General features: G+C 50.0%; 1 protein-coding gene across 1 annotated transcript; it reads left to right on the plus strand.

Moving 5' to 3' along the window:
* The first annotated feature begins 1,950 nt into the window (after nucleotides 1–1,950).
* Nucleotides 1,951–39,847, plus strand: SAMD10 (sterile alpha motif domain containing 10). The gene is made up of 5 exons (XM_050917226.1): nucleotides 1,951–2,462; nucleotides 18,655–18,839; nucleotides 31,763–31,931; nucleotides 37,398–37,538; nucleotides 38,625–39,847. Exons 1-5 carry the CDS (start codon nucleotides 2,372–2,374, stop codon nucleotides 38,645–38,647), a joined length of 609 nt encoding a protein of 202 aa, XP_050773183.1. The 5' UTR covers nucleotides 1,951–2,371; the 3' UTR covers nucleotides 38,648–39,847.
* The last annotated feature ends 27,230 nt before the right edge of the window (nucleotides 39,848–67,077 follow it).

Raw genomic sequence — 67,077 nt, forward strand, 5'->3', positions numbered from 1 at the left:
AAGGGTGAAAGCCAGGGTCGGTATGAGTCCTTGAGATGGGGACTGTAGGGTTAGGGATGAGTCTAGTAGGGATCTCTGGGTTAGGGACAGTGGTTGGCTGGTACTAGTGGTACTCAGACTAGGTTGGGGCTGATATGGCATCCTTGAGTATGATTAGGGTTGGGGCCTGTTGTGGTCCCTGGCTATGTAAGGGTAGGGCCACTGGGGCTATTTGGCCAAGGAGTAGTGGTGGAGGGGCTGTTGATAATGGTGGTGTTTCCCATGCTGGAGCTGGGGCTGGGGCCAAAGCAGGGCTCCCCAGTCTAGAGTTATGTTTGAGGTCAATCAGTGGCTCCAAGCTAGGGTTATGTGATGGCTGAATAGGTGGCTCCAGGCTAGGGTCTGAGATGGCTAGTGGTTCCAGGCTACTGATGAGGTTGAGGTCTGATTATTGCTCTGCTCATGTGGCATCAGTCGCTGGCTTCAGTCTAGGGTTAAACCTTTGTCAGGATTTTGGTTGGGTCCCCTTGGAAGCCACAGCCTAATATCAGGGTTGGGACTGGCAGGTTTCCTCACTCTACGTTTAGCATAGGGGCTGGTTGGTGGCCCCTTAGGGTGCGGTTTGGGGCTGGTGGGTAATCCTGGTCTAGCATTACTGTTGGGAGGGGTGGGGTTACGGGTTTGGGGGGTGGAGTTGGGCAGGTTTGAGATCTCTGGCTAAGGTTAATATGGTGTCACATTTATTAATCACCATGTAAAACTTTGGGAAGTGCCTAGGGGTCTAACCCCCTTTTTAAAAGTGCCTGAGACACTTACGGGCCTAAGTCCTGTTGATTTGAATGGATCTTATGCCATAATGAGATTGGTTTATAACCAGTATTAATAAAAGCCATGTGCTGCAGTGTAGAGCCCTATCAAGGTGCTTTATCAGTATCACTGCTTCGCAGCTGAATGCAGACTGCTCAGGAAAACACATAAAAGATAGGAACCTACATGACAGAAATGCTCAGTCCTTGCTTCTGTTACCGAGGCCTTTGTGAAATATCTCCCCCTCCCCCAGACGCTGGCAGGATTCCTTTGTTGCATTGATCAGAAGAAACTCTTCACTCCTCCTTTCACTTCATAGCACCTTGTCAAGGAGCTGCGCAAACTTCCAGGTATGTACATCCTGTACGTCTTCTTGGATCTCGAGGGAGATAACAGAGGCTTTGTGCCGTGAAGAGAACGGGAAGGGGGGTTAGTTTCCAGCACCTCTGAGGATTAAGTGCCAGTGTTTTGCCCGGCTATGCTATGCTTTGCCATGCAGCGCAGCAGGATGATTGGTTTTCACACACCCCCCCCCCCATGCTTGATGGGGTAGAAATATTTTGTTTGTATCTCCCTGCCTGCCTCTCCCGCAGTCCTTTGGGCACGCCCCCCTTGCCAAGCGCTCATTGACGGGTAACTGACTGGGCTTCCCTAATGCTATGCAAATTAGCAGGTGGCCTGGCAGGCCAGCCCCTCGCAGGACGCTGCCGCCAAGGTCCTGTCCAGCCCAGGTGAAATCGTGTGCGGAGGGGAAGCGGGTGTGTCTCTTCCCTGCTCCCTGGGAGGATACCTGGGGCTCGGTGTTGCCGCTGGTGCCCGGAGGGGGTCGGTCGGAGAAGGCGGCGCACGAGAGGGGGCTAATCGGCTGGAAACGGAGCCGCTTTCCCTTGTCCGCCTGCATCAAGCGCAGAGCCAGGATGAAACCAGCCGCGGCGGCGGCGGCGGCACATGTGGCGGAGTGAAACCCACCAGCGCCCTGCAGGGCGAGCGAGGGAAGGGAGCGCACAGCCGCAGAGGAGATCCGCCAGACCACTGCACCGCACCCCGGGGGGATGGGCGGGCCCCGGCGCTCCAGCGGGAGGGAGACCCGGCCGGGCGGCCCCCTGACCTCTCCGGAACGGAGCCCGCGGACTCTGCAACCAGCTGTTGACGGACCGGCAAGCTCAGAGGGAGGGCGGCTGCCTGGAGACTGACTGGCTCCCGCCGCCAGGCTGCTCCCCGAGCCGGATCGGCCAAGCAGACGGGGCCGGGGGCGGCTGGGACATCGTCCTGGTGACCTTGCTGGCATGCGGGCGCCTGTGCATCCTCCCTCCAGCCAGCCGCGTCGGGGGGCTCTCAGCCCGGGGACACACAGGCCAGGCAGCCGGGCAGCGACCGGGGCCGGGCAGGCGGATTCATAGCCCCCGAAGTGGGATCCCCCGGGGGCAGGGGCGAGCAGGGGAGAAGCCAGCGCCTGGCTGGATGCACACACGCCCCGAGGGAGGCGGCCGTGGTGGACCCGGGGCAGCCGAGCCGGAGGAGCCGGGCTAGGTCCTCCTCCTCCCCCAGCACGGTTCTCCTTCTCCCGCGAGGAGCCGGGCGCCTGATGTTCGCCGACCTCCGAGCCAAGCTCAGCCCCCCGAGAGGCCGAGATGGGGCTCTGAAAATGAACTGCGGCGACCCGAAAGAGATGGAAGGTAAAGGGCGGGGGGGGGGGGGCGCTGGGGATGCTCTTGCTCTCTTCCCAAGCCACACGCGCCGCTTGCTAGGGGCGAGGGGGGCAGACCCCGGGCTGGCTCTGGCTCTCCCTCTCCGTGGGAGGTACCAGGTGGAGGGAGGTTCTCGAGCTTTCAGCCTGGGGTCCCCCCCACTCCTTTATCTGAGCCGCCAGAACTTGCAGGCAGCGATCCCTGCGCTGCAGAGCCCCAGCGGAGCGAGCTGGGGGGCGGGGTGTCTTGAGCCCCTTCCCCTCCTGCGTCTGCAAGGCGCCCTGGGGAGGCAGGATGAGACGGGGCGGGAGGTGGAGGCAGGTGGGCGCCTGGCCCGTGTGCTGAGCAGGGAAGTGAGTGCCAGGGAGGGGCTGCGGCTTTGCTTAGGGTGCCGGACCCGCTTTGTTTGGGGCTGGACCCCTCGGGGCGAGGCGGGTCAGATGGAGACGCTCGTGTTCGCTAGAGCGATACGACCCGGGAGGAGACTTCAGTCACCTGGGGGTAGAAGGCCAAGGAGCGAAGCAATTGTCTCGCCTCGGTGCAGTGGGCTGGAAGGGCTCGCAGAGGAGAGCCCCAGGGGCCGGTTTCTATGCACTGTGGGCTGTGGATGCCCCCCGGCTCCGCTCTCACATCCAGGCGGGGCAGTTTCCAGGAGCCGCCCTATGCCCCTGTGCTAAAAGTTTGCTTCCCGTGAACAGCCCCGAGGGGAATGTGGCAGCTTTAGCTAACATCTGCTCTCCTTTGTCTGGGCACGTCTGGCTGTTCGAGTCAGGCTTGTCCAGGGCATCTTCCACCTTCTGTCCCCATCTCTGCTACTCCCCCTGGCTGGCTGGGCATCCTTAAGACAATTCACCCCTCTGTGATGATACTTCCCTCACTCCCAGGGTGTTGTGAAGCTAGAGGAATGTTTGTAAAGTGCTTTGAAATCCCCAGATGAAAGGTCCCTGTAAGTGCCAGGTATTATTTAGGACTCCATGCAAACCCAGCGGACAAAGGCTGTTCTTTCAAAAGACTTTGATCCAGAGTCTAGATCAGCCCTCCCTAATGCAGCAGCCTAATCATTGACTTCAGGCAAGGAAGGAACAAGACCTCCAGGTTAAATCCTGACACATACTGAGCACTAGCAACTCCCATGGTCCTGAGCGCCTGGCCGCATGTGACCCTCAGTGACTAGATTTTCTGTAGCTTTGTTCTGGGTGGAATGAAACACCAATGTTCCTATCTAATTGTCAGGGCCTTTGAAATAGTATCTGTCCCAGACATATACAGATACATTGTCACTCAAAACCAGCACATCCTGGTAGTGCTTATCTCCGCTTGGTATGCCCTCAGCCTCGCTGGGTGCCTTCTAGTTCTGGCCTGGTGGGAAATCTGAAATTTGCAGCTAAATCAAACGGTTCTATTTTAGCAATAACTTTCGGCTGGATTGCACTCCGGTCACTTACAGGAACAGGCCCATTCTCTTTTGTCCCTGTCACTCCTTGCACTTCACCTGGCTCCTAGCTTTAATTTTCTAACCAAAGCTGGGAATTCAGTGCAGGAAACAGGTGCAGTTTGGTTTTTTTGCTCTCTTCTTTCTTCACCCTCAAATGAAATAGCAGGAAGAGGCATCGACCTGATCTCTCAATGTAAATTAATTTTAACATAACAAAATAATATTGACAATGTAACTATTCAATGAGAGAGCTTTAGAGGAAAACAGTTTGGAATATTGGGATTAGCATAATCCAAGGTCCTGATACACCCTTAATGGGCCAAATGTGGCCATAGTGTAATGTCATTGACAATAGAAATGCATTGGTTCATTGGTGTCAAGCCGCCCCTTTAAAAGCATGTAATTTCCCTGAAGCCAATGGGGATCTCTGGATACAACGGAGGGTAGGATATGAGCCATATGTTGCACTGAAGCTTGGGCTGGGGGAAGGCCATGTCATAATTTGGCGGGTCAATGATCCGATGTGCTATGAACCACTCTTCTCAGCGGAGCCATGTCGCTCACACCCCAGTGCCCAGGAATCTCTTCCAGAGGCTCGAGTGGAACTCTCCATCCTTTACAGCATTCTAAGATCAGCTGAAGGGGAAAAGTAAAATAACACAAAGGCCAATTTATTTTGTGGTTCACATGGTCAAAGTCCAGGCAGGACCTCTGGTGACCCATTCCATGAGTGAACGATGTGATTTATTCACCAGTCCTAGGAAGCCCCAGAAGAACCTTAATTTGTTTTTTTTTCTTTTCCTGCTACAAGAAATGAAGGAAATGCAATGAGCCTCTAGTTAATCTGAACCACAAATCCATCTTCTGGATTGCAGGCTAGTTTCTTGCACCATTAGGTGCTAAATGTCTCTTTACCATGGGGAAGTTGGAAATGCAGCAAAATGACAAACGGATTTTGTTTGTCATAAAGCACACTTCTCTAAGGCACCGTCTGAAGCTTAGCATTTCTGCTACTGGGTATAATCTATTGTAGGTACTTAAGTGAGCCCCATCTCCATAGCATCTGTGCACATCACAGTCTTTACTCCTCACAGCCCCCAACGAGATGAAAGTGCTATTATCCCCAGATGGGGAACTGAGGCATCAAAAGACTAAGTGATTTGCCCAAAGTCATAGAGGATGGTGTGACCTAGCAGGAACTGATCCCAAGTCTCCCATAGCCTGCCTAGCATGCTGACTACTGGACCCATCCTTCTTCTCTGAGGAAGTTCAAGATTTTGGGGCCCACATTTCCCGAAATTGTGTGTGAAAGGGACATTTGTGCACTCGTAACTTGCACATGCACGTATCACTGCACACAGCCGCAGTAGCTGCACACAAAGCAGATGCAAAGGCTGTGCCTTTGTGTTTTGTATGCGTTTGAATTAATTGCTTTGGGCTTTTTTTTAATTTAAAAAAATAAGAGACTCTGAAATAAGTTTTATGGCCCCATATTTAGGCCCCTTATTGATGTTTGTCCCAGTCTGTAAACCCCCGAGAAGTCTGGCACAGTTCATAAGGATTGGCAACTGAGAGAGGAAACAGGTGCATCAAAGGGGTTATCTCTGGAGGTAAAGGGAAGATTGAAATAGCAGGAGTGTCGCAGGACAAGACTGAGGTGCACTGGATATGGACTAGCAGGGCTGCAGTGCATGTAGGAATTAGCTGCCTTTCTCCGGGTATTACCTCTTCCTTTTCATGAACAGCAAAATCACTCACACATTTTAAATGGAGCTTATTTTCCTGAGGCAAAATTCACCTCTCTAACTTGTGTGCTGACTTCTACTTTTCTAGATCTGCATAGGGAGAGCTGGATCCCTACCGAGATCTGCCATTTTTATTTTGCACTTAAAAGGCCCCTATTGAATTCCCATAGTATCTGAGTGTCTCTAATCTTTCAAGTATTTATCCTCACAACAGCCCTGGGAGGTCAGGCAGACAGGGCCACTTTATATCTGGGGATCTGAGGCTAAATGATTTATCCCACGTCACATAGGAAATCTGTGGCAGAGCAGGGAACTGAACCTGGGACTTTCCAGATATGTCTACATTGAATAAGACACCTGTGGCTGGCCTGTGTCAGCTGACTGGGCTTTAGCTGTGGGACTATAAAACTTCTGTACAGACATCTAGGCTCAGGCTGAAGTCTGGGCTCTGGGACCACTCCCTTTGCAGGGTTCCAGGGGCCCGGCGCTAGCCCAAGCCTGGATGTCTACATGCAATTTTATAGCTGAGCCCTGCAAGCCTGAGTCAGCTGATGTGGGCCAGCTGCAGGTGTTTTATTGCACTGTGGACATATCCTTAGGTCCTAGGCTAGTGGTCTAACCACTGGGAAATCCTTCCTCTTTGCCAGGTGATGGGAATCTTGCTCTTAATTTGTATGCTTTTGATATGAATTTGGCTGCTTGAAATTTCTCTCTCAAGGGGTGGTTGGTAACATCTGCAAGTGGGTTGGCAAAACTGACATATCAAGTCTGTTCCAAGCAAATTGATAGCAGCAGGTAGCAATCAAACTGTATCCGATTCAGAACACAAGGCGCTTCCTACCCTGAGACATTGCCACTGACTGTCTGTCTCATTCAGTGTTTTCAGGTCCTGGACTGAACAGTGGGATCTGTTGTGGAGGATTCAGAAATCATACATTATCCTCTCCTCCCCTGCCCACTAGTAACTGTTGTTGCATTGAACTTGTGTAACATCTATTTTTCATCAAGACATAGCTAGTGTTAAAAGTGACTGGGGGGGAGGGGGATGTTGTCTAGTGATTAGACTGGAGAGGCCAGATCAGGACTTGAATTCAGGACTCCTGTGTAGAGCTGGGTGAATTTTTTTTCTTGGAGAATAGTTAATTTACTGAAAAAGGCATTTTTTAGGTCACCAAAACTATTCATGAATTTGGATCAAGTTTGACAAATAGTTTTATGCAGGAAAAAATGGGAAGGTTTTTTTATTATTATTATTTGTCGAAAGTTCACTTTGAAATGAAACCTTTTGATTTTTCTTTTCAAAGTGTTTCATGTTGACTTTTTTGTTTCAAAACAGCATCTTGTTTCAATACTTAGCTAAATTAAGAAAGAAAGAATGAGACACCCAGAAATGATCTGAAACCAAAACTTCGCTTTGAGTTAAACAAAACATTTTGTTCAACCTGAAATGAATTTTTTCAGATTTTTTTGGTTTGGCCCCAAATTGAAAAATCAGTTATTTGCTCACCTCTAGCTGTGTAAGAGGAGTGAGCTCTATCCCACAGAGCACAGGACTGGAAGTCAGGAGGCGTGCTGGGTTCTATTCCCACCTCTGCTGCTGAACTGCTGTGAGACCCTAGGAAAATTACTTAATCTTGCTGCTTCAGCTTCCCTCTTTGTATTTAGCTCCCAAAGGTGTTGCAATATTTAATTAATATTAGTCAAGTGTTTTTTAATCTTTGGCTGGAAGCTGCTCTAGGAATGCTAAGTATTATTATGATTACAAAAAGACAATAAATCAAAGAGAATAATTTACAAGTTTTTTTTTTATTGCCGAGTTTCATTGTAGGCAAATGATTGGTTGGCTGACCCCAGGAGAGATGTTTTGAAATGGCAAGAACCCCATAAAGCGAGGAGGTGAGCTGCGGCGAAGGAACAGATCATGAGTATTATTTTTTTAGGAAAGGAAGTGTGGTGGGAAACAGGTAGGCTTGGAAGAAGCATCAACTTTCCATAGCTGAAGCCAAATGGCATTTATAGATGGGTAAGGCAGGAGAGTGAGATTGTATAGGAAGAATAGACCAGGTGAGATAAGTGTAAAGTACACGTGGGTAAGTGGAGATGCATAGGAGACAGGAACTCCTGAGCTGTCACTCCATCTCTGACATGAACTCCCTGTGTCTATGGCCTTGGACTCCTCATTTTACCTGTGAAGTGGAGCTAATAATATTTGCTTGCCTTACAAGGGTGAGGGGGCTGGGGGAGGATCCTGGGTATGTAGGTGGCCCCCAAAGCAGGGTATGTGGCCAGGTTGCAAAAGGCCCTTACAGGGCAGGAGGACTCCCCCTCCCTCTCCCCGGTGCCATATGTGAATGAAGAACTTGGCCTCTGACTGCTGCGGGCAGAGGGATTTGGGGTGAGAACGGGAGCAGCACAGGGGCAGAAGTGATCTGGTGACTGGCCTGGATGCGAGGGAGCACAGGGGACGTGGGTGTCCCATGGCACTGGGTTGGTGGAGGAGAAAGGTTATATCCCTTTGAACCCAGCTGAAGTCCCCAGGCTGAGGCTCCCTGACAGGCTGTGTCTACACTACCAACTTCTGCTGGCATAGCTGTGTCACTCAGAGGTGTGACGCCCCCATCCATCCCCCTGCCGCAGACCAGCAGAAACCCCTTTTGTAGACACAGTTATACTGGCAAAGCTCTGCTTCCAAGCTTGTTTCACTTGGGGATAGATGGATGGAATTAGCAATACCAGTAGAAGCATGGCTTGGCCAGTATAGCTGGACCTACACTAGGAGCACTTTGCTGGTGCTGTATGCCTGTGTTCCCATCCCAGCAAAGTGCTCCGAGTGTAGACACAGCCTCAGGCTCTGCCCACGGGTCCAAGACTTGACCCGGTGCTTTGGGGATAGGAAATGCGCCATAAAGAGATGCGCTAGGTCATCGGGGAGATGGGATGAGCTCCATTAATACAGGAGAGGGAGGCAGAAAGCTGAGAAGATTAAAGTCTCCTACCTTTTTCTCTCTGTGCGTTTCATACATGCCTGCTAAGTAAAGGAGCCAAAGTCTTGCAAGCAGTGAGTAAAAATGACAATTAATACTCTGTGTTTCTGTAGCGCCTTCCATCCCAGCCTCTCTCACTGCCCAGTTTGGACGAGCCCCTGCTCGGGACTAGGAGGAGGAAATGCACCTTTGCTCTTTGCGCACCTGGTCACTCCAGGTATGCCCCTGAGTGCAAGGACTGCTCCACTTTAGTGACTGCCACAGAGCTCAGCTCCTGGTGTCGTGCTGCAATGAGAAGGTCTCCCTCTGGGACAGAACGGTGCAGCTCTATGCCAATCCCCACCACAGGTGCTGGAACTAGGGGTGCTGCCGCACCCCTTGGCTTGAAGTGGTTTCCATCATATACAGAGTTTACAGTTTGGTTCAATGGCTCCAAGCACCCCCACTATACAAATTGTTCCAGCCCCCTTTCTCCCCGCCCACCCCGGGCTCCATGGTGCCAGCACGCGGTGGCCTGAACCAGTGAGGCCGCATCATGAGAGATGGGCGGAGGACTGAGATTCCGTCTCCAGGAGGATTTTGCGATTTCAGAATTCGATTTCATTCTGAGTTGGAACAAACCCTACACATGTTGAAATTCTCCATGGAAGCAAAATTGCCAAAAGAGCTGTTTGTGTGCAGATCTCTTTAAAAACTGGAAACAAAGTGGCATTTGGAAAGGAAAAATTGAAATAATCAAACTCATCTCCTCCCCTTTTGTTTTTCCTCTGAATTAAATTTTGGTGAAATCCACATGATTTTAGGAAAGCCCTTCGATGGGGGAACTGTGTTTTTTCTAATGGAAAACTGTTCCAGCCCAGCGTTACTGATTCAGCTCTACGCACAACATCCCAGAGGAGTAAAATGAAGAGTGTAACATGGGGAAACGGAGGCACGGAGATGATAAGTGACTTACACAGGCGCATTCAGCAAGCAGAACTTGGATCTCCTGTAGTTTAGCCCCGCGGCTAGCGTCGCTTTGCTAATTCTCGAATGAGTTCCGCTTTCCAAACAGCGCGGGCAGCTGGTGACCACTGAACTGTGACATACAGAATTTCCACAGGACCTTACCCTCAATTTTATTTGTCCATTTGGGTTTCCACTGCCAGCTTTGCCTCCACTGGGGAGCTGCTGAGTAGATGCACCGAACAAGGCTCCTTCCCCTCTTGGAGAACTCTTTCACCTCGGTGTATTCAAGCCCGTTAAAATCTCCACTTGACACAGGATTAGAAGGGGCGACAGGCAGATATTTAGGTCTAGTGGTAGCAGGTTAAGCCCTTTTCAGAGTAGTTTACATTCTGCGCTTCTGTGTCACTCCCTGGCCATGTAAATGAAGGAGCTTAGCGAGGGGCTGGGGGTGGGGGATAGAAGGGGGGATTATCTAAGAACAATGACATGGGGGGAGCTTTGGCTGTGCTGTCAGCAGGAGAGTGCTCTGTATAGAGAATGCCAGGGTCTTAATCCTCCTCTCTGCATTGCTGATTGGCTGGGTCGCTGCCCAGCTTGCAGAACAAGCAGAGGGCAGTGAGTGCTGCATATTGGCAGGAGGGCTGAAGCACCAATCAGCAGGAGTCAGTCAGGTATGGCAGAGGTCTTAGGGCAGAAGGGACTCCCCCGTTGCTGGCTCGCTCTCATTCATTCATCATCTTCTGAGGCTGCAGCCAGGGCTACCACCCCTTTCCCACGGCTCCGAAATACCGCGCCGTCGCGGTGCAACCCGGGAAGGCTGGGTCTGGCGAACCTGCAGTGCAAGGGCCCAGTTCCCTGTTGGTGTAAAAGGCTGGTGCTCCATTGAAGTCAGTGGAGCTCTGGTGACTTGAACCAGCAGGGAGATGTGTCTGAGACAGGAAGGGACGGGGTCATGCCTCTTTGTGTTTCTATGGGGGTGGGCAGAGGCGTCTTTGCAAACACTGGCTCTGGAGAAGTGGGCCCAGGGGCAGCCTAAGCAAAGAGAGTTATAGCCAGTTCAGAAGGAGACAAAGGTCTGGCTGATTTTTGAATTCGTTCCTTTAGGGTCATTGTAGGAGGAAATCGGTTGATGCTTTCGGTTTTGTGGCTCATCTGTGCGGATTTATTACTGTATTTACTGTAGAGTATGAGAGTCATGGATCAGGGCCCCACTGGGCTTGGCCTCGGTACTTGACTGTGCAAAGACAGGAAATCTTTTCCATTGCCACCAGTGTGACCTGGTGCCGTGGGGTCCTGAAAGGACAAGCCAGGGCTGGCTCAGGTGCTGGTCCCTTCTAGGGCTTGCTGATCTGCTTGTACCTGGAGCCCTCATGCTCTAGAAAGAATGGGCTCCAGCCCCTGCTGAGCGGCCCCTTGACTTCTGCTCCTGGGCTGCAGAACTAAGTGCTGTTGAGTAACCAGAGAGTTGAAACCCGAGGGCTGGTTGGGAGAAGGGAGCAGAAGGTTTCTAAAGAACTGCCTCCGAGCTCTGGGACAATACAACGGCTGCCTGTCTCCATTGGAGCATAAACCCGTCGGGGCACTCCGTACACTGCCTTTATTCAGAGCGCTTTCATTTTTTGCCTTTCTCCCATCTGCTGCCTGCTCTCTGACACTGTTGGCTCATCTCAGACCAGGTTTGAATACAGCAACCTGAGCTCCTGTGCGAGCCTCAGATACCATGGGGATGGATGAAGGATAATGACCTTTGGAAACAGGTCCCTGTCTTTCAGCTTCAGGCCAGGACCCCTAAAGGGGTTCTTTAACATAGCAGGACCCCTGCTCACCTGCGTACCCCTTCTGTACTACATGCCACACTAGATGCAAGTATTATGGGGGGGAGGGATAGCTCAGTGGTGCTAAACCCAGGGTTGTCAGTTCAATCCTTGAGGGGGCCATTTAGGGAACTGGGGTAAAAATCTGTCTGGGGATTGGTCCTGCTTTGAGCAGGGGGTTGGACTAGATGACTTCCTGAGGTTCCTTTCAACCCTGATATTCTATGATTATGAGAAGGGATACTAGTCCTGCTGTGGTGAAAGCTGAAGCCAGCTTCTCCTTACACTCCCAATTTTATGTATGTAAATAACACACACATTGTGGGTACGTATGTGAATATCATTACACAGTACATGAACTAAACTGGAGGGGTCCTGCAGTGGAACTGTCTGTCTTCAACAGCCTCAGGGTAACAGCAGGACCAGCTGCTAGCTAATAATGGGCTCTTTAATCTAACAGCAAAAGGTCTAACACAATCCAATGCCTGGAAGTTTAAGCTAGACAAATTCAGACTGGAAATGAGGCATACATTTTTAATGGTGAGAGTAATTAACCATGGGAGCAATATACAGAGGGTCCTGGTGGATTCTCAATCACTGACAATTTTTAAATCGAGATTGGATGTTTTTCCAAAGGGTCTGTTCTAGGAATTATTTGGGGGAACTTCTCTGGCCTGTGTTATATAGGAGGTCAGACCAGATGGTCAGCATGCTCCCTTCTGCCCTTGGAATCTATGAATTATGGTCCCATCAGCAAAGGAAGAAAGCAGCCAAACATGACATGGCTTTAGAATCTAATATCCTCCTAATGAGGGACCATAAAGACAAATGATTCTAGACCAAGCAATCCATCCGTGGGTGCATCATGTCTATTATATAATACTTTTGTTTTTAAAAGGGGAAAAACCCCCAAACTCTTGTCAATTGGCTCTTGGGTTTCTGAGGGCGGCTGGTAATCTCTATCACCCTGGCTTGGAACGTTCAGCCACCGATGGGGCTTTTACTTCTGTGACGGCCATCTTATAATGCTTAATAACCTGTGGATGAAGTCAGCATTTACATCTCTGCTTTTCTTTGAGAAAAGGTCCCCTCCCATCTGTGATGTCAAAGTCACATTACACAGCACTGGCATCAGAATGATGAAGGAGCCCTTTCCGTCTGAACCTCTGCACTTCTTCAGAACAGTCCTGTTGGCTTCTCATTGTTCCCAGTTACTGATGCCTTTGGTATTTACCTGTGACTGGCTTCTCCAGCAGGCCCCTCTTTGCAGTGGGGTGGCCTCTGTTGCTAGGCCCTTGCACTGATTTGACTTTGTTCTCTAAGTATCTACACGGCCTCTGAGCACCAGGTTTCGCTATGCAGTTGCATTTGCACGAAAGACTCCACTCCATTTGTTCTATTAAAAGAAGAAGTAATCACAAGAGAATTGTTGCAGTGGTTTACAGAGCAATAATCCCATATCCTCTCATGATCCAGGGCGTCATTGGAACCTTCATGAGGATCAGATACATTTAGCAAGCCCATTCTTAGATCAGGCCAGTTTCCCATTCCATTTTCCCTTATTCTCTTAGCTGGCTTATGTTGTAATTAATTGACGAGGGCTCTTCTCTATTTCTGAAAATTAATGAAAGGAAGATATTCCCTTTCAGATATCCATAGTCCTTTCGAGCTGTTTGGTCATTTAGTTCCTCCCTTGGGGACCAGTGTAAGATTGCTTTCCACAGTGTGTTCCCTAAAGGTTCCTTAAGTCAGATTAAAATGTCTCAGATAATGGCATTTCCACCTCATCCCTTAGGAGACCATTTCACAGCCTAATCACTCTCACTCTTAGGAAATGTTTGATATTTCTCTCTGCTGAATGTGATCCCATTACTCCTCATTCTACTCCTTGGATAGGTTTAGTTCTGTACAGCATATCATTTGAGTGAGTGGCATTTTCTTAGACTTCAGTTTCCTGTTGCACAAGGATCAATTTTTCTTTTTAAGTTAGGGATCCTATAGATATTAGCGCCCAATGGAGTGATGGTTTTCTGGAACCCTTTCATTCCTACAGTGCAGCACGTATCCTTGGAAAGGAGTTTGTCTTTGTGTGGCTTCAGATTGTTCATTGTAGTCTAAACAGTGAGATCTTAGTCCAGGGGTGGGCAAATGACTGCCCACGGGCCACATCCAGCCCACGGGACCGTCCTGCCCGGCCTCCAACCTTCTGGTTTGGGAGGCCAGCCCCCGGCCCCTCCCCTGCAGCCTCAGCTCGCTCGCTCTGCTGCGGGCACAATGCTCTGGGCGGCGGGGCTGTGAGCTTCTGGGGCAGCGCAGCTGCAGAGCCCAGCCTGACCCGGTCTCTGTGCTGCGTTGTGGTGGCAGTGGCGTGGCTGGCTCCAGTCGGGCGGCTCGGCTCTAGCGCTGCCAGGCACCGGTGCTCCAGGCAACACAGTAAGGGGGTGAGGGGGTTGGATAGAGGGCAGGGGAGTTCAGGGTGATGGTCAGGGGGTGTGGATGGTGGTCAGGGGGAAGAAAAGGGGGGTTGAATGGGGACAGGGGTACTAGGGGGCAGTCAGGAAGGAGGGGGGGTTGGATGGCGCAGCAGGCGGCAGTCAGGGGACAGGGAGAAGGGGTGGTTGGATGGGACAGAGGTCCCGGGGGGGCATCAGGAATGAGAGGAGGGGATGGATGGGGCAGCGGGGGTCCAGGGGACAGGGAGCGGGGGTGTGTGGATGGGGCAGGGGTCCCAGAGGGGCTGTCAGGGAACAAGGGGTGGGAGGGATGGGTCAGCAGTCCTGGGGGGAGGGCAGATAGGAGGTGGGGACCAGCCCTCAACCCCCTCCCCTAACCAGCCCTCCATACAATTTACAAAACCCGATGCAGCCTTCAGGCCAAAAAGTTTGCCCTCCCCTGCTTTAGTCCCTGCTTTGTGGGATCCACATGGCTTATGCCAAGCCTCCAGCCTTTTATCTAGAATAGACGAGTGTGTGACTCTTGTACTGACGCTTTATTCTTACAGAAGGATTCATTTTCTTTCCCCACAAAGAAAAAGTTTACATTTTAATTGGAACAAATGGAATAGCCCAAGCCTCTGAGCAACCGAATGGTCAATATTGAATGAGCACAGTTACTTTCCTTTCTCACCATGGCCGTGCATGTGCAAATGCTGGCATGCTCGCACATACATGTGGTTATTCACCCACACATGCAAATACACCCTTGTGTGCATGTACTCACATTACCCGTGCATGCGCACACACATGCACACGTGCCGGATGTGAATTCACACCTGCGTGTGCCCATATATATGTTCAAAGTTCACATGTGTGCATGTACTCAGAGCTGTGTAAGTGATCACACATTCACAGACACACAGGCATTTCTGTAAATGCTCTGATTGGTGTCTCATAAGGATTCGGAAGAGGAAATGGGCAGGGTCTGCTGGGCTCCATTATAATCTCAAGAAATCTCCTTTACCCTTGAATTGTTTGGGGATAGGAGGGAGTGGATGAAATTTTACCAAAGAACTCCATGGGATGGATTGACCACTTTGTTACACCAGTCCGACTCTATGGAGGCAATGGGCCAGATACTCAGCTCACATAAACTGCCAAAATGTAGCTCCTTTGAAGTCAGCGGAGGACCAACCCAGTGAATACACACTTGCATAAAACTGGTGTAGCAAATTGGTGACTCAGCCCCTTTCTGACTTGCTGGCTGGAAAATTGGTGCCAAAGCAAGCTTTGCTGGTGGTTGCACTGTGTGGGCAAATGTCTCAGGCTGCTCTGTTCATTTCATCAGAGCAAGCTGACGTAAGCAATTGTGGTTGCGGGCTGTTCGCTTCTCTTTAAAGAGAAAATAAGGGAATGGTGGGGGCAGGAAGACATTTAAACAGCATTCAGGGTATGACCCAGCCTGGCAATGGAAAGTCCCAGCTGATGCTGCATTTTTCATTCCCGTCCCGAGTCTCCTGGCGTTGTGAACAAGAGCACGAGTTAGGGGCTGAGCCAAAAAAAGAGGAATGTTTTCACTTGTATAGCACCATCAGCCAAGAATTTCAAAGCGCCTCAGCTGAGGAATCACCTCACTGGCTGCTGAAATGCAGCCAGCCTCCTCGGAGGTAGCGCGTACACTGAAATGTTGCACAACAGCTTAGGGCAGAGGGTACAGAAGAATCCGGTCGTCACTGGAAATTGCAGGTGAGGGGAGGGTGTATGTTTCAAGGAAGTAGAATATAAAAATCCATGTTGGCATTTGGCCAAAGGATCATGCTTTATGTCCCTGCTCCTAACTACCAGTGCCATGGGATCACGAGAGACCATGCGGAGTCACTCAGGCCCATCCCGAAGGCTGTGCCTTTGCAGTTTGTATTGTGACCTTCTGCTATTGTAATATCTAGATGTGACAAACTGGGAATGTTCTTAATATTGCTCTGAATACTCTGTTAGTGCCTCGGTGTCCCCTATGCAGTTCTTAATTTCTAGGTGGTGGGATAAGGGTGTGTGATTGCTGCAGAGGAAGGGGCCAGTGCACCTAAATGCCTGACACTCTTTTCTCCTAGCAACTGATGGCCTGGGCCCCTCCTCTGCAAAGATGCCCGCTGAAGGTGTTGGAGACAAAGAGATCAGGTGACCTCCTGGCCCAGGAAAGGAGCTGAGCAGAGAGGAGGGGCTGGAGGGGGTTGTGAGTCTGGAGCTGGCTGGGGACGAGGAGTGAAGTGCAGACCTGGGGGTCTGGCTCACTGACCCCCAGAATGGACCCGGCCGAGGGGTCCGGTTCGCTGTAGCTACAAGCTCTGTTTTAGACCATGATCCTGTCATCGAATAAATCTCTGTTTGATGGGCTGGTTGAGAGTCACATCTGACTGCAAAGTGGGGGTGCAGGACCCGGTGGCTTCCCCAAGACCCCGCTGGGGCGGACTCGCTGTGGGAAGCGCACGGAGGGGCAGAGGATGCTGAATGCTCCAAGGAGAGACCCAGGAGGTGAAGACGTGTGAGCTTCTTACCCTGAACAAGTCTGCTCCAAGGGAGAGGAGGCTCCCCAGAGTCCTGACTGGCTTGGTGGGGAGCAGTTCCAGAGCATCGCCCGGTGACTCCGTGACACTATGTAACAGGCAAATTCACTATGCACCCAGAGTTGGGGTACGTACAGCCCCATGCACGAGCACCCACAGACAATACACCCCTAAAGGCCATACACAGGTACCCAGAGCCAGCGCACTCTCAGACCACGCCTGCCATTCCTTCAGCCCGCAGGGCTTCAGCCTGCTGCTCACAGCCTTTCACTGGCTCAGCAGCGATGAGACACTTGAGGCTTCCCATCATGACACGGTTACCGAAATCTCTGCACGCGTTCCTCTGTCAAGTGTTTTCCTTTGAAGGAAAACTGGGCTGGGCTGTGGGAAGCGAGGGGCTGGGGGGACTGGCATCAAGTGGTTGGGGGGGGGGTTAGTAGCAGGACTGGGGTAGGGCTGGGAATGCCCACAGCGCAGACCCACTGCTTCTCAGGTCGCAGAATCTGTTGCCATGGTAACAGCAGCCATCTGAACAGACAGGATGGTTTCACAGGCGCGAGGTGGCAAGAGGCAGCACCCCCGGCCCTCGCGATCCTCCAGCAGCCAGCCAGACAACACAGGCCCGTCCTGCTCTACCCACCGGCCCCCCAGCCCTCCTCAAGTCCGGCTCTGGGAGTGGTGGGTAACAAGGGCCTGGTCATAGCACTGAGCACGGGACCCCGGGTTATACAGATCCTGTCTGGGAGTTTCAGGAGCAGAGGTGTACGGCTCTTACACACACACTCCTCTTCCTGTTCTATTTTTACTTCTTGCCCCTCTGAACTGGAACATGGTTTCCACGGATCATGCGGCCCCTGGGATGTTGCCTCCTCAGCATTTTTGGTGCTGAAGTACCCTTGGAAAAGGCACCAGGATTGCCCAGCGACGGTCCGAGACTCTGCTCCTGCCCCCTTGCGAGCCCTGGCGTGTGGGCTCCTCGCTGCAGAGCTCTCTGGCATTTCGTCAGGGTAAGGTACGTCTTTGCTGGCAGTGCCTGGACTGGAGAAGTTTTAGGGGATCCATACGGCAAAAAGGCACTCTGTCCCCTCCCCCCACACAGGAGAGCGGCATGTGTGGGGCAGGGCAGGCCAGGCCAGCCTAAAGCCAAGCCATAGCTGGAGAGTCCCGTGCACACTCAGAGCTCTACACTGCACCTGCCCCTAGGACTGGCAAGGGAAGCAGCTCTTTGCTCAACCTCCTCTTTGCTTCCCCCAGCACAGCATGGGGCCCCGCAGACCAGAAGGCCAGCGCCAACGAGTTTAAGGCACTGTAGCCTCTAAAGGGTTAACAGGTCCTAGCTGGTCACATGGCTGCTTGGGGCAAACTCCCCTCCAATAAGCCTTAATTTGCTGGAACACTAAATGTAATGGTCTTGCCTGTGTGTGGCGGTGTCAGGCCCAGGCGACCCAGTTAGCCAGCTCTGGGCTTAGGGGAGCGCTACATTAAAGCCTCCAAAATCGGCCCGTTGCAGCACCTGTGTCCAAAACGAGCGCAGCTGAGCGAGGGGCTTAGCAGCCCACGTGCCAGGGGGAAAGGGGTCTGGGGATGCACCTGGTACGCAGCTCCATAGCCAGCCCATTTCCTAACGGAGCTGGGATTTGCGGTCGGAGCTCCTGCAGCCCGTGTTTCGAGGTTCCTTATGAGCAGCTGTGGCCCCATTGGGTGTCATTGTGCATTTAAGTGCCTGTGGCCTTGTCTGCTGGCAGCCAAAGCTGGTCACTAGGAACTGGGGCTGATTTCCTGTTCCTTCACAAGAGCTGGGCTTGCTAACATGCTGCAGCTGCTCTCTATGCAGCCCACAGACAAGCTTCCTTCCTTTAGAACAGCCTCACCTGCTAAATATTGGAAAATAACCCCTGTCCTCCCAGCAAGCCCTTCTCCTGGCCACAAGCGCTGTCATAGCAACAGCCTTCTCCTGCATGGTTACTCAATGGAGTTTTGCATCTGGGACAGACTTCTGCCACTACAGCGAAGAGTAGGTAGCAGTAGTAGGTTATTCTCCACCGGAGGTGAAAGCAACACAGGCTTTGCCAATGTGGTGCACTTCCATATCCTTCCCAGCTCCTTCGGCCTCAGGGGCAGAGAAGAAGACTGGAGGATGTGGATTCGGTCCTGTCTCTTGAGCAGCAGCGCATAGTGCAATCTGGGCAGCTGTGGGAGGACACTGGTGCATGGGGTATGTTTGTTGTCTTTCTGATCTAAATCGTTCTCCTCCCCAGCCGCTGCCACTCACTTCAGCTTCTGCCGGAATCTCCTGGAGCACACAGTGTCAGCTGAAAACCTCAACTACCGTCTGCAGCGGAACACGGGCAGCAGCCTCACCTGGCATGACGGGCGGAGTCAGAGGTCAGCAGGTGGCAGGACCGTCAAGCTCCTACAGCAGCCGGGAACCGAAGGCTCACAGGTACCAGTCTGTCACAAGTGCACATCCCTCGCCTCTTATGGGACGTTAGCCATATATGTGCACTGTTGAATGGCCCTTTGGGATAGAGAGGGCCATTCCTGTACATTTCCAGCATGCTCTCCCCAATCCCCACCTCCAGCCAGTGCATGAGATGTCATAGTCCTAGGCTCTGGCTTGCTCTGATCTCCAAGCTTGTGCTCCCTTTGCCTGCCTAGCAGGGAAAGAGAAGGTCTGTTCTCCCAGACTGGTCCTGTAATGTGCTGAGCACCCTGCCAACCCATTGGGGGAGTATCTCTCCTGTGGAGCTCAGCACCTCGCAAGAGCAGGCCCTTGATTTTGCTTTACGTTCTCATGATGAGTTCATAACCTGCAGAATTTAAGAGCTGATTATTTAACGGGGACTTTAAAAAAACCCACCGTTTGGAAGGAGTAGCGGTGGGGAGTGGAACTTGCCTCTCCCCCTCCCACCGCAAGCATTGTTAATTCTCTTTTTTGCAGGGCTTTGAAGCTGAAAAGAGAAGTGGGACTTTTTTTAGGCAGACTCAGGGCTGCCCAGAGCTGGGGGAAAAAGGAGCAATTTGCCCTGGGCCCTGCAGGGACCCCCATGAGAGTTTTTCGGGGCTCCTGGAGCAGGGTCCTTCACTTGCTCCGGGGGCCCCGGAGCATTCTCATGGGGCCCGGGCCCTCAGAGCTTCTTCCACTCCAGGTCGTCGTCAGCAATTCGGCGGTGGGGAGTCCTTCTGGCGCTTTGGCAGCGGGTCCTGGGGCGGGTCTTTGGTGGCAATTCGGCGGCGGGGGGGGGGGGGTCCTTCTGAATCCTCTGGGAGGCCCTGGGCAGGCTTCACCTGCCACTGGGGTTCAGTGGCACGTGGGTGCATCAGCAGCGTGCATGCTGGTGTCCTGCACTGAGCAGGTGTGGGGACCTAGAGTGGACATGGGATCTGTGTTGTGCAGACCGTGCTGCAGCGTCCCCTTAGCAGGGGCGGCTCCAGGCCCCAGAACACCAAGCGCGTGCTTGGGGTGGCAAGCCACTGGGGACACTCTGCCGGCGCCGCGAGGGCGGCAGGCAGACTGCCTCCGGCGGCTTGCCTGCGGAGGGTCCGCTGGTCCCACGGCTTCGGCGGACCTCCCACAGGCACGACTGCAGGAGGTCCGCCGAAGCAGCGGGACCAGCGGACCCTCCGCAGGCAAACCGCCGGAGGCAGCCTGCCTGCCGTGCCTGGGGCGGCAAAATCCCTAGAGCCGCCCCTGCCCCTTAGGGTATGTTGGTAGTGCAATTGGAGGTGTGATTGCAGCTCAGGTAGACATACCCAGCCTAGCTTCCGTCTAACTAGCATGGATAAAATAGCAGTGAAGACACAGCTGCACAAGCTAGGAAGGCAAATATGTACCCAAGCTTCCAGGCCAGGTTGTACAGCCTATGCTGCCGTGTCTTCGCTGCTGTTAGTACCCATGCGAACTAGATTAGAGCTGCAATCACACACCTCCAACTGCAGTGTAGACTGACACTAAAGCCTACTTGATGCATGGCATTCAATACCTGCCTGAGCTCCAGAGTCTGGACCAAACTCCCCCACAGTCCAGGGATTTGGTTCTGGCCCCATCTCTGCAGTGACTGCCCCGGCGTTCTTTCTCCACAAAGCTGCCATGAGGCGGCCTACTGCATTTTGCTCCAGCCAGGACTGGGGTGCCTGCTGTCCTTTCATTGAAAAAGGCCTCACTAGTGTCCTGAGTGGCCTGTCGTGGAAGGAAGTCAGCAGGTGGACCCATAGGGGCACTGTATTCATTATTACTAGCTATTAACGATAAGGGACTAATCAGTGCTGCCTCATCACTGGAGTGTTTCCAAGGAGAGAGGCAAAAGGCGCTGACATCAGCAATTCAGCATCATCAGTTCTTTCATTTCCAGCACAAACTCCTGTCATGAGAGGCCGAGTTAAGGGTGCCAGAAGCATTTCGCTTCGTGTCTCCAGCTCAGCATAACTGTGTGCAAAGAGAGGACCGTGTCTCTCTGTGCTGAATGTCTCGGCCTCTGATTTAATTCTGCAGAATTAGAAACCAACCCCACCAGCTACAACCAGGCTGTAACTTCCTTTGGTGCTTGAGGACCACTGACAACCTGGAAAGCCTTGCCATTGACTTTGACTCAGACCCTAAGACAATATGCAGTACGCACATCTGGCTTTAAACTTGCAATATCTCGTTCCAGCTGCGTGTTCGTCCTGCCTCTTCCTGGCCAGGATGCAGCTGACATTTAATGTCCTTTCCCCAGTGCTCAGTACACACTGTGAGTGCCTGGGGGACAGTTCAGTGGCCCCCTCCCCTTTGTAAAATGAGTTTGGTGGGTTTCAGTCAAGTTCTGAGTTTGCCAAGTGCCCACAATCCAGTTTGTACTAATAGAGACCCACTTCCACTTGGCAGTGTTGGCAGAGAAGTCCAGGGCTGAAGGCTTGTCCATATGGCAGCTTAGTGCACAGGAAGCAGGGGTGTGGATGTGCAGCACGCTAACTGGCTGCGCGGACCCTGCTGCCATGCACTAAAAGGTCCCTGGTGCACTTTGACCCGCTGCTGCTTGAGGTGGGAGTAGGTCAACGTGCGCTAGGGAACTTTTAGTGCCCAAGAGCAGGGACCCCCCGGCTAGTCAGTGCACAGCAGATTCACACAGCCTCAGCTTGCCACATGCTACGTCTCTGTGTACATAAGACCTAGATGACCCGTGAAGATTAAACTCCCATTTCACCCTCCTGGGCAGCAGGGCTGGATCTCCATGGACGGGCAGGCCAGCATGAGGAAGCTGCCCTGCTGCCATCTGTGCTGTGCCCATCCTGTCAAACTGTGACCACTCTGTTTAGGACCCACTGCTGCATCCATGGACTCGCAGCTCCTTTCTCCTGATGTCAATGTAATTTGCTCATCAGGGACAGTCAAAGGTCTCAAGCATTGGGTGAGATCTCACCCCCTTCCATGTGGTGATTCACCTCTGGGTGCCTGAGTAGTGGTGACCCACAGACTGTCAGCTGGGGCAGTGGCTCAGTGGAGAAATGCAGCTGTGGTCAGCAAGGTCTCTTGCTAGGAGAGAGGAAAATTTAAGTGGCTACTGTCAGAAAAGGACTGGGCAGCAACTAGGGCTCCAGCCCTGCCCTGGGTGCCGCCTCTGACTTTCCTAACTCTGTCCCAAGCAGCCATCCTTGTACCCCTTCCCCTGAGCACCTGTGCAAAAGGAGGGGGAAGTGGAGCTGGGGTTGAGTCCTGGTTCACTGGGGACTAGGAAGCAAAGCTGCTGCCCCCTGTCATGCAGTCCCATCAGAAATGGGCCATGGCATCTGCTTGGCTTTTAATCCTAACTGCTCTGGAGCTTGTCTTCTCTCCTTGCGGGCTGACTCCACGTCCCCGATGCAGGCATTCAAGGTGAGAAAGATTTCAACTTTTGCTGTCCCTGCAAGCGAGAGAAGCTAATGAAGAAAAGCCTGGTGAACTGATGCAAAGCGATTTGACTGTATTCAAAACCCTTGCCTTGCAGCCCTTTCACGCGTGACCCATGGAAGGAGGACATTAAAAGGCAGATACCTTGTAGATGGTTCCTTGGTCTCTTCCCAGTAGAACAGCCTTTAAGGCAGCCTCTGCCTCAGCCCCTGAAACACCAGTGTTTGATATTCATGGCTGTGAGTTTATCAGAGGGACAGTTTAGTTCAGCCATCTGGAAGATGAGCCGTTGATTAATTACACTTCCCCATTTAGCACCTTCAGGAGCCCAGGGACTCATGCCGAGCTTCCAGCTGAGCAGAAATAACAAGAGAGAGAACCTGCAGATGAGTAGGGGTCGGATTGTGCTGTTCCCATCCTCAGAGCCTGCTTCTTTGGACCTCCACTAGAGCTTGAGGAAGTCCCGCTGTGACCTTACTGCTCAGGACTGCAGTTGCCCAGGCCAGCAGAGAGAGTCTGAAAATCACTGGGGTGGGGGAAGGAAAATTGAAAGATTCTCATCTGGAGCAAGCGAAGGAAATATTTTACAATATGCTCTGAAAGAGTTTCCAGGTGCAGGGCTGCATCTGTTTGGCTTAGCGGTCACGTTCAAGGTGTAATCTCAGCCAGTCAGGGGGAGAGGCCACTTCAGACAGCTTGCCAATTTGTGCAAACGTGCTGAACCGCCAAGAGTTCTGCATGGCTCGCTCCTGTCTGGGGAAATTGCAGGTTCCTAAGTGCCTGTTACCCCATGGGTGGGTTATTTGGATAAGTGGTGCAGTGGTCACAGCACTGTCTCTTTGTTTCATTTTAAAGAGCCATTGTTATGCTTGGGCACTTTGTTTTCCTTTTCCCATCATTGCTAGTTACTTTGATATCTGTGGGCAAATACTCATGTTCTGCATTAGAACCAGCCCTCCCCGTCCGGTGTTTAGCGGGGTATGAATAGGGGTGAACTGTAAGGACGCAAGCCGATTTTGGCTGTGATGAAGAAAGGCTCCATACAGGCACGTAACAGTCTCCGTCCTGTCCATGCTGCTGTTGAGCTCACTGGAGGATTTGCACATGTAAAATCGTAATCTGAGGAGTCCTCCATGATGGGGAAGAGACGTGCAAAGATGTGCGTGGCGCTTAAATGTGCAACTTGGTTAACACATGGAACTGAATCCTGGGTGTTTTAAATAGCATTTTGCATCTTTGCTGATTCCTGCCCCCAACGAATTCATTCTCCCAACACCCCTATGAGGGAATAAGAGTTGTGACCATGGAGAAGTTAAGTGATTTGCTCAAGGCCGCAGCAGGAATCCGAATCAGAGCGGGATTAGGACTCTGGATTCTCTGGCTCCCACTTCTGTGCTCAAACCACTGGAGCAGGCCTTCATCAGAAAATATGTTGGGTATTGGAGAGAAAATGTTAAAGCCCAAAGTCCTTCCTCTCCTTACCCACATCCCCGGAATATGAACCTTCTGAATATGTCTTGTTGCATTAGTTTCCGTGAGTCATGGGATATCTAACAGAAACTCTTTGTGACTCCTGGGCCAGATTTCTGAAGGGTCTCAAAGCGCACCCTTACGTTATGCTTGCAGTTAATGTAACTGTGCACGCAAAGTGGGTAACTGCATGTGCAAATGCCAGTTCTGGTAACTAGCATGTGCAGTTACCTAATTTGTGCTCACAAAAATCACAGTAACAGTGCGCACAAATGGGGTGTGTATTTAGGCTATTCAGTTGTTGTTCAGATTCTTTGAAAATCTTGTCCTCCTATACACACAGCCCCAACACTCATGCATGTGCCCACACGCTCCTGAGCACTAGCCCAAAATTCCCCCAAAAGATCTCAGTAGGGATTCTCTCGCCCCTTATAGCCCCTGTCTGATGTAGTGGTGTACAGAGGCCTTAAACGCCTCTAAGATGGCCAGGGGAAAATTCTCATGGTGCAGGCACCGTCGGCAGCTGATGGCTGCTCTACAGAGACCCCCCGCTGAAGCCTGATGGACAAGGCTCAGGATAGAAAGGTGCATGTTGAACCCAGGGCTATAACGCTGGGGGGATTCTGGAGCAGTGCTGTGTTGCAGAGCTGCCCTCTCCGGGGTCATTTTTGCCTTTGACTAATCCAAAATCAGGAGGAAAGAAAGGTGGCTTCCCTCACCTGCCCCTGGGCTGCGCCACTGTGTGTTATGCCACCTGGAGGCACCACGCATGATCCTGCCCCTTGAGGGCAAAGCTGCCGTTCAGCCTCATCCATCCTTGGATTCAAAATTTGCTCTTGAAAAAGCTCCACTCATCTGAGCACTCCTCATGCATCCAATTGCCAGTGCAGGAAGGGGGTGGGTTTGGGGCATTCCTACCCTGGCTATTTCCAGGATGAAACGCTGGCCACACTCCGACACCTGCAGCTGCCTGGGGGGAGTCACAAAGTAGAACATTTAAGGTCATGGCTGATAAAAGGCACTGGATTGTAAGCAGGGATGGGGCAGCAAGTTCATGTCACCACTGCCCATGGCTGGCTGGTGTTTGCCATGGCAGGGACATGGGACTAGTTTTAGTAACCCCGGAATGTCTGAGTTCCTGGTGCACTAATTGTCTCTTTCGCCTGCTTAATCAGCCAGTATTCACACAAGGAAGTTGACGCTGCACATTGCAGTACGAACGCAGCTGACCCTCTGAATCCTGGCATATTGCTACTTGCCGCATCCAAACACCACTCCCTACTTCTTGCTTGCCTCATATATGCCCCAGCTATATTCAGCATGTATTGGCCCTTTCCTATCCCTCCAGCCCAGGCTGAGCCATGGCTGCTATGGGGAATTTAGCTTCCTTCTGTCTCAGAAAAGCTCAATCTCAACGAAGACTCGGAAGAGAAAGCTCCTCCTTTCATGGAGATGAGGACAGGCAAAGGAGGAGGTTCCCTGTACAGAATCCAAACCAAACTTGAAGAAAGGTGTGGGGTGGATAAGATCCTGCTTATCTAGGAGCAGGAGAGCAGTTCTATGGTCCTTTTCCAAGCTGCTCCCCCGACCCGCATGTCATCCAATGTGCCTTGACATAAGTAGGGGCCGAGTAGTTAAATAACTCGTCCAAGGGCAGGTGGTAAGTGTGAGGCAGAGTCGAGAGCACAATCCTGATGCCCAGTTCCTTGCTGTAACTACCAGCCAACCCTTCCTCCCCTAACACCGTGACTAATAAGAAACATTTAAAAAATTCAGCCCTGGGCCATATGGGCAGCGAACAGGACCTGTGATCGTTGGTGGAAGCTCTGTTTCTGAGCACAGTTTGACTCGAGGCTTCCGTGCAGAAAGGGGTCTTCTTATGGCCCCCAGCCCAGGTAGTTCCTGCGATGAGCTCTCCTCATTGCTGTACTTGTGGACCGTGTCAGCCTCCAGCCAAGGCTATTATTACCTTCCTTTTCAGGAGCACTAAGAAGGAACTGTGGAATTTGGTCTCCCACTCCTATTTCCCCACCTAATGGGGCTGACTCCTGACAGGAAGAAAACTCCTGCTGGCCAGAAACATTCTCCGTGAAGGATTGGAATAGTCAGCTCCCTGCTATTGCTGCTCCTGACATGTTATTTGCTTTGTACTGAGCTTAAGCCAGGTTGCAATGACCTTGCAGTGCTGAAGTTTCTGTAAAAATCAAATGGGAAGAAGAAAACTTTACCACAACTCCAGAGCCACCTGCAGGTTTCAGAACTTGGCCAGGACAATGAAGACGCATGATGTGCACCCAGGGCCAATGCTCCAGTCCCTGATGGGACATTCTGGTCTGCATGACAGCGCTGTCAAGAATCAGAGCGCATGGGCCAGCTGCAGGAGGCAGCTTCTTGGGTGGGAGAGGGGAGACTGTGTCCCAGGTGGCTGAAGGTGAAGGCAGGAATTCGGTGTGAGGAACATATTTGTGACACAGCCTGGGAGGCAAGTTTAACCCTATCACATTGCCAACAGAATGAGTATGAATCTTGGACTTTGTTTGCCGTGGAGGGTCTGCTAGAGTGAATGAAAGCGGGGATGTGACATGTATCTCTGGCTGCACTGAAGCCATTGACAAGCTACTTTCTACTGAATGTTGGCTGGGACACCATGAGAGTAAGGCCTGAAAACTTCTTGGGATCCTGGGTAAGGGACGGGATGTGCCTTTTTGTCCCCACCGTGGGGCTCTACAGTCTGATTGCTTTTCAACGATGCTTCTTCCCATGTTGACCACTAAGACAAAAGCTTCAAGCAAGGTTGACAATGAGTAAGGCTAGCGGGTAGGCCATTGCTCTGGCATAGCACTGGAGTCACTGAGCTCTGAGCCCTGTGCTTCTCCATAAGGAATCCCATTTAACAGCTGAGGGAAGCAAGACACAGAGAGGATAAGAGACAAACACCTGTCAGGGATGGTCTAAATAATACTTAGTCCTGCCATGAGTGCAGGGGCCTGGACTAGATGATCTCTCGAGGTCCTTCCACTCCTATGATTCTGTGACTTGCTGAGGGTCGCATGGCCGTGCCATGATTCCAATCCAGGCTCCCAGCCTCGTGCTCTTAACCACTAAAGACACAAGGGAGAGGAAGTGGATACTCGAGGGTTCTCTGCGTCCTAGTGCAGGGAGCTTATTGAGAAAGGGTTTCTGTGAGGATATTTAGGGAAGCCATGACTGGAGTAGGGCAGAGGGTGAGTGGTCCCCTGGAGTCTCTGTTTTGGGGGATTTCCAGTTGTTAGCAGCGTGACTACAGAAAATCTCTTCTCAGCAGCAAGCCGGCAGGTCCACCAGGACCAGAGGAGCCTTTGCTGAATCTCAAGCTGTTCTTGTACTCTTCCATCCTCTTCAGAACAGCAGGGTCCAGGTGTAAGTGATGCCACTGCGCCAGCCCAGGCCGTGTGCTCCCAGCACCATCAATAAGGTTTTTGCATTTTACTGGAGGTAACTTGCTGGTGCCTGGTTGACAACAGTGGGCCCTAGACATTGGCCCACTCATTTGCAGGAGCTGTGAGCTGCAGAAGCAGTTCCAGCCCCTATCCTTCTCTTGCATAATGTTCAATGCATCCGTCCCTTCACCTCCCATCATCGGCAGCTGCTTCTTTCTGCACTGAGCAGATTAAATCGGCCCAATCCCTGCAATTTGTGAGAGTGGCCCCCTTGCTCTGGAGAGAGTGGGTGCAGTGCACATGCAAAGAGCTAGTCACATGTTCCCTCACTCTGGCTCTTTGTGAGTGGCCGAAGCCTGGGATGACTTCACTCCCAGTGCAAGTGGGATAAAGCATTTGTGGATGAGATGGAGACTGAGAGCTTCTTGAAGCCAAGGGGGGACAGCAAGGGCCGATTGCCCAGCAAGCATACCGGGATGGCAAAGGATGGTGGGCTGCATCTTCTGTACCCATCTCATGAGCATTGCAAAGCACAAGGTGGTTGTGTTGGGGAGGAGGGGGTTTCTAGGCAGCTTTAGTGTCTTAAAAGTTGGGCTTAAATTCTGGAAGGACCATCCCTGGAGCGGACTGTGAAATGTTGCTTGAACTTCCCATTTGAATCTCTTGGCAGCATTTGGACATCCCAGTCCGTCACTGGGTATGTGCACTGAAACCCGGGGCTGAGCGCCGAGGCGAGTGAGTCCCAGCCTGTTGTTGTTTCCAGGTCACACAGGGGGTTGCACACTCAGCCCTGCTGCTTTAGGATAGCGCTGGGAAGTCTTGCGCTCTGGCCAGGGCCGGCTCCAGCTTTTCTCCTGCCCCCAAGCAGTGAAGCGGGTGCGGGGGAGGGAAGATAAAGCCATGATCGGCGGCACTTCGGCAGCAGCTCTACCCTGCCGCTTCATTCTTCAGTGGCGTGTCCTTCGCTCTGAGAGGGACTGAGGGACCCACCGCCAAAGACCCAGATGTGCCCCCCTTTCCATTGGCCGCCCCAAGCCCCTGCTTCCTGCACTGGTGCCTGGAGCTGGCTTTGGGAGCCAGATTCTCTCTCGGAGCAGGGGTGAGCGGGAGGTCTCCTTGAGGTCTTGCTGCCTCCGGGGTGGAGCTGCACTCTGCTGAAAAGTTTATGTAAAATATATATGGGAGAATCTTTCCTGCATTGAGATGAGCCAACCTCTAACTGCCAGGGCAGGGAAGTGACTTCCCCATGAGCAAGCGGCCCCCATGGATGGGGTTTGCACCTTCCTCTGATTCACCTGGCACTGGCAGCGCTCAGAGACGGGATGTCAAATTTGGTGCACAACTGCTCTGCTCTGACAATCCTTACAGGGACAGCAAGGCACCAGGCACTGCTGGGAAATGCCCTGGCTTGCTCAGTGGGGCACATAAGCATTCAGGTACCCTTTGGTCAGGGCCTACGTCTTGTGATTTGGAGATTAACCCTGTTCCTTAAATGATCCTGCCAGGACAGTGACCCTGCAGCACTGCTCTTCCTCCCCACTGGACCTAGAGAACACACTGGAGAGGGGGGCTGATTTTGCAGCTGATCCCCTTGGTGGCTGCAGAAGGTCCTGGATGAGCCCTGTAACAGCTAAACCTGGGAGCTCATTGCTATTAGCCTTCAGGTGCAACCGCCCCCCACCCTCCCGAAGGGAGTTGAGGAAGGGGCTGTTATCTCCCAGCACTATGTGTGACTGAGGATTTCAGGGCAGGTGGAGGCAGGGGGAAGGAATAAGCAAGTGCTTTCTGGCCAGTGCATTAGTGCGTAACAGGCCCTGAGCATTCATTGTAATTGGATTCCTAACTAGCAAAGTCACGGCTGTCTGGGACAGCCTTACAGAACGGTTCCCTGGAATGTCACATACACTTTTCTGCGAAAGGGAAGGAAAAAGCACGTGACAGGCCCCCCCCTTCCATCCCCCACCCCCCATCAAGCTCTGGCACAGCACCAATTTTACAGTAATGAAATGGGAATTCAAAAAGGTGGAGCTCTCCTATTTATCCAGGGGAAGATGCAGCAGCCACGCCAGCATTAAATCACACCCAGCAGGGGAGTGGATGGTATGACATCCTGGCACCCCCTTATTCACCACTGTCATGTCATTAGGATATGTTTTTTACAAAGTATGCCTTGTGAGGTATCATTCTAAAATTCTTGATCTGCTAGACAGTAATAGCACATACAATCCAATGAGATATCGTTGAATGTGAAGTTAGGAAGTTTGGCCGTGTGTGTTACTGAAACATGTGAGGTTGAAAACACCCACAAGCAGCCTTTCGGGTACAACAGTAAAAAGGCCAAACAATGTTAATGGCTTATTGAGGAAATGCACACATGCACAAGGATTAGCCCAGGAACTGCGTACAATAGAAATCTCTCAGAGATAGCAGCACCCAATGGGAACTGTTTGACCCAGGTCACAACAAAAGAGCTTTCCAGCAAGAGGAAGAAGATATAAAAGGGGGAAATGACATCATGATGGCACTTCACTCTCCCTACAACAACACACTTGGAAACACCTGAGGAACAAAGACTGAACTGGAGGTAGTGATGATCCCAGGCTAAAGGGATTTCTAGCGTGTGTATGAAAACCTGGGAAATCTGAGTTGCAAAGCAAAGGCAGCTTGTGCCTTAAGAATCTGCCAACCTGTTTATCGCTCAGGGTGAGAATTTGCTAATTCATATCCTACCTATCTAGTACGTTAAGATCAGTTTGTGGTTTTGTTTATTTACTAGGTAATCTGCTTTGATCTGTTGCTATCACTTAAAATCTATCCTTTTATAGTTAATAAACTTATTTTGTGTTTTAATCCAAACCAGTTTGCATTTGACTAAACTGTCTAGGGGAAATCTCAGCTTGGTTACCAAAAGTGTGCATGGGCCTCTTACCATTGAGGGAGAGGCAAACTGGGTGTTAAACCCACATACTGGCTCGATTTGACCAGGGCAGGATGGTACACCTCTGGAGTCCTAAGCTGGGAAGCTGGTGGCTAGAGAGCCTGCATGTAACTGCAGCTGTGTGAATGCTGGTGAAAGTGCAAGTTTGTAGGGATTTGCAACTTGTCACAGTAGCACAGTGTGAGAGGGAGGCCAGGCTGGTGGGCCAGAGGGTTCAGTAGCACCCGAGTTCCAGGTAGCACCCAAGGGGAACCCATCACAGGTGGCTCAAGGATAGGCAATTGGAGAGATCACCTGTAGGCCCTGGGTTGCTGGTTCTCGTCCCCCAGAGGTCAATGTTGATGAGGAACTGTTTGCAGCCTGTGTGAAGAGTTGGGCGGGTCTCAGCCCCATCCTCTCTGGACAGGTGCCTCCCCCAAACAATCCTCACCGCTCATACTGATTGGCAGCCTGCAGGGGAAGGTACTGGGACTGTGGATATGGAGGGAAGAGCAATGACAGAGTTATTTGTTTGAGGGAGATGAGAGTATTGGCTTGAAAGGTTTTGTGGGGCCTAGGTTGCAGTTACTCTTGGGAGCCTGCCTGCACTGTTCTTTCCTGACAGAGGCCCTCCTGCAAGAAATGCTCCGGCGAAAGAACCTCCATGATTATGGATGCAAATTGAACGAGTGCACCTCCGAGGGCTAACAAGGCTGGGTCACGCCTCACTCGCCACATGCAGATGCATTTACCCTGTTTGCCCACACAGCTCCAAGCATGTGTGCTCTTGTGAAGACATTTTTTTTAAATGTAGGTGCAGCTGGGCCTCAACTGTTTGAAAAGCAGCGGTAAATTGTGGAGGGTGCTTCCTGGCGAGCAGCTGAGTACAGGTGCTATCTGCCTGTGCACGCTTCCCAGCTGAAGGAAGACACACATTAAGAGGTACTGCCAGGAGCAATGCAAACAATCAGGGCAGTACCATGAGTGACAATGCTTCTGACACAAATGCTGCTGCATCACATGCTGTATTGTTATTAGTCTGTATGTTGGCAGCCTAGGAGCCCTGCTCTGCACCCCTTTCTGCTAGCCACTCTGCATACAAAGAGGGAAAGATGGTCCCTGTCCCACACAGCTTGCAATCTAAACACAGGATGAGGTAATGGGTGGGGAGAGCAGACAGGGGAAGGGCAGAATGACAGGGAAATTATCCTGATTAGTACAGTAAGCAGCAGTCATAGCATGCCCATGCAATGCAGCATCCTTCCTGAATGCCTGCTTTCCGGGAAAGCCAGGACAATGCAGGAGTAGGATACGCAGCTGGGGCATAGCCAACAGGCTTGCCATGGATCTGAGTTCTTGTCCCTCTCCTCTCTCCCTTCTGCAGTTGGTTTGTTAGCTTCTGTCCATGCATGGTTTCCTACAACTTGGCTGAGGCTGCTTGTGGACAAGCCAATAAGAAAAAGGCCATTAGGAGGGTTAGGATGATGTTACAATCTTGGGCAATGTTATGCAAGCATCGCTGCTACCAACAGTGGGGTTATCCCTTCCAGACTAAACAAGCATCTCTCTTCTCCAGCGATGTTTCAGCCTGGCCTCTGTTCATCCCATGGCTGAGTGTTTGTTTTCCTCCTGGTGGTACTGAAGTCCATTAACACCCTCCCCCTTCTCTGTTTCCTGCTTCCAAACCTCTGTAGGGTCGTCCCTGTGATCACTATGGCAATTACCATACCAGCCCCACGCTAGGCACCCTTACCAAGCCGGTGGTGTTATGGACTCAACAGGATGTGTGCAGATGGCTAAAGAAACACTGTCCCCATAACTATCTCATCTATGTGGAGGCCTTTTCCCATCACGCTATCACAGGTACAGTAGATGCTCCCTCTCCAGCTGGTACTAATTGAAAAATGCTGATGATGAGTAAAGACTTTCTGTGGTTGTTGCATACAGGTGGTTTGGTTTATTAACATAACTAGCTGAATGTGATTCACATTTCCCCAGCACCTTTCCCTCAAGACAGCTGTCCTCACCTGTAGCTAACACAGCACTCAGAGCTAGAGGGGATCCTTCAGCCAAACCCCTAGATCCAAATACCATTTCAGGGGTTTGGAATCAACCCCCAGATCTGAACTCTGCACAAGACCCCTACCTCTATGAATCAAGCCAGAGTTATGCCTCTGTAGTGTATGGTGCTGGGCCCAGCTCTGATCTGTCTGCACCCAGAGCCAAAGCCATTTAAAACCCCCGCTGACAAGTGTGGTGGAAGTAGGGCACTGCAGGGGGAATGTCTTCTGACAGGCAAAGTTGGTCTTTAGGTCCTCTGAGGGCTTTGACATCCCTGATTTAAAGGGAAATCTCAGCTACCTTTCTTTCTTTAAGTAAGTTTCTCTTCTATTTCGCTGCTCAGGCAGCCATGGGGAGAGGCAGCAGCAAAAACTGCTTCATGCTACCATCCCAGAATGCTAAGACTGGCTCTGATCCGCTGAGTTTCTTCCTGACCCTCAGCGAACCAACACCTGAGGGGAGCTCCTTAGCCACAATCTCTTTACACTGACGGGTTCTGAGAAGGGCTATGTCAGGGTGGGTGAGCCCGTAGCAATCTGTCACAGCAATCTTCTAAAATAAACTGTAAGGCGTGATCTTATGTTCAAGTGTCTGAAGGTGACTTAGTGAAAGACAGATCTTTCATTGTTGTTTGCAGTGTAGCTGTAGTCATGTTGATCCCAGGATATCGGAGAGACAAGGTGGGTGAGGTAATATCTTCTATTGGACCAACTTCTATTGGAGAAAGAGACAAGCTTTCGAGCCCCACAGAGCTCTTCAGGTCTGGGAAAGGTGCACGTTCCATATCTGATCTCCGTCCTCGTCCTCAAAGGAAACCTGCACCACACCTTCCAAAGACGAGCCTGAGAGCTTAAATTCATAACTGTGCTAGATATTAAAAATCATGGACTCAGTAAAAGACACTGGATTTATAACAGTCTGTAAGGCACTAACCCTCCATTGTCCTACAGCTGCAGAGGTGTTAGCTGCCCACTTCACCTTGTAGTGTTAACTTCTTAAGTTTAACAATATGTCCCACTGTGACCCTCTGAGCCCTGGTCTACACTGGGGGGGATCGATCTAAGTTATGCAACTTCAGCTGCATGAATAACTGAATGGCTGAAGTCAACGTACTTAGATCGACTTACCATGGTGTCTTCACCACGGTGAGTCGACTGCTGCCGCTCCCCCGTCGACTCTGCCTGTGCTTCTCGCGGCGCTGGAGTACAGGAGTCAACAGGAGAGTACTCAGGTCGATCTATTGCGTCTAGTTTAGAAACAATAAATCGATCCCTGCTGGATCGATCACTGCCCACCCATCCGGCAGGTAGCGTAGACATACCCTGAGTAAGTTTCCCAGACCTGAAGAATTGCTCTGTGTAAGATCAAAAGCTTGCCTTTTTAATCAATAGAAGTCGGTCCAATAAAAGCTATTACCTCCCACACCTTGTCTCTTTAATTAAAAAAGAGTCAGGACTTACTATTTTAACAGCAAAATTTAACCATTTCCAGTTTCTTTCCCAGCTCAGAAGTTAGGCGGTTGTGGGTTGTGTGTGAAAAGAGGAAACGGCTGAACAGAAGGTTGTCCTCTTTAGAATCCAGACACGCCACAGAGTCTGGCTAGCTAGGTTCTCCACTGTTGTATCTGAGCACCTGGTAATCAGTCACAGACTTTTATCCCCCTACACCACCCCTGAGAGGTAGGAAAATATTAATCTCATTCTACAGATGTGGGATTGAAGCTAGGTTCAATTAAATGTCTGGCCCAGAGTCAGGGCTCGAACCTAGGTTCTCTGAGTTCTCATCTTGTGCCCTAGTTACTAAGCCATTCTTCCTATATGGCTTTCTACCTATTGCTCTGCTCAATGCAACAACTAGACTTATCTCATGTAATATTAATAAGTCGCCTGATGTGACCAAAAAAAATGGGAGTGACTGGAAAAGTCATTAGAAATGCAGAGATGATTGAGGATTAAATATTAAACAAATTTCCTGTTCCTCATAATATCAATTTCCTACCTCATCGTTTGTTGCTGATTGCATTGCGTGCCGAAAGCTGCAGGGTTAGACATGGGAACTGCACCTCTTCATTCTACAGCAGCCAAGGAAGAGGCTGAAAATGCCATCAAAAGCCTTTAACCCAATGAGACACTGGACAGTGGGCACTCTGCACCTCAGACAGGAGCAAAAATCTCATCAGAGTGACTGTTCTCACAAGATTTTGCTACATCCAAACAGAAACCAGAAAATACCTGAGGCCTCTCCCAGTTCTGGATCCAACCTAGAACTGAAGCCCTAGGCGCTGCGTTAATATGTGAGGATCCACCTGCCTCTCCCTCAAACTCTGAAAGGCTTCAGATCTGAGATTCTGCTACTGTCCTATGTCCCACACACACATACTATAGATAAAGTTCTGCCCTGGACTGTGTACACATAAATCCCTTTCATTTCAATGGATGGCTCCATTCCCATTACCAAAGAAGGACTCTAATCAGCTGATGAAGGTTCTAGTCGAGCTGTCACTGGGAATAACCACAAAGGCCAGGGCTCATTAGCTTGTTAGAAGATAGTCAACACCAGCTTTTTCCCTGCTCCAGAAATAACAACAAAGCAAAGCAATAACCTAGTTCAAGAAGTTTCATTATGGTAAATACCTGCAGTTCTCAAGCGGTTAAAGGATCTTTGATTTTCAGCCTCATATTGCACAATCTACCCACATTATGCAGGTATTGGTATCACTGCACATCTGGCCAGGTGTTATTGCTTACATATGTATTTAATATCTAGGGACCTGATATGGCCATATCAATTACACTTTCCACCAGAGTATCCTAAAATCCTGTTTGATCTGAAGAACAAAGGGATGTTTATAGAAGAACATCAAGACAGACAGTAAGCGAAGCTGCAGAATTAATGTTTTAAAGTTTTCAATTAGTTAGGTGGGTGTTGGGAGTCAGAGTAGTGTCTGCTCCACGGGTGTGTCTATCTGAGAGGAGACCCAGAAAATGAATCCAGTCCCCACAAAGCAAACGTGATGGACTCAGTCCTGGCCTTTTATTCCTCCCTCTCCACCTCGTACAGAATCGCTAGTCTGCAGCCTGCTTTGTAAGGCAGGGATGGATCATAAAATGCTTTGCCAGGAGAAGGCAGCGGGGAAGGGAGCGAGAGAGATGGGAAGCTGTGTGCCTTTGTCTCATGCCCTAGAGGAATGACACGGCACTAATGTAACAGCTCACCCGAGTCCTTGCATCGGAACTAAAGGAAGTATTAGTGAATGTACTCTGGGAGACAGGGACAAAAGCTGGCTGTAAAACCCCTCTTCTGATAGCCCCTGGACTGGAGGAGAATGGCTGGCTGTGACTAAAAGCGCTGATGGGAACGTTAATGTGTTCTGATGGGTACTTCTAATGTAACTCATCACATTGCCAGCATACCAGAGAAGAGCGGAGCCGGGGCATTCCAAATAATATGTCCTGATGCAGGAGATGGAGCTGACAAATAGAAAGCCACTGCATTTAGGGAGTATGTGATCTGAGGGGCAAGCACTTGACCCAAACTTCAGGATTAGGGCTCCCACCATGCCACTTTGTGATTGGCATTGCTGGAGCGTTGCCCTTTTCAGGAATGCCACAGGATGGCCAAGGGTGCCCAGTGACTGTTAGGTTGTGTTTGATTTAGCCTGGCCTTTAACAAGTAGGGCGAGTGACTAGATCTTTTGCTGAGACAGAAGATGGTCTTAGCCTTGTGTGAGCACTCACCAAACCCTTGCAGCTGAGTCGTGGGAGAGCCCCGCAGGTTAGCCTCTAGGGCAGGCTCACGGAACCCACACATGGAAAGTTTACACTGAGTGGCGGTGCACAGTGACAGTTGTGCATTCAGCAGTACACCCCCTGCTGGAAACAAGCGTGCCAACACGGCTTTATTTGCAGAAAAACACCTCCCTCCATTCCTGATTTTACTTTCCATGAGCACCTGGAATGGGCCCCATGTACAGCCCAGGCTCCTGTGCTCCTTGCATGGGACTCAGAGCAACAGAGCACTTACTGCAGGCAACAGAAGTCATTTTGACAGACAAAAAGCTTGTCAGTGCTGGGCTGAGACTCTCCCCACACAGGGAGCTGGGGAGAGTCATCAATATACAATTCAATTTACTAACAGTCTTACCGGAGCTGCATTATGATTCAGCCTAAGAACGCGATACGACAGCGGCAAACACTACGTGTGTGCATCTCTTGTGTAATTCTTTTGTATTGTGTGGCTGCTGCTGAGGCTGTTGCATTTCTGTGTTAGGTGATCACTGCTGGATGGGGCTGCATTTGTCACCATTTCCCTCCCCGCCCCTCCTTTCTTGCCTTTCTGATGAACAGAATTCAGGTTCTTATTTGTTCTGCATTCTGGGGATGAATTTTCAACATGCCCCTCCCCATTAGCAGATGCAAATGCCGGGTTATGCATGTGGGTGTTTGATGTTTGCAGCTTGATTCCATGGCCATTACTCATGGGGCACTTTTGAAGCCTGTTTGGGTACCTGGCCCTCACAGTGCTAGGACTCTTCCTGATGGTTGCCTTTTGGAAGCTTGTACCTTTTGACCCAAGCGGTTAGCCAAAAATTCAAGGTCTTGTGCGCTGTTCCAGTTAGGAGGAGAAATTGGTGATGGAGTCAGGGGAGTCTCTGATACAGTCCTGTGGATTTGCATAGAAAGTACAAAGTCCTGTTTCCCTAAAGATGTCAGGAATCAAATAACAAGAGATGGTGTCTATGTTCCAAGCCCCTTTTCCAGCAAGTGCTTAGCCCAAAAGCTCTCTCTTAGCTTTCCTCAGGGCCATGTCGCCAGTGCTTTTTCTGACAGCATCCTTGGCTTTCTGCTGCTTCTCACCCTGCTTCTATGGTCTTTTTCCTGTTTCTCTGAGACACCCACACACACATAGCTCCACCGATCAATGCCCCAGCCCTTGTATTTGCCACGACAGTTCTCAGGGAAACCCCTTGGGCCTCACACTTCAATTTTTACTCAAGCCTTGCCAGATGCCTGTTTTGAGTGGTGGCTCCTATTATTTCAGCTATCTGGTTAGAGGAAGGAGCTTAGTGGCTTTTTTACATTGATCCTGGCAGCTGATACACCCACCAGCTCCAGCAATGTTTAACCCAGCCCAGAACACCCTGCACCTGCCTATGGAATCTGGCTGGTGTTCCCAGCCCCTGGCTGTCCTGAGCACACACCAATGAGATCCACTGATGAGAGTCAGAGTGGTGTGAATGAACGCTGTCTCTTCGCTTGTGTTTGGCAGGTCGGGCACTGTTGCGGCTGAACGCAGAGAAGCTGCAGCGCATGGGCATTATTCACGAGTCTCAGCGGCAGGAGGTCCTTCAGCAAGTGCTGCAACTCCAGGTGCGGGAGGAGGTCCGGAACCTACAGCTGCTCAGCCAAGGTACATGGAAGGGCGAGGAAGGGCTGTGAAGCAGCAGCAGTGAATCCTTTGGTGACTGCAGAAGTATGTGCCTTGCTCTGCAGTCATTGGGTAAATGCCAGCATTCTTGGGGCTTAGAAGGGGAAAGGGGTCAGATGGCTTCGGATAGATAATGGACTGTGGCATGTTTCATCTGTAGGTCACTGGTTCAAATCCAGCCCGCATTGGCTCTGGCTGAAAGTTGTTGCATCTGATGGCTATGTGCTGGCCTGCATGCAAGCGGTTTGACGATGTCAGTTCCCTGGGGATAGGTGACCTCCTCTCAAAAGCAACCCCCTTTAAATACTAAATAGGATCCCATGCATGAGAACTGTTCTTTCTGCCTTGGGCATTGTCACTACAGAACAGGACTCAGCTACAGTGCGTGGAGCTTCTGCTTTCATGAAGGTTAGCAGAGAGCTCCTGCCACTGACACAGGCAATGCCATTGTTCCTTTCACAGCTGTGTCTTAGACCCAAGACCTTCCATGGTGCCTTAGCCTGCTGTCCCAGGATTTCTCAAGGCTCAGTCCCAAAATGAGGACTGCAAGGGAATAGAGGAGGAAACTTGGAACAATACAGGACTGAATTCTCTGTCGCTTTAGCGCCAGGTGCCTAATGCCATATTCTCAACCTAAGTCATAGGAAAGGTGGGTCTAAGGCTGGCTCTGTGGGGGGCAGCAGGGCATTTGTGGCAGCTCTAAAGATGCAGAGACGTTCTCTGTGCTTTGCAGTGGGCATGCTCCCTGGAGCCTGGTCTGCATAAAAAGTTAGGGCAGCCCAGCAACCTCGCTCAGGGGTGTGAAAAATCATAGTTAAGCTGACCTAGCCCACGATGTTGACAGAGTAGAAGAATTCTTCTGTTGATCTAGTTACTGCCTGTCAGGGAGGTGGATTTCCTACTCCGATGGGAGAGCCCCTCTCTCGGCATAGGTAGTGTCTACACTCAAGCACTATAGTGGTGCTGCTGTAGCCATTCCGCTGTAGTTTCAAGTGTAGACAAGCCCTATGCTATTGCACTGCGGGCTTGGCGCTCATCCTCCTCTTCTCTCTTTCCTCCTTATTCCAGCTTCTTTTGGAAACGTCTCCTAGCCAAGCCATCTGCTTGGCAGATTGTTCCAACACTGTGAACCAAGCACCTCTGGGATGGACTGTGGACCACAGATATGAAAACCTGAATCGCATGCTTGGAATATAAGAGACAGTTTCCAAACCACTCAAGGGTCTTCTCTCCCACCCTCTCTCTTTCTCTCTCTCTCTTTTATTAATATTTTCCTGTGCAGAGATCAGACATTTTCTCCAGCAGACATGGCTGACAATTAGAGGCAAACTAGGAAAATGGTCACCAGACATGTGATATGCTCCCCTCTGGGATCCAGTCAATCACAGGGAGAAAGACCTCAAGAAGAATGTGGTAGCTGGAGACAGTTCATTTTAAGAATGGAGTTGCAACACAGTCATTCTTGGGACTAATCAAAACCATGCACCATGAAACCTCATGCGCCTCAATGACATGCTTTAACCAGGAGCTCCTCTGGGTCTAGTGCAGGCTGCAGATGTCCCCAGACTCTACTGGTGTCAATACCTCAGAGCATACTGAGGAAGCTTTCGTTCTCTCTTCAGACTGGGCTGTCTTCCAGTGTCCTAGGAGATAATTCTAGCAGCAGCAAATAAGATGACTGGACAAGTCAGAAAAACTAAAGGCAGAGCCAAGCCCCTGGAGATTGGCTTCAGTTTGTGAATTAAAAGAAGAGCTGAGTCACTGAAGCCAGAACGCATACCCATAAAAGAGAAAATGCAGGAGCCACACACTCAGTGAGGTCACTGTGACCTCTAGGAAGCAGCACCAGGAAACGTTTATTGGGTTGTCCTTGTCCTCATTTATGGGCATACGGAGGAACCGTGATTAGCTGATTTGCTTCATCCACCTTTGGCACCACCCACCTCTGTGACTGGTTTCTTCACTGCCGATACAGTCAGAGCCGAGGGAGAACAGGCAATCCTCTTTGTAGAGCTCAGAAATGCTGGCTGAGAGAAACTATGCCGTGGCCAAAGGCCTCGCCTGACTGGTAGCCTAGCTCCTAACAGCTCATGAAGCTCACGCTGGCTGCGTTTATAAAGCTGTGGAGCCTGCGGGGTAGTTTGATTCAGTAGGATGTGGTGGCGGGACTGGGCAGGAGGCTGGCTTAAGGCCTGAGAATCAAGGGTTCTTTGGTGCAATATTCTGTTGCTTTTGTGTCCTCTCGTACCCTTCATTTAGAGAACTCCTTATAAAACCTTCATGTTTGTTTATATTTTTTCACTTGGTTCATTTGCATTTTGAGCTTTCACCCAGTGTCCTGTTCTGAATTCTGATTCTCCACCACACACAATAATCCAGGTCTGAAGCCTGAACTACTATCCAGCAGTATCCTGGCATTGCTGCTGCTTGCTCTGGCTCATGAAATGCAGGTGCCTTTCTGGCCTCCGTGACATGATTACTACCAGCTGCACTCCTTTACACCATTACATCTAGCCCCCTCCTTTCACACCCTGCCCTGATAACGCTTCTGGAACAGTTGGCTGATATTTCACATTTCACAAACTGGCAGGCAGGTAAGACACTGTGAAACAAACCCTGGAATTTTGGTCTGAGGTGTCTCTCTGGTATGTCCCAGACTTTCCATTCTTTTGTAACTTTCAGTGGCTAGGGCAAACCTATGCACCCAGAAAGCAGTCAGAAGTGTCATCAGCCCTACGTATCTGGGACCAGGGCCTCTCCACCCACATTTGTTGTACACTGTAGCGGGATGGTTACCTGCTCCAGCCCTGACAGGGTTAAAACCAGCCCTGGGAGAAGGCAGGAGGGCTGGGCGAACAGCCCAGACTGAGTGGGAAGCAGACTCAGCTTGGGCCATGCCCCAATTAGGGCCCAGCTGGTCCTATAAAGGCTTGAGCCAGGAGCTCAAGCAAACAGTCTCTCTCTGGCTGTGGAGGGAGACAGGCTTGGCTGCAGGGAGTGAGAGACCGGGTACCTGAGAGAAGCAGGGCTGGGGAAAGGCTGGGGAGCTCCAGCCTGGAAAGCCCCAGGCTGCGGCCTAGCATAAGGCCAACAGATACTGGGGGTTGCAGAGGGCAGCCCAGGGGTAGGCCAAGGCAGCAGGTTCAAACCCAACCTTGCCAGTGATGAGTAGTCTGATACTTCAGTCTGCCCCAGGGCGCGGGGGCTAGACAATGACTGGCAGTATCCGTATACTGAGGTGGGGATAGTGGGTGGGGGTTCTCTGGGGAGGGGAGATCCTAAGACTGAGAGGTTACTGCCAGGAGGCACTGCCCCAGATAAAGGGGCACTGGGTCTGGGAGGAACACAGGGGCCAGTGGTAAGGCAGATCATCAGCCTGCAGGGGATGCTCCAGGATGCTGGAAGAGCAAATTCCCTGAGACGACCAGCAGGAGGCACTGCAGGGGTGAGTCACGCACGCTTACATACGCCCTCAATTTTCTCAGGCCAAAAACAAAAACCAAACAAGCAGGGGCAGTTCTATGTATTTTGCTGCCCCCAGCACGGCAGTCAGGTGGCTTTTGGCAGCATGTCTGCAGGAGGTCCGCCAGTAACACGCCTTCGGACTACCTGCTGCCGAATTGCCGCCGAAGCTGTGGGACCGGTCGACCTCCCGCAGGCATGTCGTCAAAGGCAGCCTGACTGCAGCCCTCATGGTGCCCGGCAGGCTGCGGCTTGCTGCCCCAGGCACACGCTTTGTGTGCTGGTGCCTGGAGCTGCCCCTGCAAACAAGTCCCCTCTTATCTGCCCGTTGTCTTATCTAGAGCTGGGCAAACTATTTGCAGTGAACAATTTATCTATGAATCTAGCTGTTTCTTCTGTTAACAAAGGAACAGGCTTTGCTTTTTTTGTACGGATTTGCCCATTATTTGATATCCAGCAGGTGGTTTTGCAAACATTTCAGGTTACGCAGAGCAAGAGCCAGGGCCGGCTCCAAGCAGCAAAAATTAAAAAAAAAAAAAAAAAAAAAAAAAGCCATAGTCACGACCTGCAGCTCTACTGCCGCTGCATCTGTCTTTGGCAGCAATTCAGCGGCTGATCCTTCGCTCCGAAGGGAGAGACTTGCTGCCAAAGACCCGGACGTGCCCCCCCAAGAAGCTGCTTGCTGGGCTGGTGCCTGGAGCCGGCCCTAGCAAGAGCCAATAGTGGGAAGCGGAAGGTAGAAAAATTCAAACTGGAAACAAGATGAGAAGTGCTAATAGCAAGGGTAATTGACTTCTGAAACAGCTGACCAAGGGCTGTGGTAAGTTCTCTGTCTCTTGGAGTATTTCAATCAGAACTGGATGCCTTCTTAAACAAGATGCTCTAGTTTAACCACAAGTTAGTAAAGGAGATGGGTGAAATATTGCAGTGTGTGTGTGTTCTGCAGGAGGGCAGACTAGATGACTGTAGTATAATGGCCTCTTCTAGTCTTCAAATGTATGAATCAGTCACAAACAATTACTTTGAGTAGTCACATATCAGTAGCTGTGTGATTGGTCACTTAAGTCACATGGTATTCTCGCTGCATCCTGATTGGATAACTCATGAGCAGGGATCCTAGATTTTGGTGATTAAAAAACAAAGCAAAATTCTCTGAGAACCTATAAAAATCCATGTTTTTCTGCAATTAAAATGAAACGCTGAACTTTAGTTTCCCTAGCCACAATGTATGGAGCTATCAGTTAAAACACAATATTTTATTGATATATTTACAGTTGTTAAGCTGGCAGCCCAAGCCCTGCCCATTCTCCTGTTTACCTGAATTTTCAATTATCCGATCCTGGCTCCTGTCCTAATTAGATGAGATAATCAGGGTTCCACTGTGTATGGTTTTATTTGTTCACAAAATGTAAAAACTAAAGATTCTCTGTAAAAATGCAAATTCCGCATTTTTCCATGGCAGACGGATTTCTAGGGTCCCTGCTTGTGCGTAGCTTTGTAGCGTCGCAAACTCTCCCGAACCAAATACTACGGCAAGTCCTCCTTCATAGTCCTCCACAACAATTACTCTTTCTGGGAACATCCTTGGGAATGAAATAGGCTCGCACCCATCATCCTACCAAGGGCTAAAATAAGCTGCGAGTACCGTCAAAGGAAACTTGTGGGATTTACAGATAATGCTTATGTCTCATTCACCCAACTCTGGCCCTGTCTCTATCGAAAGCAAACGGACTTGAACCTGTTGACTCAATCCAATCAGAGTTTGCTAAGAGACTATTTTTTCTTTTAAACAGCCCAGCACAAAATATTCAAAACGTCTGCAGCTTAAAAATAGACTGGACCAGCCTGTCGACTCTGTAGTCATGCAGAGGGCACCTTTATAGATGACATCCAGAAAAGCAGCACACTTCAGAAGTGTCACTCAGGAGGAGATGCAAGCGGGACGGAGTAGGGGAGTCACAACTCTCAGAGTGCCTCCTGTGATGGGCAGGGGTGGCTGTGGGCATCTCAAAAGAAAGACTTGGCTTTTTAATTTTTGACCGTTTAAAATCCAAAACAATTCCACAGAAATGCTGCAGAAAGGAGAATCAAGAAGCCTGTAATCTTTGCCCCTGTGGGAGTGCAGGGTTGTATGTTTGCTAATAGTTCAGTACAGCTAACAACGCATGGGAAAGGAAAGGCTGCCAGCTTGAGTGGAAGCTGCATTTCCAAAGTTAATGTGTCGTGGTAAGCAGAATAGGAGCACGCAGTGCTGCACCCACTGATTAACACATCTGACAGTACAGGCTGCTAGTTGGCAGGGAGCTGTCAGGCACATGATCTGTTTAGTGTCACTAAGAAGGAGAATATAATGTATTGAAAACTGTGTTAAAATTATAAACAATCACTCTAAATTCTCAGGGGGGCTTCCTGGTCCTGCTTGCAGGCTAGGGGGCTCTGTAGGGAAGAGTGTGATCTGGATCTTCACTTTTCAGGGTCAGTCTGCGAAGAGCCAGGCTAGAACAAGATGGGTTGAGTTGTGCCTTGCAAAAGGGAGCAGCCTGCTCTGCCTCTCTCTGTTTTTGGTTCAACAGTATTTTATGTTTTTTATCCAACTTCTCTGTATGTATGTTGTGAACATAACAGAGACCATTTAAGTGTCACTGGAAGGGAGCTGGAGATTCTTGTGTTTAAGGAATTGGAAAAATTAAACTGGGTTTTGACATTTTAGCCCAATATGGTGCCATCAACATAGACGTGCAGTCTGCAAGCCATCCCAGCGCTGCAACTGGCAATATCAGGGGTATCACAGAGGTGCAGCTAGCAGCTGAGAACATGTGCAAATACCCACCACCAATCTGCTTCTCCTGCGTTCTCCCAAGAGCAGAAGTATCATTGCAGACAATAGCATTGCAACAGCTGGGCAAATACTGCAATTTTAACTTCCACTTGTTAAAATGTTTCAATTAATTTGCTTTGGCCATGTGTGCTCCTTTTGTGTTTGCTCCCCATGGATAGTCCAGCAAATGAGTTTACTGGCAGGAATGTTTGGGAATTTCAGCAAATCTGGTTGATTATTCAGAGATAGTGAGCTTCAGACTCATATTTGCACCAGAAACTTGACCTTACGTTGATCCAGTCAGGGACCAGAAACATACCATGTGACCTGTGCCCAATCAAAACCACTCAAATCACTATTACCCTCTGTTAACTGCTCAGAGCGGACCTAGAGACAAAGAATTATTAGGGGAAATTCAGTGACTAATTCTGATTAACAAATAAGCTTGGGAAAATTGCAGTCTGTTCGTGGACAATTTGCAACGAGAAAAAGATGTGGAATGAATTATTTGTTATGAATTATTTGCCCAGCCCTCGTAACAACTGTGATCACTTACAGAGCTAGTGCTTTGCACTCACAGAAGTCAATGATAAAGCTCCCATTGACTCACTCTGGTTTCTCTTCAGATCATATACATCTTTAGAGGTGCAGTATCAGGACCTGTGAACATGGAGGTCTAGCAGTGTGGTGTTAAAATACCATATGACGTTGTCCCCAATTAATGATGATGACACTCCGTGAAGCTATATGGCCCCTCAACGCTGGCCAAGAGAGCTGTCTTATTTGCTAAAGTAATAACCACAGCTCACAGAAACCAAGAGTCAGACAGCCTTTGAAGTCCCATTACTCCATACCCACTCGCCATCAGTCAGAAAGGGGACTAACTAGTGATGGGTCTGTTTGGAGTGAGGCACATTAATGTCCCCCAAATCCCAGCCAATGTTCAGCTTTACATCTATTTGCCAAAGAGCTCCCTTTTCCCCCTGCATCTGGGGACAAATTCATTCCTCACGATGCAACGAAGCCATGAAAAGTGGACTCCTTTGTATGCTCATAGTCATTCCATGACCATTCACCAAACCCTCTTGCAATATGCAGCAAGGAGCTAGCCTGCGTTGGCCAGCAGATGGATTAGACGATCCAACAGCACCTTTCCAACCTCTAATTTCTGTGACGCTCTGCCGGGCTGTTAAAGGGCCTGATTCATCTCACACTGGTATAAATCAGGAGTAGCTCCATCGCAGCCCAATGGAAAGTGCTCAGATACTATGGTGATGGGCAGCAATATAAAACCTTAAGATAAGCTCCAGGAGAGGAAAATTGAGTCCTGTCCCTACCCTACTGAACAGGTGAGCTCCCTCCAAAAAGACATGGAAGATCTCCAAGCCCTGCATCTTCCCTGAGGCCTTCAGCACGTGAACAGTGAGATCTGTCTGTGCTTCTGCATCAGTCACAGCGCTGCTGCCCTGCGCAAGGCCGGGTGGAGGATGAAGGGTCTCTTGGAGGCAAGGGGCTTGGAAGCTGCCAGCTCTTTGGGGATATTGCCCATAAAATTTTAATCAAACACTAGTATTTTCATAAGAGTCCTGTGGCACCTTATAGACTAACAGATGTATTGGAGCATGAGCTTTCATGGGTGAATACCCACTTCATCATCATGCATCTGAGGAAGTGGGTATTCACCCACGAAAGCTCATGCTCCAATATGTCTGTTAGTCTATAAGGTGCCACAGGACTCTTTCCTGCTTTTACAGATCCAGACTAACACGGCTACCCCTCTGATAGTATTTTCATGTTAATTTGTTAATTCCATTCTACTCTTGGCTAACCCCAGCTCAAGTGTATTGGGCGGCCTGCCTGGCAGGAAATGGACTGAGGCGGGAATTGGGATTTTGATGGAACTCATGTGGGAGGGGGAGGGAGCTGCAGGGGTTGATTAGGATCCAGAAGGGAAGCTGTGTGGGGCCGGGATGTGTGTCTCTAGTAGGAAAGTAGTGCAGGCCCCAGGCTCTTATTAATAATGCACAGAGCAGGACGGCTGGAGCTTCCTGCTGATCCCAGGCTGATTGGTTTCAATTGCCTGGTTTGCTTAGTCACATTAATATTAGCAGCTTCAACAGAATCTTTGGGGGAGGCTCTCCCCCCCCCCCCACAGCCACCTGCTGCTGTCTCAGGCCATCCTCGGGGGATGGCAGTGCCACCGGAGCAGCTGATGACTGCAATGGCTTAGAGATTCAGTACAGGGCATTTTGGTCTCCGCACCCCTGCAGCTCAGAATGGAAAACCTGAGCATGGAAGCCAGGTACCGCTGCTGAGTGACAGCGCCCAGGCATTCAAAGCCCAGAACGGGGAGCCAGGTTCCAGCAAGGACTCGGGATGCTGGAGGGTGCTCAGTGACCATAGTAAGGGCTCACTTGAGTCAGCTGGTTGAAAGCCCACATTCACAATGTCAGCTGAGACCTAGCAAGACTCCTCAGTACAGTGCAGGTAAAATGGGCATGAGCCGTTGGGCCAGAGGGGCTCCCCAGATGCATGCATGGCTGGCCTCCTCTGCAGGCAGGTCTCTCTCTCCCTGCCTGTTTGGAAGAGATGACGTGACCTCCTCTGGAGCACTATGACCCCTCCCTTGCATGCCCCTCTGGAACCCCTGACTGCCGGAGTCGGGGGATGGGAGCCAGGACTCCTGGGTTCTATTCCTGAGGCTGCCACCAGCTCACTGTGTGGCTGTAAGCCAGTCTCATTAACTTCTCTGCTCCCTTCTGTCCAGCTGGGCCCTGGAGGGGTGTGTGGTGCCACTTTGGGGTTTTGGGAGAGGTGTGCCCCATGCAGAGCATTGGTGGTGGGATAGGATCATGTTTGGCACAAAGCAAAAACCAAAAACTTCAACTTACTGTACCAACAATTGCTCCAAATGTAGGGCCCAATCCTGCCCTCCGTGTGCAGCTCCATTAACTGCACTAGGCTTGTGCGTGGCTAGCTGAGAACCCAGCCGACCCAGGGGTCTTGCAGGGCTGCCAACCATTGCAGTTTTATCACAAGAATCATGATCGTTTGTGTTAGCCAGGTTGGGCAGGGATGGTGTCCCTAGCCTCTGTTCACCAGAAGCTGGGAATGGACGACAGGGGATGGATCACTTGGTGATTCCCTGTTCTGATCACTCCCTCTGGGGCACCTGGCACTGGCCACTGTCGGAAGACAGGACACTGGGCTAGATGGACTTTTGGTCCGACCCAGTCTGGCATTTATTTAAGTCCCTGCTCCTAGAAGCAAGTGACAGTGTGAGAATTCCCCTGAGTTTCTAGCCTTCAGGGTTGCCTTGAAAATGTTGAAAAGATGACTGGAGTGTCCCCTAAAGGTTAAAAAAGCAGAAGGCAAAGAGAGAGACCAACCCCACATTTATGATTTAAACAACATCTCATGACTTTTAAGTTGATCTCATGATTTTAGAGGGGGCCAGATTCATGAGTGTTAATGTCTGGGTTTGGCAAGGCTGATATTAGTTGTTCAGTCTCCATTCATCTGAAACCTCTCCTCTCCCCTCCAACTTCATGGAAGAATCCGAGAGCTCAGCTCCCAAGCCCTGCAGACCACTCCCTCTGCATGGGGGCCTGGTGCCATCCCATCACCTCTGGGGACCCCTACAGGTTTTCCCCCAGTTCCCGGGTGGTCCATCATCATTGGAGCTGAGCCCCTGTGTCAGGCGGCCCAGGGAACCCCTTGGGGTGGGGTGCACAGAGCAGGGCACAGAAAGCTGTGCAGCTCAAGCCCGACTCTAGCATTCTGCTTTAAGGTGGGAGGATGCAAGACCCTGCCCAAGTCTTATCCCCTTACCGCTAATCGCTGAACCAGGGGTGTATGCGACACAGAGACTAGAGCATTCCAGACTGAAGGGAACTTTTTTCCGGGTGGATCTGGCTCTCTCCAGCTCCCGCCCTTTCATGCTCTTACCCCCATTGTCCTCAAGGCCCTGCACATAAGCACATCCAGTCCCAAAAAGACAGGGTCCCTTCCAGGGTGTGCCTGCATCTCTGGAACCGGTGCTTGTGGACTCAGTGTTTCCAAGCTCATGCTTGAGCGTCCTCACTGCATGGCAAACCTGGGCTTACACTTGCTGGGCCTGCAGGTCACAGCTGCGCCAATGCGTCCATATGGTGCTACGCAGACCTCGGACTCAGGTCTGGGGCTTGTGCTGCATCCACACTGCAAAATGACTCAAATCATGATGGGACTCAAGCTCTGAGCAGGGTGGTAGGCTCTGGGTCTCCCCCCAAGTCGGACTCGGGGGCCTGGGCTCAGCCCTGGGTCACAGCCCAGGTGTCGTGTGCAGTGTAGACATTCAGTTCCCTCGTGCTTCCCAGCCCCTCAGTCTTCTGCAGAGGCCACTTAGCGCATCCCTCTCAGAACAGGGTTCTGCAGAGCTCCCAGCCCAGGCACTCAGTGGCTGGATGTCATGCTGGGCTTACCCGTCTCCCAGTGTGGTGCTGTGCCCCTAGGACATGAGCCTGGCCAGCCAGCCATGAAGAAATGCTTCTGATTAGCTCTCTGGCAATCCTCGCACAGCAGCTTCATCTTCCACAATAATGATCCATTTCCAGTGTCCACAGTGATTTCCTTAAGTCACTCTCCACTAAACCTCCCTAAGATTCCATATCAGCAATAGGGCAGCTTAGGAGAGGCCAACAGAACCCCCTGAGAGGCTAGCCACCTTCACTAATCCGCCTTGTCACTCACAACACCAATAAAGGGGATTAGATCTGCACAGCAGGGCTCTCCCAGGCCTCCGTTCTCAAGGCACCCGGATTCTGTGACGCTGACAAACAGCTTTGCTCAGTGCTTTGCTGGTGTGTGCCTGTTTGGTTCTTCCAATGTGGTGTTTTAATGAGGATGCTGATTTTGCAGGAGTCGCTGAGTCCTGCAGGACTTTTGAAGGAAAGCTATGTCCTCTGGTGTGATTGGCCAGCAAAAGGATTTTACTCAAGTATAGCCGCGTTTTCCTCTTCCTCATCAGCATATGGTCTATCAGCAGGAAGAGGCAGAAATACTAGGAGCCAACACCACTGGCAGCACAGGGCTGAAACCCCAGTGCTTCTGCAGTAAGCTCTGCTAACCATGGTACCTCCCGGCCTGCTATGGTATTTCAAACTAGACAAGGGAACTAACTGCCCAGCCCTGTGCCCATGGAAGTCACTGGGGAGTTCTGCCATTGACTTCCAAGGGAGATGCGGTATACCCCAAAAGAATAAAAGTTATGGGAATTCCTCTTGGGCTTTACTATTTGAATGCCATTTCCGCTCTGTAAGTGAATGGAGGAGGCATCCTGCTGCAGCTTGTGTCCAACATCACAGGGACAAGAGAGGTTCACACCGAGAGAGCCAGGTGTAGGATCACATGACCTTCGTCCTGCCCCATGGCCCTACCTCTTGCTGTCTCCTAAGCAATGCCGCACGTGATGTAAGGGCAATCATGGTTTTGGTTGAATGTATTTACGAGAACTTGGTGAGAGGTAAGGTGTCTGCGAGTTTTCTCTTTTGCTTTGTGGTACCTGATCCTTTTCCCAGGCTTTGAATGTTGAGCGTAAGGTTTGTTCATTTGGTTTTGGTTTCAGCAGGGAGTTAGATTAAGAGGTGGCCAATAGTTGGGATGCTTCTTTTTATACCTGACACAGAGATCAGGAATAAAAACTGGTTCTTACATGAACAGCTTTGGTTTGGTTAATTGCTTTGACAGATGGTGCTTTGATCTCAGAGGCCAAAGTCTGCTCTCAGTTCTGCCAGGGTGACTCCAGTGATTTCCTTGTTACTCTGCTGTCACCAAGAGGCGTTTATCATCCTTCAGCGTGGAGTCAAAGATCTGATGCAGCTCTGGAGGCAACTCAAAGGCTCAGATCAAGCACTGCTCTTCCAACTTGGAGAAATTTAGACACTGGTCCAAACCAAAACAGCACCTCCAGGCTCCCCGCTTTCTCAAACGTTGGTTGGCTCCTGATCCCATCCCAGGGGCTCAGTTAATTTCCATTTGTGTTTGATCACCTGCAGTGGGTTGATTGGAAGAAAACTGCCAGCCTCCATTTGTACGGAATGTTTTTTTCAATCTGAATTTCCTTCTCTGCTCACTTCTGACCTTTTCAGAAATGTAGCTGATGTTGTCTCCTGCCTTCTCTCTCATACTCCGCAAGGCGACAAGGCTGACTGAGTTGTATTTATTTATTGGTATTCAGCTTCACTCTGTGCAGCCTGAAGATCTCAGCAGGACTTCTCACAGCTGCGGGAACTGTGTTTATTAACAAGCTGCTGGGCAGACACCACCTGAGCAGCCCACATGTTGTTCCTTGGTGCGTCAGGATGCAGCAGTCAGCAGCCAGAACGTGCCCTTAGTCAGAGGCTTTCTGGGAGGCTGTTTTTTCCTCAAAGCACAGGCTCAGAGAGAGTGGGTTTCTAAGCTGCTCCAATACAGACCATGGCCAAGCAAGTGTCTGACAGAGAGCAGCGTAAAACTGAAGCTTCAGTGTGTGGATAAAGAGCTGACAAAACAAGTTAGAGCTCTATGGAGTTAGAAGAACATGTCTGAGCTGGGGAATGAGTGTGGAGAGGAAGAGTGTGAAAACATTTCAGCTAAAGGAGTGCAGGGTGGGGAGTGGCAGCCCAGGGAGAGTTCAGAATGCAAATTCTTCTTGAGAACAGAATGGTTATGACCTCTCGAGGTCCCTTCCAGTCCTACGATTCTATGAGAACTGCAGTTCTTGGGGGCACGCGAGTAGATGTGCTGGACGATGGCCTGCATTCTGAAAGAGAGGCCGCCAAGGTCCATGTCAGGTGCTGTGTCTGTGTATCTATGAGTGTTTGCATGCACACAAATGGCCAGCAATCAACAAAAGCAAAGCAAGCAGCTTCCTGGGCTCCTAATCTTTGGGAAAACCTGCCCCGCTGTGAAACCTCTGTAACTCACAGGTAGCCTTATCTCTGTGCCTAGTTGCCACAGTGATGGGCAACTTTATATCAATACCTAAAATAGCTGGATTGATCAAATCTCCCTCTCCAGCAGTGGAAGCAGATAGAAGGAAGCAACATGCCAGCAGAGAGAGACACACGCACACATACATACACAGAGAAAAGGACTCCATGCAAATCCATGTTTTCCCCACGGTATTTAGCAGCAAAGTTCCTTGGGAAAACAATCCCGTTCCCCAACTGCAAAGTGAATTAAATAAACATGTAGAATAAAGGAACAGGCCTGCTCCATCAGGGGGCCGAGTGATTTCTGATCCCTTCCACAGCGTCTCTCTCATTCATTCTGAACTCTCTTTCACCCACATGTGTGCATGCACACACACCCCAGCCTACTGTCATCTAGCCTCAGACCCCCCCTCTGGATATTACAGACAGACATTGGGAGCCCGGATTTGTCTTAGACACTGTAAACTCAGACACTTGTACATGAGCACCATATTTCAAGTCACATCACTTGAGAAGTGTGACCATTATCTTTGTTTGTTTGATCTCTAACGCTACGCTCAGTGCTGTACGAGATAAAAATAAAAAACGCGTCTGCCCAGAAGAGGCTGCACCAGGAAATCCAGAGCGTAAATGTCTTTCTTGTCATGACTGTTACTGCTATGAACATGCAACTGGTGCGCATGGCAGAAGAACTGAGTTGTTAACAGGGACCTGAATGAGAAGAGGGTGACCTGGGAGGTCATTCTCTGCCTTGGGAACAACATGAAGAGGGGAATGAAAGAGGGAAATCCAGGCTGGCATCGCTGGAAGAACGTGATGGGAAGGCAAATTGAAAAAAACATACAACGGGAGGATAGCATGAGTGGATAGAATCATAGAACTGGAAGGGACCTCGAGAGGTCATCTAGTCCAGTCCCCTGCACTCATGGCAGGACTAAGTATTAGCACAGCTGGAGCTGTGAACATCAGACGTGGCTCAGTATTTCCAGCAGCCCAATGTTTGGAGGGATCTAGATCTAGGGGTTTGGGCTTATTACCAAGGTAATTGGCCTATCAGAGCAACACTCCATTCCCCAAAAGGAGCAGGGCTGGGATCTGGGATCTAATACTGAGAGAACAAGCAAACATTCCAGCAGAGGAAATGGCCAAGGTAGCCTCATGGGGCCTTCCCACACCCACCTGGGGAGCCTCCAGTTCTGCAGACAGAGACAGCAGTTGCAACTAGGTAGCTGTAGTGCTCCTGTCAGCCCACACCATTTCCAGTGATCTCCTGTAACTCTGGTTCAGACTCTTGCTACCCTCCTCCCAACGGTAACTCCGTTGTGTTTTAACGCTCTGGGTCTCCCCCAACCGCAGCCCTGGGTTTTTGGACAGTGACGTTACTGCTGTGTCTGGCCGATCTCTCGCGGACGGAGAGCATTGTATCATTAGCGAGAGATGCTGTGCCTTGATCTGAGAGCTCCTCCGATGGAAAGACTGACTGCATCGTTGCTGGGTTTGGTTTCAGGCCGTGCTACCAGCTACTCTCAGTCACAGCCAGTTACCCTCCAAACACAACCTGGGCAGGTGGCTGCTTGTTTCAAAATGACGCTTTCCCCGTGCGGCGTCTGTGCCTGCGCTGTTTCAGTTTGTGACCCTGGGGCAAAGAGCCCATGGTCAGCACCAGCCAGTTGGAAACTGGTAAGGAGCAACAGGGAGCCCAGCATGCCCTCAGCTTAATGGCACATTGAAAGCCAGGGGTCATTCCGATACCAGCGTGTCTGTTCTATCCCCTAGATGGCAGCAGTATGCTTCCACTCCAGCCATCAGCCTACGCACCCGGCTCTCCTGTGCCTCTTATTGCCCTGTGGCAAAGTAGGGTGACTAGATAGCAAGTGTGGAAAACTGGGACTGGGGGGGTAATAGGGTCCTATACAAGACAAAGCCCCTAACATTGGGACATCTGCTCACCCTATGGCCAAGGGCCAGGGGCTTTACTTCCCCAATCGGTAAGCAGGGGCGATGTGATGGAGTTCATCTTCTATTGCCTGTAGTTTCTTCCCATCCTGCACCTGGCTGGTGCATGCTAGGGCTGTCTGAGTGCGCAGGTGGCGGGCAAGGAGAGCGACACTGGAAGCCATGCTGGGGCGGGTAGACGCTCATCACGCCCTTAACACCTGGGGTCAGCTCCGCTACACCTGACAGACAGGTCCCAGCACTGAGGATCCAGGAGAGCACTCGGGAGTTAGTATCTGGGACAATGCAACTCTTCCCTGGGGGCAGGAGAAGCCAGTCTGCCTCCAACCAAACATTTTGAATCCCCTCTGCTGCCAAGATGGATCGCAGATGGATCAGCTGTGGGGACGTGGGACCACAGAGGGACAGCTGGCTGGGTTGTTGTGGGTCCATGCTGGTGTATAGTAGCTGGGTCACCCCAGGTCACAGATCCAGCCAAAAACCAGAGAGATGCAAGGTGGACCTAACATGACCCCGTCATCGCTGAGGGGCAGGCATGTGGCCTGGCAGGATGCAGCACTTCCTGACAGGCCGAGAGCCTGACACTAGCAATTTCCCTGCTCTTTCTGGACTTGATCTTCTACCACTGGTGTCCTCGGGGCTGGAGCCTCCCCTGCGGAAATAAATCCCAGTGGTTTATGCTGGGTTAGCTTCCAAGCTGGCAAGCAGTGGCCCTGAGGGAGTGCGGTCGTAGCAGCCCTTGCAGGCTCTGCCTCCCCGCATGGCCAGCCTGCAAAGGGGCTGATGCCCTTCCTCAGCAGCCCCCAGCTCAGGCCATTGCCCAGGGACCCGCGCTGCTGCCCGGAGTTAGAACACGCTGCCCCTAGCCCCTTTGAAGGCCGTGGCCAGGTTATAAAGCTCTGTCCCAGTAGGTAACGCACGGGCCGAGCCTCTGCCTGAGCCCTCGTCGGGCTCTCTGCTCTGAAGGAAGAGTCTCGATACCGGCCCTCCCCAAAGGAGTAGCTGGCAGGTCCCCACTGAGGAAATCCTGGCTCAGTGCTGGGGGCAGGCGCCCCCATTAACAGCCAGGCTCCTTCCTTTTCTGGAGAAGGTGACCATGGTTGGAACAGCTCTGGCGCCATCTAGAGTCCCCTGGTTTCCATGGCCGCTTGCCGGCTCCTTTCAGGTGTGGATACGGCGAAAGGCTGCAGTGGTCCCTCTGGTGCACCATCTCCTAGCAACTGCAGAAGGTCGGGGGCCCATGGTGATCCCATAGCACTACCAACGCCCTTTGATACTGCTGACCACGAGGTGTGGGTCAGATGCTGGCAGGGTGCCACTCAGTGGCTTCATTCTTGGCTCTCTGGGGACCCCAGTGGGTGACGCTGGGCGATTGCCTGGGCAGTGCATGAGGTCGGCGCATGGAGTGATGCAGGGTTCTGTTCTGTCCCCCCCCCCGATCCCCCCCACTCTGTGTGCGAGGCCATGCAGGGAGACTGCTGGGTGTTCTGCCAGGCCCAACGGGCACAGTCTGTGCCACCTCTCTCCTGCCCCAGAAAAGTGGAGGTGAGCTGTCTATAGCTCAGCCCTGCCAGGAGGCAAACAGAAGCCTCTGAAGGATTTGATAGGGGCTGTGTCTGTCTGTCCTCTCTACTTATCAAAGAAGGTCTCCAGTTAGGGCCTCTCTGGGTCCGCACCTGTGGCTGGATTCCCAGGTGGCAGCCGCACCCAGAAGTCTTTTTCTCCATCTATTTGGTCCAGAGCTTGTGACCTTCCCTCTCAGATGTGGACTGAAGCAGTTACTCATGGCTGTTACCTCAACATTGAAGCACTGCTCTGCCCTGTGCCTGATGCTACTAGAGATCCTGCATCAGGACTGCTCAGCCCACACCCTAGATCCTCCCAGAAAACCACTCCCCATCTCTTATCTCCTGAGGGGGCAACGAGTCAGCAGAACCCTCTTAACCCTTTCCCAGTAGGATCAATGCCTGTTAACAAAGTGGGGTTTTTCAGGCAAACCCTGCCCACCTCGATGCCTGTTTCAAAGCTTCAGATACCACCAGAGGGTCCTGAAGAACAATTAGAAATATAACCTCTCACCGGCTATGGCAACTACTGTAACTGCATCATGAACTCACATTCTTAAAGACACAATCTGCCCTGTTCCATGGCAAGTATATCAGCGCAGCTAGGCATATACACGTATTCCCAAGGTCATGAATCCCATTTGTGCAAATACTGTGTGAATGGAGAGCATGTGCGCACACACGCACACCCTCCTTCCCCCCACCCCCAACTCCTCAAACCCTTCTATAGTATTCTATTGTATTTTTTTGGCATGATGCCTCTGCCATTTCTCAGCTTTCCCAGAGCAATAATAATGACTTGTATTTATCTAGTGCTTATCTGCCAATAGCATTCCAGGCCCTGCACCAAAACCAACACACAAGCCAATGAAATGCAGATTAATAGGGCTCAAACTCATGCAAGATTAAAAACAGACAACATGTAAAATAAACATAAAGCAACAAAAATCAAATCAAATCAATGCCATGCGAAGAAGGACTTTGGCAACAGAACATTTAAAGCTCAGCCTAAAGCAAATAGAAATGGAAATGGTAGATATTGGGGGCTGTTTAACTTTGACTTTTTCTGCTTTCGGCTATTTTTTGTAATAGGCTGGAAAATGCACCATTGCATCAAATATAATGGCTATCATTTTCTTTTCCCTAAACAATAAGTCTCGATGACAACACTCAGTTATAAATTGTAAAGCTATCATGCTGGGGTTTTGAGCAAGTAAAGCAATCCAATTGAGTATGCAAAATAAATGCCTAATTTGCACACATAGTTACCAAGATTGCCTGGGCAAATTAGGTATCTGCATGCCTTACTTGCCTGCAAATCTGGCTGATTATGTCTCAAATTCAGCAAACACTCACTAGCCAGTATCAGAGGGGTAGCCGTGTTAGTCTGGATCTGTAAAAGCAGCAAAGAATCCTGTGGTACCTTATAGACTAACAGACATATTGGAACATGAGCGTTCGCGGTGAATACTCACTTTGTCGGATGCATGCAAAATACTTACGTACCTGCTTAACTTTAGGCAAGTGCTTTGGTTCCAGTCCCTTCAGTGGAGTTTAAGCATGCTGAATGATTTGCTGAAAAGGGATGGATATAAGTGCGTACATAAGGGCTTTGGTGATCAAGGTCTGTTGGTACTTGGAAGACATTCCCCAGCAGATTAGACACCAGATCAGATTTAAGGTTTGAATACCTAGACTTAAATTAAACGTGTCCACAGGAAATGACAAACCCATACTTTACCTAAAAAACCCACTTTCTTTTTATCAGTATTATCCTTCTAATAAAGGAATTACTACACATGCAAAAGCAGTGGGGAATGCAAGGCGGCAGGAAGTAATATAATAGACTGACAGGTAAGAAACAATAAAGTCAATATTACAGTATCACATGACAGAGCAAGAGAGCCCTCCAATAATCTCAAAGCATATCATGCATCTATAACAGACAGGCAATGCTCTTTGGTGGTATACATTTATATATAAGGAGAATCTCATCTGGAGAAAAAGCCAATCACTACTCGCAATCATTTTCCGATATTTCTTATCAGATTGTGCACACACTGGAAAAACCAAAAGGCAGAAGCAGCATGTATGGAGCATGTGCAAATCCACTGTTGCGAACAAAAATATTAAATGCAGATATTGATTTCCTTTAGAGTTCTCCAGTACAAGGACAGCTGCAGTTGTGCATCTAAATAACCAGAGTGTGGGGCAGGCTTTAATGCTTTTCACTCATAAGCAGATCTCAAAGCCCTTTACAAAGCGAATGAGTATCATTCTCACCATCTCACAGACAGGGGAACTGTCAGGCCAGAGCAAGAGTTTGTGTGGAAAAGCTCCAGCTGTGCTAATGATCCGATCCAAGTTGCACAGTGAAGCACTCGTTCCCCTGAAAGACAATGTATTCACAGAAGATACAGCCTGGGCAGTGGAAGGGCTGGCTTCCCCCACATCACTTGCCAGCGGATCTGAAACATGGGCGTATCCTCTGCACTGATGACGGAAAATGAACATGTGCAGGGTCAACCAAATTCACCAGCCATTGTAGCAGAGCGTAGTCAAGTGGAGAGTCGAAAACGCTTTGTTACCATACAGCCAAACCTCAGTGGCCCCAGCCATATCAATGATTCACCCTTATTAAAACATGAGCTTGGACACAGTCCCCTGTGAAACCTGGGCTCAGCTCATCAGAATTGCTCATGCCCCTTTCATGCACACCACATCTGAGACTGTGGGGGTTGTGCTCCAATTATGATCCATGCATGAGCTGTCAGCAAGGTTGGAATGTGGAATCTACTGTGTGAGCTAAAGGAATAATTCTATTACCCAGTAGCAGTAGTAGGCTGTCATCCTCCAGTACCGTAGCCACTGGAGAGAGAAGTAGCACACATTTTGCTAATGCAATACATTCACTCTTAGGCATGTGCATGCAGAAACTTTGGCTTTCATGTGCCTGGCATCCAGTGCTCATGGGCATGTCTGGTGCACACAGAATTGCCTATTCACGCTTTCATGCACATTATTATTACTATTTTTTATTTATTTAATGTATTTATTTATTTGCATCACTGAGGCACTGAGTGGCCTCAGTCCGGGATTGGGTTCCACTGTGTGAGATCGCCACGTACCAAGAGAGCTTGCAGTCACTTTCTGATGGCCAACACAGCCATTTCTGTAATGCAGCCACAGCCTGACACTGAGATCTGTGTCTCTCTTTTCTCTTCTTTCAGGGCTGTGACTCTGGTGGTTCCAGCCTAGTCCCTAGTGGGAATTTCACCACATCACGGAACTGCCACCCGACTAGGCATACACGGGGCCCTTCACTTAGATCCAGACTGGAGCATTACAACACTGGAGTGAGGACATTGCTGCTGGAACTGCGGCAGGGCACCTTGCGTGGCTACAGCTCACACTGCGCTGGGATCCTGTCAGTCGTGTCTGTTCATCAGCAACAACCTTCCAAAGGGAAAAGCTGCACTATCCTCCACCTCAGGAATGGGAGCAGTCACGCCAGGTCAGATGGTTCCATTCTCCTTCACTCATGGCACAACGGGAAGAGGCTTGATAGACACCCTATCATGGAGACTAGCTTTCCCTAGGGAATTTTACTGGCGTACCTGTCTTAGGGACATGAAACTCCTTGGAATGGATTTCACCGGAAGCCTTACAAATAATAATGTCCTTGCTGGTATTTCCAGGCCTAATCAATTTCGATTTCTTGCTAATGAACTCAGAACAGTGCCAGGATGGATCAGATGCCATTCAGGACGAGATTGATAATATCATTAAGATTTCCTCAAAGGTCCTTTCTATTTTACCTTGTTAATTAAGCTGGTGCAGAGGAGTCCACCTCGCAGAATGCATAATGAGGCTTGGCCTGCCGAAGGGGGACCCTGCTGTTAATGGGACACAGAATGGTTTCAAATTCATCAACCTGTCTGCGTGGCAGCGGTAACGGGCAAGTATTGCCCGGGTGGCTGAATGGAATTGTTTTTTCACAGGGGTGGAGTGGAGCAGGATCTGAGAGGGGAAGTGACTGTATCTTTTGCTCTTTACGTAACACAGCAATGTGAAGCAGCCACACGGCACAGAACTGTATTTACTAAACAGATACAAACCTGGAAGGCCAGGTTGGGTACACACTGTTCTCTGGCTGGTTTCTGGAGGCCTCTGAAACCATAGAACATGGTGAGCACCACTGGAGGGCTCACAAACTATTTAAAACAATATTACCCATTCCTAGTCACTACAGATGCACCCACAGGAGTCTTACGGTTCTGCTCGCAGACCTTAGGCCAGGAGGAATCTTGCTTATCGATGGGGATTTCTCTCAGCCAGGGCTAAATTATGCCTCACCCTGTGGGGTGGGGTGAGGATGGAAGTGAGTAAAGGAAGTTTTGCTCCTTTCCTTTGCAGTGTTCTGGTTGGGCCGTAGAGAATCTTGGCTCTTGCACTCCTGATGCACAAGAACGAAGGGAGTGTGGCCCTGATCCTGCGGCAGGACGCAGGCAGCCAGAGCCTTGTGGCAAAGCAGAACCCCCTGAATCATGATGATCCCTGGCGAAGAATGTCGTGTTGACCTGCCCCTCCCATGGCAGAGAGAGGACTGGCTGTAATAAACCAAAAGAGGATTCTTTATTGAGGTCACTGGCCGTGGGCAGGGCCCTGTAGTTCCTTCTAGCTAGATTCCCCAAAGTGGAGCAGGGGAAAAGTGTTCACCCCCTTTCAACTCCCATGCACACCTTCGCCAGCCAGTAGAGCTGGGCCAGAGTGGAAGGGAAATCACACTGCTGCCTGCAAGCGTGGGCAATGGACGGCTAGCCCCTCCAGTCTTCCTTGGCTGCCATGCCTCTGGAAGCAACAGTCAGCATACAGAGTAGCCTGGTCCCCAATATGAACAAGTCCTAAACCCAGAGGGCTGAATCCTCTTTTGTGCCAAGCCAATGCACACTGCAATTTAGTGGGTGGGAAATGGTGGTTTTGCTTCCTGTGCAGACTAGGAAACAAAACAGCCCACACAAATCAGAGCAGCCTTAGGGCTGCTCTAGCTAAAGGCAGCCAAAACAATCCCTAGGATTGTTTTGCTGGTCCAGGATCACCGGAGCTACACGTGGCTCCACCTCCTCCCACCCCGATGCACTTCCTTCCCACCCTCCTAACATGCACCTATGGTGGTGTAGAGAGGGAGTAACAAGAAATATTGCAAATTAGGATTCTCCTCCCCACCAGTGGAATCTCAGCCACCCGTTTAAGAATCCCTCTGCGTTGCTCAAGTAGTCAAGGAACCATCCCACACTCTTGCAGGGGGGCGGGGCAGTTTCAGAGGGGATGTGGGCAAAACGGAGGAGTTCATAGAAATTAGGGACCAAGCATTTGGGGGGGTTTAAGCTATCTTGATAGTTTGGGAATAAAAGTTCCAGTAGATGTGGATAGTGAATTAATGGGCACTTAGTAAGGGGGAAAGTTTCCTTAATTGGAAAGCATGGAAGCAGGGATAATTGTTTCATCGAGGTTGGGTTTTTTTAAAAAGAATTTCCTTCCATTTTAGACTCTCATTTTTAGTTCCTAATTGACCATGCTGAGAGATTTCTCCTTTGAACCATTCTAATGAGATTCCCAGAAAGTTAGCAGGTTTGAAGAATGAAGTCACATGAATAGGAATGAGAGGGGGTCAGAACCAGGAGCCCTCAGCATTCTAGCTGGAGAGTTCCATCTAGGTAAAGTATAATCAATGCACAAAGATCAAAACAGGCGTCTTGGGGGAGATCTTGATTTCAACGGGACTGCTCTCAGGGCACCAGAGGGCTTATAGTGAGTCCAGGGGAGACTGAGGGGAAACTGGCATTTCATCTTTACCACCCGCTCTGAGAAATTTCATGGTCACTTAAAAAATGTAAAATAGGATCTGGAAGTTCAGTGGGAAGGATTTGAAATAAGTAATTCAACTGGGTGGCCATTTATGGGGAGTTTGGTCTCAGCCCCACCTGTGACATGCCTAATTTTCCTTCCCAGATGGGGAAAATGGGTCATGTAGCTCTGTCAGCCATCCGGGGTAACTGCTTGAGAAAGCTGTCAGAAGCAGAAGGCTCCGGCAGGACACCCCTAAGACACTGGGGGAGAAAGGACTTCAGCTAGGTAGGGATGGGAGTAGCAGGAGGTCATGGGTGGGGCTTGGTGAAGAGTGAGATGGGATGAATATATGAACTTTGAGAATTTTATTGTGACTGGTTTGTAATAATAAACCAGGGTATTATTGGCCAAGGGAAAAGCCTGTATGGAGTTCTAAGGAGGAGAGGGAAACTGAGGCATGGATGCCTCAGGCTACTCTGGCAGCAGGGACCCTGTTACATCAGTCTAGGAAGGACCTTTGTTTGGGGCAAATTCACGCTGTACAGAGGGGCAACAGAAGGCCTCTTCATCATTTAAATTCCAGTTAATCGCTCATGATAGCATGTATTTTGTCCGCTAAAAGGATTAATCCTAGCTCTCCGGGAAAGCATCAAAGACATCCAGTCTCATGAGGTTTTACTCATTTGTGGGGGAGGGGGCAGAAATTGAATTCACATAATTCCTCTCATTCTGGAGACATGGATATTCCTGGATCAGTAACTGAGCCCTGCACCTGCCCCACAGGAGAGGAACGAGCAGGGGCCACTGGTGATGTCAGGAAAATGAGAGAGAGCAAGCAACTCCATTTTACCTAGACTAATCCTGAACCTGGCTAAGAAATCAACAGTTCCATGTGCCCTTATGATGTTTGGCAGAGATAAGGGGACTGTGGTGAATGTGTTATCACCGGGCTGTGCTATTTTAAGAGCTGTCTGTGATTTACAGTAAAATCTGAAATTTTCCTGGCGTAATTAGGTCAATGGCTCTCAAGTAAGGGCATAGAAAAGGTAAAAGAGGGGAGCCTCGTCTAGCATCTCCAACCAGCACAAGCCACTTGACTAGCACTCATTGATATTTATGTTGATTTTAGGATTATTATATATAATCCACTGAATAAAATGTGGGCCCAGGCCAGTATCCTTAACTGCCATAAAGAGGTATGGCCACTTCACCCAGTCAGAAGCCATCTCAATGCCTTGAGGTAGAAGCCCGCTGTAATGCGGTAAAAAGAACAGGAGTACTTTGGCACCTTTTAGAGACTAACAAATTTATTTCAGCATGAGCTTTCGTGAGCTACAGCTCACTTCTTCGAATGCATAGAATGGAACACACAGACAGGAGATATTTATACATACAGAGAACATGAAAAGGTGGAAGTATGCATACCAACAGGAAGAGTCTAATCAAGTGAGATGAGCTATCATCAGCAGGAGAAAAAAAACTTTTGAAGTGATAATTAAGATGACCCATAGAAGGTGTGAGGAGAACTTAACATAGGGAAATAGATTCAATTAGTGTAATGACCCAACCATTCCCAGTCTCTGTTTAAGCCTGAGTAAATTGTATCTAATTTGCATATTAATTCGAGTTCAGCAGTCTCTCTTTGGAGTCTGTTTTTGAAATTTTTTTGTTGCAAAATTGCCACCTTCAAGTCACTGAGTGGTTAGAGAGGTTGAAGTGTTCTCCCACTGGTTTTTGAATGTTATGATTCCTGATGTCAGATTTGTGTCCATTTATTCTTTTGCATAGAGACTGTCCGGTTTGGCCAATGTACATGGCAGAGGAGCATTGCTGGCACATGATGGCATATATCACGTTGGTAGATGTGCAGGTGAACGAGCTCCTGATGGCGTGGCTGATGTGATTAGGTCCTATGATCGTGTCACTTGAATAGATATGTGGACAGAGCTGGCATCGGGCTTTGTTGCAAGGATAGGTTCCTGGGTTAGTGTTTATGTTGTATGGTGTGCGGTTGCTGGTGAGTATTTGCTTCAGGTTGAGAGGCTGTCTATAAGCAAGGACTGGCCTATCTCCCAAGATCTGTGAGAGTGAGGGATCATCTTTAAGGATAGGTTGTAGATCTTTGATGATGCACTGGAGAGGTTTTAGTTGGGGGCCGTAGGTGATGGCTAGTGGTGTTCTGTTATTTTCTTTGTTGGGCCTGTCCTGTAGTAGGTAGTGGTTTTTAGTGCCAGAGGAGGTTGTCTGGGAGGCCTGTTATCTTGTTCTGTGTGGCCAGGGAAGGCAGCCAAAGGCCAGAAAAATACCAGACGCAGTCACTGGATGAGAAGAAGATGGCCCTAGGGAGCAGTTAGTGTCTGGGACAGGGAAGGTATAGGGCCCTCCTAGACTGTTGTTCCCTTACGGGCCTGAGACCAGGAGCCCAGCAGAGTGGATGGGACAAGACTCCCCTCTCACCCAACCAACACAAACAGGGGTTTGCGGTTACTTAGACCCACCGGGGGAGGATCATGAGAGTTATTAGTTGACTGGGAGGGGTACTCAAAAGGAGACCCTAAGCTTAGTCAAGGGAGGAGCTGCTGAGACTGAGAGGAAGAACTCAGCTGGGATACAGTCCCAGGAAGTAGGGCTGTGAAACCCTGAACCTTGGGGAAGAGTCTACACGGCAAGGAGACCAGGATTGGAAATCACCCAGCCCCACGAAGGACGGTGAAGACTTTGAACTTGCAGGGGGAGTTCACAGACTGGGGACACTGGGGCTGGAAGTACACAGCCCCAAAGATCGTGAAGTCCTGCCTCCAGAAGAGGAGCTCTTTGTGGGAGGAGCTGGTTAATCTGGTAGAGAGGGTAAATATTGTTCTTAAAGACACTGGATGTAAGCGGAATTCATAGGGAATCTGAGGCCAGGTGCCTGCAGGGCCTTCTCAGGCCATAAGGGGCTGCCCTGGGACAGTAGCTGCCTATACCCACATTCTCAGAATTGTGCACAACTGTATGTGAAAACATACACGTGGACTTGCTGGCCAATATCTATATTCAGTTATTGACGTGCGTACAACCGCAGCAAAGTTTTGTCTAAATAAATAGACATGGAGTTTAAATCTCACTGAAAATTTGGCCCCTTTATGATTGATCTAAACTTTTTTTGCTGAGTTCTGTAAAAAAGCAAATCCGTTGGTTGAGATGCAGCACCATTGCCAGTGGTCCGTGAGGCTGCCGTATGCCAAAGGCATGCACTGTGGTGGTGGGATGGGTGTGTTTGTGAATGTGTGTATGTACCCTAATTCACAGTGTATATACACAGTAAATAACACCCCAAGCTGTTTCAGAAATGCAGAAAGCAGCTTCTCCAATTCATTCCCGGTCTCAGGCTCAGAGCCCCCGGTGCAATATTTCAGCTCCTTGTGAGCTCCTGCTGGCATTTTACTCTGTGAAGAAATTAGCTTTGCCTACAGGCCTGGTTGCTCCTGCTCCCAGAGCTGGTGGCTAACCAGAGCTCCAGAGGACTAGCAGCTCCCAGTGTTTGGTTACTGGCGGGAACTCTTGGTGCATGCCACAGGACCTCCCAGCTGTCACCGAAGATAATGGAGCGGTCACCATGCAATTCCAGTACTGACCTGCACCCTGCTGGTACTGCGTGGGTTCACACCAGGACAGGGCCAAGGCAGGCGGTGGAGAGAGCGACGGAACTGCCTCCAGCCTGCGAACTCTCCCCTCTCCAACTTGCCTGTAAGTTGTCATTCTAGCTACATTCCAGCAGCATCTTCTCAGCTGAACCCGCCGTACCTGGAAGTGATCTTTCCAGCCAAGAGTGCTAGCAGCCAGACACTGGTGGGTGAATTCTCAGTGCGAATCCACAGGTGTTCTACACAGTTTCTGGGGAAGGGGGTTGGGGGTGCAGCATGAGGGCACTTGCTGAAGTCAAGGGAAGATTCATTTTTGGGAGGCAATGTGATCTAGTGCCTAGAATACTGAGACTTGGAAGACCTGGGTTCTATGCCTGTGTCTGCCACTGGTCTGCTGGGTAACCTTGGGCAAGTCACTTTCTTGCCCTGGTGCCTCAGTTTCCCATCTGTAAAATGGGATCATGATACTGGCCTCTTCTGTAAAGTGCTTTGAGAACCACCGATGAAAAGAGCTAGGTATTGTCATTGATTTCAGTGGGTGTAGGGTAGGTGGAGAGCACATTCCTTGTCATACACGCAGCCTGTTTGGCTGGGTTGCATCTTCCTTGTGCCAGGTATAGCTAAGATTGCAAGACAGTGATGTTACAGTATTAGCAGGATCCTATCATTCTAGTAATAACGTTGTGTCAAGGATTCCCTCCAGGGATAGGCCTCTGAGGGACTCTATATGTAGGGGACTCGCTCACAGGAAGAGATGGTTTAGACTGGCACGGATGTTTTCATCTGATTGGTTCATGTGGTCTGAAATATACCAGGAACTGCCCACTTTCTAGTCACCCTCTGACTATTCATGGCATCACTTTTCCTCTGCGCTGGCTTCTGGCAGGCCCAGAGTGTGAAAGTGGGAGTGGGCTGGGAAAAGGTGACTGAGATTGTGAAAAATTGAGATGAAAAATTTTGTTCAAATGTTTCTATGACTTATTTACCTATTGTACTTGAGACAAGATTTCTCGAGGAAATACTTTCAAAATATTTCATTTTATTTCAGTGAGGAAAAATAAACTCTGCTCACTTTCACTTTTTTAAAAAACTTTCCTCTCCTGGAAAAGGGGGAAGGGAAGTCTAGGAGTGAGGTGAAGGGAGATGTTTGCTTTGTTTCCCTTACCGAAGCCAAACAATTGTTCAGGGCGAGGGAGGGGAATCCAAATTTTTCTTTTTGAAAAATTGTCCAAAAATAAAAATAACTTCAAAGTGATTTTTTTGTGTGTGAGAAAATGTTCATTTTGGTCAAAAAGACATTTTCCATTGGAAGACACAAGTTTTTTTGGAACACTTTTGACCAGCGGTAGTAAAAACCTTCCCACTACTGAGAGAGAGAACTGCTTCCCCAGGGTAAGCGTGGAACCCTCTCACTTGGGACCGTTATAATTGGACCGGACAAAGCACTAGGAACTGTAGGGGACAGACTTGGAGTATCAGGGTGCTGGACTAGGTGTGGCAGAGCAGATCGGCGCATTTCCATCTCCAAGTTCTGTGGCATGCACGGACAGAAGAGAGTTCCTGGATGCCTTTGACACAGGGCTAAGTGTATTATCCATTTAACAAGCACCGGGCAAAGATCACTGCATCATAAATCTTGATTAAACAACCGCACTCCCCCCGCCCCCCTTAGAACAGTCAGCACTTGATTTACCGTGGCTGCCGGGAAGCTGTTGAAGGAAGCTCAACGGCACGAGCTTGGCAAACATAATTTATCCTAACAGCTTTGGCTTGATTCATTTATAGGAGAGAGACAGGCCCTTCGTTTCCAAACAATTATCCAAGCAAAGGGCAGGACCAGTTAACCTTCCCACCAGCCCTCCATAAGTGAGCCCTCCCTGACCCACATATCCACGCGTGCTGACATTCGAGTAGGCCAAAGAGGTACAAAACATGCTCCCCGGCTGCAAGGTGGGCAGAACCCACAGGGTTGCAAGCTCGGAGACACAGACAGACATTATGTGGCTGACCGAGAGGCAGAATTTTGTGAGCAGAATCGTAATCCTGGCTCTCCATGGTCCATGAGGACTGAGGCCCTTGCAGACATGAAGTTTCTCAGGGAACAGGTGTTTGTTGTTTTTTGGGAGGGGTAGAGAGAAGCTGAGAAAAAATGAGTGGCATCTTCAGCATCCCCTGCTGGGATGATGTTTCATAGCTGAATGTGTAAAAGTAAAGCTTAGAGCATCTGCCCCATTTGAGAGAAAGGTACCTGTGTGCTAACTATAGGGAATTCCCAATCTCTGCATTCTGGCTCTGCTTCCCACTAACCACCCTCTTTTGCTGCCGACTGTAGACTTCAGGTGATATTTTCAGCACGTTGTGGTGTACATTTACCTTGCTTGGGTAGGTAACTGAGTATGCAGTCCCAGCAATTGTGCATGTCAGGTGGGTAACTTATGGGCAGAAACCCAGGAACTGCATATGCAAATCCAGTAGTTGTGCATGCTATCCCAGCAATGATGTGTGCAAAACTGGTGTGCAATTGCATACTTGTCCTATCTGAAATTCTGTCCCTTTATCAGCGTTCATGCTCCCCAGAGGCATAGAACAGCTTCCTATTTAATATACATCAAGCTGTACCACTTCCTAGCTTTGTAAATAGCCTTTAATCACATCTGTCCCACAAAACATTCCAACTTTAATGCCATGTTCCCCCTTGGGTTTGCTCTGCATTGCACCTTATCAGACCAGCTTTTGGACTGTAGTTTCTTCAGGGCAAGGGTCTCTATGGATGGTCTCTGTCACCTATCACACAGTGCACTGATAATGCCACATAAAGAATAAATAACACGGTGTTTTGATTTCTGGGGCCTCATTTCTCTCTTCAGGGAGGAACATTCTCCATTAACCTTCCCCTCTTTTCACTTCTCTGTTTGCATCGCAGCCATTTTGCTTCCTCGCTCTATCTAAAATTAAATCTGTTCGGGTTTAGAGTTGTTTTTTTTTTTTTTTTGGCTTATATTTGCTGAGTACATGCAAGCACAGGAAAACATCAGCATAATTCATACCACACACAATCGTCTTGGCCTCGGTTTGCAATCAAAGGCACATGCTGCTAAATAAGTGCCTTTCATAAGGAGGTCTGAAGATAGCCCGGGTGCTGTTTCACAAACCATTAGCAAGTCTCTCTTTGTTCTGATATTGCACTGCCTCAGCCTAAACCATGAGCAACCTCAAATGTTCCTGAGCTGTGACTATGACACAGCCAAGCTGCACTATGTTGATTTATTTATTTTTATTAAGGGTGATAGG

This window comes from Gopherus flavomarginatus, chromosome 11, assembly GCF_025201925.1.
Source record: "Gopherus flavomarginatus isolate rGopFla2 chromosome 11, rGopFla2.mat.asm, whole genome shotgun sequence".
NCBI lineage: Eukaryota > Metazoa > Chordata > Testudines > Testudinidae > Gopherus > Gopherus flavomarginatus.

What these genes read in the sequence shown, in the direction of transcription:
- SAMD10 (XM_050917226.1), top strand. Translation starts at nt 2,372, where the DNA reads ATGTTCGCCGACCTCCGAGCCAAGCTCAGCCCCCCGAGAGGCCGAGAT. An exon ending in CGACCCGAAAGAGATGGAAG is followed by an intron (nt 2,463 to 18,654) that starts GTAAAGGGCGGG and finishes TCTCCTCCCCAG; the next exon opens with CCGCTGCCACTCACTTCAGC. An exon ending in CGGGAACCGAAGGCTCACAG is followed by an intron (nt 18,840 to 31,762) that starts GTACCAGTCTGT and finishes AAACCTCTGTAG; the next exon opens with GGTCGTCCCTGTGATCACTA.